We start from the raw sequence: 72089 nt of genomic DNA on the forward strand, positions 1-72089 counted from the left end.
TAATTAGTGGTACGCTACTATCAGTGCACACACGAACTATCAGCTGCTTTGATCAGCGTTACCTCGAAGCGTTCCCATGGACCACGTGAAGGCCCTTTGGAGGATACGCTGCCGTCGGCATTGACCTAATGGTTTGGTACCAATATAATTAATGGGGTACGCGGTCGTATTCAACTTTAGATATGTAATATATTCTTATTACCGCTTTGGTCTCATAGGGTTAAATATAGCATACATTTTTAATAATAAACTATTTCATAATCATATTGTCTTTAAACAGTGGAGCGATCCTAAATGAGATACTCAGTATAAGTAAGAGCAAACGAAGGTATGTTTTAAATTGTAAGAAAAAACAATAAAACAATGAAAATAACAGATAGAGGGAAAGATTTATATGACGAGTTTAGATACCCACAGCATTAATACCTCTGAATCACGACCTCTAACGTGTTTATATACATTAAAAGTACACAAAGTACCACCTGAAGCTCTTATAGGCGTATTACTCCGTAAAAAGTGTATATGGCTTATTCAGAAAAATCTATTCGAAAAACCATGAAGCTGCTGCTCTTAAAAAATAAATTTCAAGAATTATGTTATCCAGAGGTTCAGACTCCGCACCAAGCATTCGTGCACGATAAAAGACGATTTTATTCATTTAAACGTTCATGACTGGTTGACTCATACTACATTTATGTCGCAACATACATTGAGTAGTGACGTTCATGACTGGCTGACTCGTGCTACATTTATGTCGCAGCATATATTGAGTAGTGACGTTCATGACTGACTGACTCGTACTACATTTATGACGCAGTATATATTGAGTAGTGACGATCATGACTGGCTGACCCGTACTACATTTATGTCGCAGCATAGGCTATTTTGAGTAGTGACGATCATGACTGGCTGACTCGTGCTACATTTATGTCGCAACATACATTGAGTAGTGACGATCATGACTGGCTGACTCGTACTACATTTATGACGCAGCATATATTGAGTAGTGACGATCATGACTGGCTGACTCGTACTACATTTATGACGCAGTATATATTGAGTAGTGACGATCATGACTGGCTGACCCGTACTACATTTATGTCGCAGCATAGGCTATTTTGAGTAGTGACGATCATGACTGGCTGACTCGTGCTACATTTATGTCGCAGCATATATTGAGTAGTGACGTTCATGACTGACTGACTCGTGCTACATTTATGTCGCAGCATATATTGAGTAGTGACGTTCATGACTGACTGACTCGTGCTACATTTATGTCGCAGCTTATATTGAGTAGTGACGATCATGACTGGCTGACTCGTACTACATTTATGTCTCAGCTTATATTGAGTAGTGACGTTCATGACTGGCTGACTCGTGCTGCATTTATGTCGCAGCATATATTGAGTAGTGACGTTCATGACTGGCTGACTCGTGCTACATTTATGTCGCAGCTTATATTGAGTAGTGACGTTCATGACTGGCTGACTCGTACTACATTTATGTCGCAGCATATATTGAGTAGTGACGATCATGACTGGCTGACTCGTACTACATTTATGTCGCAGCATATATTGAGTAGTGACGATCATGACTGGCTGATTCGTACTACATTTATGTCGCAGCATATATTGAGTAGTGACGTTCATGACTAGCTGACTCGTGCTACATTTATGTCGCAGCTTATATTGAGTAGTGACGTTCATGACTGACAGACTCGTACTACATTTATGTCTCAGCATATATTGTATTCCTTTTTATTTATAAATAACTTTACATCCCAGTTCAAAGAAGTACTATGTTTTACATAGAATTAAAAAACATTAAAATCTAGATTTGCTATTAGCCATTTTGCTTGTATTTCAATAAAAACATGACAAAGTTCTTTTAAACGCTCGTATGCGTTTAAGGCTATGCGTTATAGCTTTAAGGTAAGAATCATGGCTGAGGTTTCATTTTTAAGAAATAATAATGTGTATCCTAAAAACATTAGATTTTTATTAATTATTCGTATTTAGAATAAATCCTTAAGCTATTCAAACTTTTTATTTGAATATTTCCAAAGTTTAGATTTTACAACAAAAAACTCAAAATTTTCAAACGAAAAATGTGAACAAACAGGTTTTAATGTTTAACATTATTCCTACGGGATAAAATTCAATAGTGTTTCACTTTTTCCAGCTCTTAAATAAAGTATATGCGCACGTCAAAGAAAAACTGTTTCATAAACTCCTTTTAAAACTAATTAAAATATTTCTCTTATTCCAATATTAAATTTTTATTTAACGTAATATGTAAATATCCAAGTAATATGTATTTTTATGAATTAAATCGTTTCTTCTTATCATAAATATGAAATATAAAAACGTTACACATGTTTGTTCAAATAAACACAGTGTACTAGCCTATGTGAGTCTTACATATGATAACTTCTATACAATTATTTAGTTGGTACGATCTAAGCGGCCGTTCTGATGCAACGATAGTATTTAATGTGTTTTAATCAAAAGTATCTTATAAACTGTAAAATAATAATTTATTATATTATAACTCATTGACCTACTTGCACAAATGCATGGCGTATTCAAAGAAAACTTGAAGTCCTGGGATGACTTTATTACACCGCTGACCGATTTTTGAAGTATTGTTTTGGAATTGTTAGAAACGCTTTGTCTGTAATTACAATACGATAAAAAGTTTATTGGATCGACTTTTAATTGAACACTGGGGTAAGTTTAAAATATTAAACAACGTTTTCCAGTGTCCCAGTTTAGTCTTTAAATGCTATTGGTCGAATTGAAGTGATTTCCTATTCAAGAATTGCTTGAATGGATAGATTTATCGATATAGAAATAAGATGATGCTAAGAGATTAATTTCAAGTTAATATCCGCCACGGTCGTGAGGAGGTAACTTGCTCATGTCAAAGCAGTTTAAGTTCCAAAGTAGGCTGCAGAAGTTAATCACCTCGCTACCAAAGCAACATTGAGGTATTTAATTTAACTTCAATTCCTACAGGTCTTAAGTACATTAATTAATGTAAATGACTAACAAACCGTTACAGTAACTGCAGACGTTTGCAGCTAATTGTTAATTAACTGCGGGTGAAACAAACCATTAGTGTTTCATACCAGACGAATGCTAATTTATTCGATGTCTGTTTAGTTACTTAAAACTTTACATTGTTAATGCACCTAAATGTTTAAAGCATTATAATATTGAAAAGGCTTTAATTAGGTAATTTAAAGGATACACATGTATAATAATATAAAACTAGCTGCTACCCATGGTTATCTTTGCATGCGATTTCCTCCAGAACAAAGGAGACGTCATTGGCGCTTCTCTCTTGAATGGTATACCGACCAATCCTAAGCTAAGTTATGGTAACTAGAAAATATTAAAATAGCCTGATTCATTTCAGAATAGTTGAAATTTTAAGTTTTAACAGCAGGCTCTCAAGGTCCTGCATAGACAGTTAATCAGTTTTAGTTAACTCTAACGATATGACTAAAATTCCTGTACAACATTCCATAATAATTTGTAACTGAACGGCTTCAAAGATTTCAGTAGCACTTGAAATAATGAGGCCTTTGTAGAAGAACCCTGAAGCCAGAGTCTGTAGCTTTCCTAGTGAATGCACTACGATGGAGCCCTGTGTTACTTTTAACGAGTGTACACATTTCAGGTTCACGAGAATATTCTCACCTGTCATATTCGTGATGCACTACGTAAGAAATTACTTTCGTGGATGGGTAGAAAGTGTTCTGAACGTAGTTGCGTAGTTGGACAACACAGGCTTCAACTGGCTGCTACTTCAGCACGTCGTACCGTGAAAGTTCTGCACTACCACGATATATCACACGTGTCATATTCGTGATGCACTATGTAAGAAATTACTTTCGTGGATGGGTAGAAAGTGTTCTGAACGTAGTTGCGTAGTTGGACAACACAGGCTTCAACTGGCTGCTACTTCAGCAAGATATATCACACGAGTTCAGGGGTAGAACTTAGGGGATAGTGGGAACTACAAAGAGAAATTATAGACTACTCAAAAGTTAATCTAAGTATTCAATGTACGATTTTATATACAATTAGTACAGCATTGAAATGAAATAAAAATCATGATTGACAATAGAAATTCTGAATATAGAATATTCTTTAGCGGAAATATTCAAAGCTCGTTACATATATTTTACGTATATTTAGTGTAAAAATAAGCCTATTGCATTGTCCCCATGTTAGTACTTAAGGAAAATCACCACATAAATTTATTGAAGATGATACCCAGAGCCCTAAACAACCGCCTATTCAAAAGGTTATATTTATATAGTAGGCGGCTTGTGTAATAAATAATATCCCCTCAATAAGCCCATACAAGTTTACACTTTGCACTAAAAAGGGATCATACATACAAATATCTCGACTGCATTTGTTTTTCAGCTTGATAACATATTTAGTTCCGATATAATAGCCAATCAATATTTTTTAAATCAACATCTAAGGTATTTAAGGAGCACAAAGTGTTCTGAACTTCAAATGATCTCAAATTTGTTATAATAAACAATATTTTAGAATCTCGAACGTTTTTCGAAGATATTATTCACATGTAAAGCCCATGGGAAATAAATCATAATATTTTACATCACAAAATCCACCTAATTATTCCGATCAAGCCCGAAAAACTATTTAATATGGTGGAATTAGCATATATGCTTATACCCCTATTTTAAACATATATAAACAAGTATATTGTAAAGTAACCTATCATTCATTACATATTCCAACTTGTGTTTTACAGACGAATTTATTGAAAATTACAAATAGAGCGTTAGAGTAAATTGGCTGCTAGCCAAGTATACGCATACTATACGAGTACAAGTATAGTATAAGTATACTACACGAGTACAAGTATAGTATACGTATACTACACGAGTACAAGTATAGTATACGTATACTACACGAGTACAAGTATAGTATACGTATAAAAAATATAGTATACGTATAGACTGAACAAAATTAGACCAATACAGCTTTCTTGGGGAACACCCCGCTGTCTGGCAAACAGCGGATGAGTCACTACCTATTCTGGTCATCTGCTGTCTCCCACAGAGGTATGAACGTATCCAGTTTAAAACATTTTGTCCAAAAATATAGTAACTCGTCTGAGCCACCAGCATATTATGACTGAGTCAAAAGCTTGCGAATAATCAAGCAAAACAACAGAGCTCACTCTACCTCTGTCCTTTTTATCCACCAGATCACTAAACATGCAGGTACTAATGTTTTCTCTAAATCCAGATTGCAATAATGGCAATATATCATTCGTTTTTATATGCGTGCTTAGCTGGTGAACTACTATTTTCTCTACAACTTTTGATATAGCTGGAAGGATTGATATAGACCTCAAATGATTTACACTTGTAGGGGTCGACACTTTAGGCAACGGGTGAACAATACTGTTTTTTCCAATTTGTAGGGAAATTCCTAGTTTCAAGAGACGTAATGACTAAATGGGTCACCGCTTCAAGAATAAAAGGACTCACAGCTTTTAACATATTTATTGAGATACCATCAATACCGACCGCCCTATATTTTATCTTATTCATTGCTAATTTAACTTCATTGTCCGTCACAGCTTTAAACTGGAATTCTTTATCAATATTATCCATTTTAGTTGTCATGTACAAATCCATGGTTTCTTTGCTGACTTCACCATTATTCCCCATTCCAACAAAAACTCATTTATTTGATCAACCGTTATATTAGGAGATAGAAACCTTCCATTATTATTGCCAACTATATCACATTCTTTTAAACACTTCCAGAAGTGTAGAGGGTTTTTAGTTCTTCGCAAACTATGTCTTTTTTGTTTTACTTATCAGTCCATTCAACTCATTTCTAGTGCGCTTGTATTTTTGCCAATCAACAACATCTCTTGTTTTCCAATATTTGTTTTGTAATTTCTTTTTCAATTTGGTCAGCTTTACAATTTCACTGTTTCCTTAAGGTGCTTTTCTTTTTGTCACTCTCTTGCAAGCGATTGGAGCATATTCGTAAAAAATCTTATTTATATTTGAAGTAATAAATGTTTCTACGTCATCAACGACCTCCATCTGCCCGACACTGCTCCACTGTATTTCTTTTATTTTAGATATAGCTTTGTTAGCATCAAACCTGGAGAAATCTCTATAAGAAATCAAGGGTCTTTTTCGTTTATTGGCCAGCACCTTACAAACATACTATACCTGACTGACAGTGCATTTAATCGTTTAAGACCCCAGGTAGTTATATTCAAGTTGTAAAAGCGGAGGACACTCTTGCTTATTTATTTGCTTTTTCTATTGTTTGAATTAAAATTGCTATAGTTATGAACTGAATTCTATGAATCTGCTGGTTGAAAAAGTATGTAGGCCTACCGCATAGCCCCATCACAAGTATTTGTATTACATTTAGAAGGCACCTCTCTGAGTCATAATTAAATAACCATTCTTAATATTGGCAATTTATGACCAATCTTATTTTTCCTTAATATAACCGTATTAAGATAATCAAAATACAGCAATCAAATACAAAGCCAACGCCTTAGGCAAAAGAAAACATTCTTGTCTAACTATACGTGGTTTATTCACTCTTTTAAAAAGATTTTTAAACAACTTATGATGTGTCATCATCTGATTGCCCCTTCCCCCCATCACTGGATCAACAATTTACCTGCCCTGACTATAGCACGGGGCAAATAAACTATTGATTGAGCATTGTACTCACGCCTGGCACATCGCATCTTACATGAGTGAAGAAGATTAGGTTTTTAAACTAGTATTCAGATTATTAGAGATCTGTTTAATAAATAATATACCTAAATCCGGCTATGCTTGCAATCATATGTCTCGTACTATAGTTGAATAAATAAATTTACCGCTTATTTTATTATTAAAATACTAGGCTTTAGATATTTATTTTATTTTCTTTGTTCTTTAAAAATGCCAATCATACAAGAACTCCAAAAACTGTTGGTCAGTGTGCTTTGTAAAAAAATAAGAAACCACGATTAAGCTTCTTCATTAACTTGGTTCATCTCGTATATGTTTTTGAATTTTGAATAATTTGGTAAAAACGTTAGTTAATTTGCACTGTTATTTCTAGTATTTGTAGTATTCTCCTAAAACATGTTTGAGACTTATGATATATTAGAAAATTTAAAAAAACAATTTTGACCATTGTAAAAATTGTTTTTACAAATGTACAATTAAGCACTGAAACAGTTTGAAATGGCTTCATGTAATGACTTGAAAATTATACAGATATTCAACTTAAACGTTTCGATTATGCCTGTGGTTATTACCAGCTAAGAAATTACAATATTCAACTTGCAACTCCCATCTTTTAAACTACCCTAACCGTCAAGGATTATAAGCAATGCAACTGTAGAAGTGGGTTTACATTTATTAAAGTTTTATTAACATTGATTGGTGGTCAACATGAAAATATCTGAGAAGAAAATCATCCTTACATTATTTTTTGGGAGGAGACTAGAAACTACATTGTATCTTCCTATACCAGTTTCCACTTCAATATAAATTATAGCACTGGCAGCTATCGTCTTCAGTGATATCACAGTTGTTTTTGCACTTCTATAAACTTTGTACAGTTGCTATATGATGGATCTGCCGAGATAAGTGACCTGAGTGTTCAACTCTTTTTTCATTGCTTTGGTTTACGATCCTAGAGTAGATTATCTGAAATAAGTCAGCGTCACGTAACATTTTACGACAACTATCTAAAACATTAAGTGGTCTAAACAAATAAAAGAAAATTAAAACTGTAATTTTTCTCCTTGTCTAAAAAAGTTTCGTTTTTATTTTTTCAATTATAAAACTGGGAATCAATTGAAATTGGTGTTGAATGACGCTGGTTAAGAAAGTTATTTACAGGTAATTTCTTCTACACCAAATTTCCCCTCATTTCTTAATTGGGGTGACTAACAGCTGAAACATTGCTGTGGTGGTCATCACGTGGATTCTAGTCCACAGTATACAAAAGTCCTTATACCAGTACAAGGGTGACTGATATAAGCCTAGCCATCGGTAGAGAAAGATGATGGCTGATATTCCAAGTATCTGGTATATAATACTTTTGCAATAAAGTATGGAATAAATCAACGTTTCAATGTTTCCAGATATTTTTTGGAATCCGTAATACGAATGTTTTGTAAGAAGCTCCTAGTTGTGTTTTCAAGCCTATGGCGTGTCTTATAACATTCACATTTGGTTCTAATAAACCATAATCATTTCCTTACCGATACCTATATTAAATTATTATTTTTAATAAACGAACGCATTAAATTTAATACGTTGTAATACGTAGCATAATGTTCTACTAACAATATTTCCACTGTGGTAACTTTTATTATTAAAAGATAATTTGTGAAAACATTTTAAAATCAATGGAACATTTATTATTATAATGCAATATTAAATATTGTATTGCATTTTACAATATATCATAGACAAGCCACTTAAAAATATATGTATATATTATACATATATATATATATATATATATATATATATATATATATATATATATATATATATATATATAATAATATATAATTATAACATTTAATAGACATAGCTGAAGTGTTGTTGTAAAATTATCGGCTATAGATCCGATACGGTGTAAATAAGTGCTAATACTTGTGTCCTAATAATTTATTTAATTATTTGTTTTCAATTAAAACAGCAGTCATGATCCTAATAAAATTTGCTCAGCAATGCAGTTGACATGAATGAACAAGTTGTAGTACAGATATCGCGTATGTGCCACAAGCAAAGTTAACCTACATTACTTCCTTCACTGTAATTGTGCGATGGAAGCCCGTGGCTTATTATTGGCATGGGAAGCGAGCACAGCGAACAATTAATGTGAGATCTCGCATTAGGGCCAACATAATTACACGGTTACTCTTCTGTCATGGTGGGTGGCGCACACGAGGAGAAGGAGAATAGTCTTAATTGATTTTTTCATGTGACTTATTAGTTTCAAATGTATATTAAAATTTTAAGTCACCTCTTTTTTACCTTGTATGAAGATTGTACATGGAAAAATATCCATTTTGATACGTGGCCTTTTCCATGATAAAACAAACACATATTTTATAAACAATAGAACAAATCTTTTTTGTAAATTATATTATATTACCTAAAAGCCTTCTTTTAGCATTATATTCTTTGAAATTAAAAAACACACACACACACACACACACACACACACACACACATATATATATATATATATATATATATATATATATATATATATATATATAAACAATAAGTGTTGTTTAAGTTTTACTTAAGTTTGTAATACACTCTTAATTAATTGGTTGAATGATGACTAATACTAATGTAACTGTCACGTGCCAAATTTTTAATTCCAATACGTCAGGGCGCCCTTACCCTTTCTATAGCGTGGCTGAATATTAATTTCTTTATCAGTGGGTATTCTCTAGATTATGCAAAAAGCTAGATTATATACCTTTGAATTATAAACTAAAATTTACTTCCTGGACTATCATTTAAATATTTAAATCTGTATCTACAGGGTGTTTGAAAAGTATGGGTACGGCTTAATATTTAAAAAAACCATAGAAGATAACATCTATAAACTTTGCACAGTATCATATGGCTGTGTAAACTATTTTTCCTTGCTATTACCATGACATGCCAACCATGGGGGGACGGCCCACAGAGGAAAACATGGAAATCTTAAATTGAAGCATGGGTCGAGTGATACCTCATTTGAAAGTTCTCACTTAGTAGAGTTGAATGCCGCAAACCGCATCTCAAAATGTTTATCCAATCAGAAATGGCGGGTTGTTTTAGGTACACATTGTGAAGTACATTATGCGCTGCCATTTCTGACTGGATCGTCGTATTCTGATGCGGTTGGCGGCGTTTCACTCTACTAACCAATGTGTTTTCACTGACTTTTTTTAATTAGCAAACACAATAATTAAAAAATTATTAGCAAATTATTGTGTTATAAATTTATGACATAATTTGCTAATTAAAAAAAGTCAGTGAAAACACATTGGTTAGTAGAGTGAAACGCCGCCAACCGCATCAGAATACGACGATCCAGTCAGAAATGGCAGCGCATAATGTACTTCACAATGTGTACCTAAAACGAACGCATTAAATTTAATATGTAGTATCTTCTACTAACAATATTTCCACTGTGGTAACTTTTATTATTAAAAGATAATTTGTGAAAACATTTTAAAATCAATGGAACATTTATTATTATAATGCAATATTAAATATTGTATTGCATTTTACATATATCATAGACAAGCCACTTAAAAATATATTTATATATATATATAATAATATATAATTATAACATTTAATAGACATAGCTGAAGTGTTGTTGTAAAATTATCGGCTATAGATCCGATACGGTGTAAATAAGTGCTAATACTTGTGTCCTAATAATATATATATATATATATATATATATATATATATATACATATATATATATATATATATAATATATATATATATATATATATATATATATATATATAATATTTTCACACATTTTATGAATAATATCGTTGAAGTTGTTATCCACAAAACGAAAGTGGTTAATGAATTACAGTTCTGTTAATGTACTGTTTTACACATGAATTGTTTTATGTTCACAAAATTCCGGTAACGGTGAATGGATAAGTGACTATTTGCTATTTAGTAAAAAGAGCATGAAATTAATTTTTTTCGTGTTTCTAGTTATTGATTTTAACAAAATGAAAAACCCAATGATTTACAGATTGTCAATGTTCAATTGACGATATTAATTCATTAAAATTCTGGAAGGTTCGTATATTATTTGCACACTTCGTAATGAACTTAACCCTTTTTAAATGAACATTTTGGAATGTCGACTATAGTTAGAGCCCGGTGTTTCTGAGAGCCATTATCCGTGTAATTGCCCTTACGACACCGAGTACACAGTCGCAGTCGCTGTTGACACCTTCCTGTCTAGACCAGACAGTTTTGGCAATTACCCAATGTCTCAGTTATAGCTCGGAACATTATCTCATTAGCTGTAACGGAGTTTTTACTGTTAGAGCGTCTTCTCTATTACACTGATGAGCCATTAAGGTTGTTACGGCATTAACAGTTATGAAACTCGGGCTGTTATAGTTGTTTTTCTTTTGTGAAACATGAGGCAAGTTTATAAAATTACATTCCCACCACGTAAAGTTTTGAAATAATTATGTATTAGAAACTGAAAAGACAGATTAATTTATTATTGGTATGTGGTATTTAAGATTAAACTAGTATTCCACTGTAATTGAGAATCTGCATCTAAGAGACTATACATGGTACCACATGTGGCGTAAGGGACTTCGCTCAGGCTGTTTCTATAGCTATACGTGTTACTATTACATATCTCTGGACGATGATTTATTTATAAAAAAATTTGTCATTAATGGATATGACATAATTGTAGGTGTAGGTTATTTCGTTGTTTTTATTATTACGTTGCTATTAAGTATCAGTAGAGTTTGGAAGTCAAAAAAATAAAAGTTTATAAAAAAAAGAAGGGGCACGACAAACAAAAATTTGATATCTTGTATATTCTATCTCTGTATCTGATATAATAATTTTAGAGCTCAAGTATATACCCGGTGGTGTTAGGGAACAAGCTAGGGGAAACCCCCATTAGTGTGTTATACAGCAAAATTTGATATCTTGTATATTCTATATCTGTATCTGATATAATAATTTTAGAGCTCAAGTATATACCCGGTGGTGTTAGGGAACAAGCGAGGGGGAAACCCCACTAGTGTGTTATACAGCAAAATTTGATATCTTGTATATTCTATCTCTGTATCTGATATAATAATTTTAGAGCTCAAGTATATACCCGGTGGTGTTAGGGAACAAGCGAGGGGGAAACCCCACTAGTGTGTTATACAGCAAAATTTGATATCTTGTATATTCTATATCTGTATCTGATATAATAATTTTAGAGCTCAAGTATATACCCGGTGGTGTTAGGGAACAAGCGAGGGGGAAACCCCACTAGTGTGTTATACAGCAAAATTTGATATCTTGTATATTCTATCTCTGTATCTGATATAATAATTTTAGAGCTCAAGTATATACCCGGTGGTGTTAGGGAACAAGCGAGGGGAAACCCCACTAGTGTGTTATACAGCAAAATTTGATATCTTGTATATTCTATCTCTGTATCTGATATAATAATTTTAGAGCTCAAGTATATACCCGGTGGTGTTAGGGAACAAGCGAGGGGGAAACCCCACTAGTGTTTTATACAGCAAAATTTGATATCTTGTATATTCTATCTCTGTATCTGATATAATAATTTTAGAGCTCAAGTATATACCCGGTGGTGTTAGGGAACAAGCGAGGGGGAAACCCCACTAGTGTGTTATACAGCAAAATTTGATATCTTGTATATTCTATCTCTGTATCTGATATAATAATTTTAGAGCTCAAGTATATACCCGGTGGTGTTAGGGAACAAGCGAGGGGGAAACCCCACTAGTGTTTTATACAGCAAAATTTGATATCTTGTATATTCTATCTCTGTATCTGATATAATAATTTTAGAGCTCAAGTATATACCCGGTGGTGTTAGGGAACAAGCGAGGGGGAAACCCCACTAGTGTGTTATACAGCAAAATTTCCTTTCCTGAAAGAAATCTTCGATTGTTTCCCAACACGAATGCATATGATCACAACGCAACCATTGTTCCTCTACCAGTACTCCCACGTAATGTCGTGTGCGGGAATAATGGGAGAGAGGACAATAACGCCAGCGTATGTCATGTGGGGCGAATCGGTTCACTCGTCGAAAGTCGGCACACGGAAGACACAGTGGACGACAATCGGACGTGTGCGGTCACGAGCGTAGCGGCCGAACGACCGGGGGCGTAATTACGGCTACGTCACCGGTCCCCGCTACGCGAGCCGTTACGTCACAGTGCGCGCGGGTTTAATTGGAATAATCCGACAAGACAGGTTAGGCAAGCGGCTCCGACTCCTGTGGCCAACTCATAATTGGTTTAGAGAAGAAGTTAGTCATAATATGGTCGGGCGCGACGCGCTGTTTTACATAACTCCTGTTTGCTGAAACTTCTTCCATAACGACTGGTTCCGCTGCGGCTATACAGGTGAATTGTTTCAACTCGGCTAAAATTGCGAACTTGCCTTTGTGATGAATTTATGTCCCGGCTTTACGGAGTTACAGATGTAAAGGCATGATGAAGTTATTAACATTATTACATTAAAACTTTTTATTATAAATGGGCGCATATTAGAACAATACAGTAAGAGTGTTATAAAACTGTTCATATAAACACAGTAGTTATATGAATTTACTACAATTGAACCTTTTATTGAGTTGATAAATAAGCAGAATGGTATATTAATTCATTATAATTAGGATCTTCTAGTTGAGATAGTATATATATATTCACGTTGACGCATTCGTTTCTCTGTTGTATGAAAAAAATGTATAAATGTACTAATTATTTGAAACATTTTACATTACCGTTTTATTCATACTCTTGTTTAACTAGTTCAATTGCCTAATTTGCTCTGTTGGACCAAATTCTCTGGATAATTCTGGCAAACCATTTTCATCAAATCTTTGCTCACAGTTTAAATTCGTATAATTAAATATGAGCTAATATATTTAAATCAAATTATTGCACTGGACAACGTGTGCAATAATTTGTGCACACAAATCATAACGTGTGCTTAAATATAAATTCGTTGCCATAAAGCAATACGCTTTTAAATTGAAAATGATAACACCACAGAATATATGAAATCCTTAAAAAAATACAATATAGAATATTATTTTTTGTGGACTAGGGCCACAAAGTTACGGATATTGACATCATTACGTCACCAACAATAAACATGACGCGTTGAGGTATCTGCTGTTTTCTGCAGCTGTAAAATTTTAAAACACAGGGTTAAGATTGTAAAAAACTATTTGTAGCCAACTTGCCTTAGATGAGTTCATCACAGTTCATATTAGAACTACCTCTTGGATGAGTTGTCTATAAAGAGAGCAGATATCATTTGGGGAGACATCGTGTTACTGTTGTTGTAACAGAGAATGTTAAGTATTTTCCATAGTTCTGTCAACATACTCGATAATAATTATTGTCTCTATTGCTAATACAATTGAGTAATAGAATTGTACTGAGTTAACAACGGTAACTCTGTAAGTAACATGAAGTAGCCTCGGGACAGGTTGTCAGCTGTTATAACAAGTACACCTGTTGTATAGTAAACTTAGTTTCCGACCCTGTCAACACTGCTGCTGGAACCGGACCTTGCTCGAGGCTTCCTAGTTCCTAGCTTGAGTTGTTTGTCAGACAACAACTCTCATTATTTCACCACATAAATTATACTGTAAGCTAAGATGTTACAGAGAGTATTTAAGACGTTTCAGTCCGTGTAGTAATACCACTGTTAAAGTGAAATGGTTGCGTTTTAGATGTTGGTAATCTACAATTCAAGTGGCATGTGAAGAAAAATGTAATAGTAAATACAACAATAAATATACATGATTGACACAATAACATAATAATCCAATAAATATATCTACAATAGCTTTTGAACCATCCCTTTACAGTTTGTTCCGTTGTTATATTTTGTTCTCTTGGTGTACTGTACGTAATTTTTCTATTCATTTTTTGTGTTTCGTTTACTGCACGTTTTATGATCTCATTCTTGTTCTGAAAACTGAATGATATTTAACGTGCCATTAAATATCCGTTATAAAAATACCTTTCTTAAGACAACAAAATTCATAAAATTTCATTAAGACTAATAGTGTTTGCAGTAAATAATAAATAAATAAACCATAAATGGCGTTTAATGCAAGCGTTTCTCAGAGATATTTCCGGTGTACAGAACAACAAAATCTTCAAAATCTTACTTATGATTAATATGATCACTAAATAAAATATATAATCCTAATCAGCTAGACTAGTACTACGCGTTTAGCTGGGTCATATATTTTAAACTGGAAAAATTCCTTAAACTAGAGAGGAGGTGATTGTTAAAAATAAGAGAAGCTTGTCCTACCCAACTCCAGCCTCACTTTTCGAAAGTGAAGCTGTTTATCATGGCAGGAGTGGCAGCCTTTCACACAAGTACTGCGACTCTCCAGACTCTAGCACCAGTAAACTTGCGGAGAGGTGATTGTTCATAATAAGAGAAGCTTGTCCTGCCCAACTCAAGACTCACTTTTTGGAAGTGAAGCTGTTTATCATGGCGGGAGTGGCAGCCTTTCACACAAGTACTGCGACTCTCCAGACTCTAGCACCAGTAAACTTGCGGAGAGGTGATTGTTCATAATAAGAGAAGCTTGTCCTGCCAAACTCAAGACTCACTTTTTGGAAGTGAAGCTGTTTGTCATGGTGGGAGTGGCAGCCTTTCACACAAGTACTGCGACTCTCCAGACTCTAGCACCAGTAAACTTGCAGAGAGGTGATTGTGCATGATAAGAGAAGCTTGTCCTGCCTAACTCCAGCCTCACTTCTCGGAAGTGAAGCTGTTTATCATGTCAGGAGTGGCAGCCTTTCACACAAGTACTGCGACTCTCCAGACTCTAGCACCAGTAAACTTGCAGAGAGGTGATTGTGCATGATAAGAGAAGCTTGTCCTGCCCAACTCCAGACTCACTTTTCGGAAGTGAAGCTGTTTATCATGGCAGGAGTGGCAGCCTTTCACACAAGTACTGCGACTCTCCAGACTCTAGCACCAGTAAACTTGCGGAGAGGTCATTGTTCATAATAAGAGAAGCTTGTCCTGCTCAATTCCAGCCTCACTTTTCGGAAGTGAAGCTGTTTATCATGGCAGGAGTGACACCCTTTCACACAAGTACTGCGAATCTCCAGACTCTAGCACCAGTAAACACGCGGGGAGGTAATGGTATGCAACTGAAACTCTGTATATCTATAAAGTATTAAAATCATTTTATAATCAAAGCAGCAGTTTTTACAATGCAAATTTACATTATAGTCAGAGAAGAATATACGTTCAAGTTCCGAGACCCCATCTAACCTTGTTTAAAAAATTCTATCTTTTTTTAGGACCAAAGTTTTTTAATTGTTTACTAGAATATTTAAGAAAATGTAAAATAAAAAATAAGTTTGTTAAAATGCTTCGGCATTTTTTGTTATTAGAAGAAGATGTAGACAGGTTTTACAACACTATTATATGATCATTACACTTTTAAATTGTAACTTTATACTATAATTTACCTGAAAATCTGATCAACATTTCACATATATTCCGTTTATGTTACTTTTTTTTAGAAGTAAATCTAGTTATAGTTGTTTTAGAGTGTATCATTACGAGGATCTGGTAGGGCAGTCCTTTTTTTCGAGTTGCTGTTTCTTTCTGTGTACTAGTGTAATTCCCGAACAGGTATTTTGTTACCTAGGGCTTTATTGTTGATTTTAGTTTAAGATCTACTGTATGTAAAATGTACAACTGACAACAATAAAGAAATTTTTCATTCAATTATTAAAACTGTGCAATTTTATAAATATTATAATATTTATTATTCACAAAACGTTATATAATTCTATGATCACTGCGAGAATGCAACATGTAGAGAATGTAATGTAAAAGCGAGAGAAGATTATCTTGCTAAACCTTTATAAACAGAAGCTCTGTATTAAATGAAAAAGTTCGGGTGAAAAACTAGTGTCAATTGCGTAATGAAAGGCTAATTTATTCTAATTGAATATCTCTGAAAGAGCCGGAATTCGTAAATTGTTGAGGCGCTAAAATCCCCCATTAATGAACTCGTGTTTTACATTTAGATTGCGGCTTTGATTACCCTAATACTAACAGCGAGCAATTCAAGATAGTGCTATAAAAGACAGCGGGGCGTGAAACCAGCTGATGCGTTTGGGTGTGTATAGAGAGAGATTAGTGGCCACCCTTGCGGTCTTCACTTTCACAATTCAAGATAGTGCTATAAAAGACAGCAACGCGTGAAACCAGCTGATGCGTTTGGGTGTGTATAGAGAGAGATTAGTGGCCACCCTTCCGGTCTTCACTTTCACAATTCAAGATAGTGCTATAAAAGACAGCGGGGCGTGAAACCAGCTGATGCGTTTGGGTGTGTATAGAGAGAGATTAGTGGCCACCCTTCCGGTCTTCACTTTCACAATTCAAGATAGTGCTATAAAAGACAGCGGGGCGTGAAACCAGCTGATGCGTTTGGGTGTGTATAGAGAGAGATTAGTGGCCACCCTTGCGGTCTTCACTTTCACAATTCAAGATAGTGCTATATAAAAGACAGCAACGCGTGAAACCAGCTGATGCGTTTGGGTGTGTATAGAGAGAGATTAGTGGCCACCCTTCCGGTCTTCACTTTCACAGTTCACTTTTGTTCATTTATTTTCTTAAATGTGCAACTGAAAATTATGTAATGTAATTTAAAAAATTTGTCTTTTCCTCATTTTCATATTTTTTCACTTACAATAAAGCTGATTTATATGAACATATTTAATTTTGAAGGCGAGGCTTATCCCCGTTTGAGTCTGCACAAGGTCGATGGTACCGATAATTATTGCTCCTACACCCGTCATTATTGCTATAGTGTTGTGAGCTTGCAGTACCTCTAACTCAGATCCGAAGCCAGGCCTTTTAACACCGATTGGTTGTCGCCACTCTCAAAGATTATAAGATTATGATTACGTGGTTCATAAAATATTATTTTCTAAGAATATGTAAATAGAACTTTCAACACGATGCTAAAATAATTCATACTTTTTATTATATATATATGATATATATTTTATATATATATATATATATATATATTTTCACTGTAAGGACATATTTTACAACACTGGACTATGTGGTAGTTTAGTTCCTTATTGCAAAGAAAAGTGTGTTCTGAAAAATTTGAAATTCAGAAAATAGAGGGGAGTTTTGAGAATAAAAATGAAAATGTGCACATTTTCTGCTTTTAAGAATACACTGACGTACCAAAAATATATGACCATAAAGATTTGTATTAGGAAAACTCACAAAAATGTAATGAACCTGATGTGTATATTGCTCGAGGTGTGTAGTTTTAGTGGATAATGTTGAAATTTTGCAAACTGCTAATTACTTAAAACATGGCTTTAAAAGTATACAAATGGCAATAAAATATATGTGTGTTCATTAAATTTAACAGCAAGTACATATCTCAGCGCATTAAAGATCTATAGATTACAATTTTCTAGTCTCAAAACAGGTAGAGCATTTTATCCATTGCTTGTGTGAACGAAAAATACTGTACGTTACATCTGGTACATATTTTATTAGCTTTATCAGGTAAAAATACATAAGAATCCCACGATATTTCTTACTTAATTAACCTTTCCAAAAGTTCAGTATGGCTTTATTTTACTCTTTACCCAGGAATTCAGGCGAAATCTTTCGCTAGCTGTAACTCGCTAACGAAGCGTTTTCGGACCTATGTTTATATAACATTTTTTCATTATTTTTACTAGTACAATGTGCTGTAGAAGTGGGGGGAGAACTTCATGAATCACCCTGTATATATATATATATATAATTTCTTATTATTTCTATTATCAAGGTATTGCAGCAGGAAATCCACTTTGATCATCTTAATTAATCTATGATTTTATGAGTATTTGGTCTAGAACCATACCTTAAATCAATAAGGTCTCCATTATAGAAGAATGATAATAATATCTTTAGAAAAGAACATCAAATAAATATAGTTTGATATTCCTGTCACTTAAGGCCGACCCATTCTTCCTATTTTTGCTTTTGTCCTGAAAGTTTAGTTCGTTCTTATCAGTGTTCCATTTTCGGCATACTGAGTGTCCCTATAAGGTTCTGTTCACCTTTAGCTTTTCCTTAGGGCACTTGATATTGATGAAACTTTTGGTTGTTGGACATTTTTAGAGTATATATAAAAACGTTCACAGTGAATCACTCGCATTTGGCACCTAGTAAGAGTATGTTTCACAAAAAAAATATCTTTCATATTCAGCAGGAAAATATTTTAAATACTATACATATTATGCTTTAAACAATTTTTACTATAACACATGAACTATTTTTATTTTTTGGATCTGAGTATAAAAAAGGCCTCTTCCAACACCAAGTATGTATATAAATTTGTCTGTAAAATACTTTCAGTCCGATACCTATACCAAAAATATCTATACATTGCTTCCTACCAAGACATGCTTAGTTTAACTATGGATGAAGCCTAATCTGTAAAAAAAAAACTTTTTTGAAAACGGTAAGGTCCAGATTTAATTGTAAAGTGTCTTAGTTTTGCACGTAGTTAACAATATTAAAGATTTAATGTACATTTTCAAATTTAAGTTTTTTACATTAAGTTGCTCATGTTTTTATATGCTATCCCAAAATTATGTATTTTGCGTCTGTTTCAGATAATATCAATTATTTGAAAATCCAAGTGAAAAATATGAAAGACTACATAACACCTTAACGCCTGAATATCTAAAGAGTGATTGGTCACATGAGATTTAGCAACCCAGGTTTTAGAGATGCAAACCCAGAGACTTTGCAAGTTGTCAAAGACAACTGAGAAAATTTACTCCACTCACTCTCTAGGAGCAGGGACTAATTAGACGTTTGTGCCCGGGACAACAGCGCGCGAAAGCCGTTGCGTAAACACGCGGCTTTAACGAGGCGTTCACCCCACGCGCCGGCTCTCGTCCGGATTATGATGGATGATAACCACGTGATGGATGATCGTAACCAGTCGGACATGTGATGGATGGAAATGTCACCAATGTGACCAGTTTAGTGCTCCACTGAGCTAATGTGATCTGAGACAACAATGATAGAGCGAACGCTTTTAGTTTCCTGTAACTTTGTAAGCTGAATAGTGTGTACGCCGTGGTGTTTTAAATATATTTGGAACTATTAACTTTGCTTTCTGTATAGTTACTTATTACTCTAACCGTCTGTATAAAATAATAGTATGTGCATTCTCACATACTAGAATGATTATTAAAAGGAAAACTTGAGTATTCCTTATAAATATGTATAATGTAAATCATACGAATTATACTAGATATACTGTATTTATATACTTTAAAATTAAATAAATGAATAATAAAAAGTCATCTTACTTTATCGTACACATTGTACATCTCTGTAGTAGTTAATCTGGTGATTTGGTGTGTCCGGGGTTGAACTGTGGAACTGTGGCTTCTGAAAGCCTCTACAATGTACAACACAGGAAGTCCAAAGTGTATAAATATTACTGGGTTATTTATATCCCTCCAAGTCTTTAGAACTGCTTAGTATTGAGTAAACAAAACCTTTCCTGTTATTCTAAGGTGACTGGTCAGAAATATCTGTATCTGATTTTATAACACATTTTGGAATATTTGTTTGCACTTTATGGGTAAAGGGAAGCGTTCAATTATTAGAAACATTTTGTTTGTACAATATTCCCCCAGAAAAGAACCTGTCCTAAGTAACGTTCAGTTTTTCTAAGCTCCGCTGAAAGCGACTTGACTATAGTTGCTTATAGAGTCTAGAAACTTCCAATATATAGCCCGATGAAAATATTTGGAAATTAACAGCTTAAGTAAAAGTTCCATTTTTGTGAATGTTTTTAGCGATGGAGGATCTAACTAGTCGGCATGGGAAAGCTCCCTACTTGTTTTAATTATCTTATGGAAGTTCGTGGCATCTAAATGGTGCCATCTACTTGGAACTATCAACTCCTGAGAGCTCCCGGTCTTTCGGAGCTCTCGTTTGTAGATCAAGCTCTCTGGAACAGTCTAATTTTGTAAAGTTTCCTAACCTCGAGAGATTCCAGGATTTCAGGATCTAGAGATTAGTTTGCGTATTCAAGAATCAATCCACATTTAGAAACTTTCTTCCTAAAGATGTTTTACGCCTCAAATAGTCTTTATTCACTGGAATGTGGCCTTATAAGCCACCCAGATTCTGAGTCGTCTCATCTTCTAGGAGCGACAGCTTCTTGGGGTTTCCGGCCTCTTTGAATTCTTATACTTTTAGAGTTGCCAACTGTGGAAAGTTTAAAAATATTTTACACTCTTGATCTCTGGAATGTTGCGGACTCTGATAGCTTCAAAATTTCAAATGCAAACATCTTAAAAATACTACAGTCTGAGGCTTCCATCATAGCCTCTAGAGAAAGATTGAGAAATAAATACATGATCACAATTATGCATAATCTGGTAGAAGAATTTTAAGTTAAGTAGCCTCTGTAGGTTTGAGTTGAGGTAGGTTAAATAATTACCATGTTAACGTACAAATTTGTACGATGTAATTATTTTTCTACACAAATTTTATCAATAACGGTGTGCTGACTTGTAATATTTTCCGAGTTACTTGTTTGATACTTATCCTTTAAATAATGTTTGATAATTAGTAGCTTAGAGTATCGAGTAGTAATACTTCATCTTGAAGGCAATCCTTTACTAAATATTTGTAGAAATCATAATAAAATACAAAAATATATTCATTCTAAATTCTAAAAAGAATTATAGCCTAAATATTATGGAGTAGGATTTTATAAATCTAAATGGGGATTGAAGGAAGGAGTATGTTTGTTTACAGAATTAATTGTAGCCTAAGAAGACCATATTACAAAGATTGATAATGAGGAGCAAGAAACCGTTTGGCACAAGTACAACTATATATTACTGTTTCGCTACTCTTGTTACTACAAGCGATTTATAACTAGCACGCAATTTATAAGTATCGATAAAGGTTAAGTTCACTGGTTTCACTTTCAAGGAGGAGTAACCGGTTGTTTGTGATGCAGCCAACTAATGGGTGCAGCCAACCTGGCACCAGATTTGCAGTAGGTTGGCAATAATTGGTGGTTGAGGTCCGAGGAGTAGTAACCGGCAGTTTTTGATGGGCTGCTGCAGAGTTTCAGTAGGTTGAACTCCTCTCCACGTTTGTGCAGTTGTCACTAATAGGTGGTTGAGGTGGTTGTCACTAATAGGTGGTTGTCACTACTACTCAACCACGGAGTAGTAACCGGCAGTTTGTGATGAACTGCTGCAGAGTTGCTGTAGGTTGAACTCCTCTCTACGTTTGTGCAGTTGTCACTAATGGGTGGTTGAGGTCCGAGGAGTAGTAACCGGCAGTTTGTGATGAACTGCTGCAGAGTTGTAGTAGGCTGAACTCCTCTCGCACGTTTGTGCAGTTGTCAGTAATGGGTGGTTGAGGTCATAGGAGTAGTAACCGGCAGTTTGTGATGAACTGCTGCAGAGTTGCTGTAGGTTGAACTCCTCTCGCACGTTTGTGCTGTTTGCACTAATGGGTGGTTTAGATCATAGGATGAGTAACCGGCAGTTTGTGATGGACTGCTGCAGAGTTGCTGTAGGTTGAACTCCTCTCGCACGTTTGTGCTGTTTGCACTAATGGGTGGTTTAGATCATAGGATGAGTAACCGGCAGTTTGTGATGAACTGCTGCAGAGTTGCTGTAGGTTGAACTCCTCTCGCACGTTTGTGCTGTTTGCACTAATGGGTGGTTTAGATCATAGGATGAGTAACCGGCAGTTTGTGATGGACTGCTGCAGAGTTGCTGTAGGTTGAACTCCTCTCGCACGTTTGTGCTGTTTGCACTAATGGGTGGTTTAGATCATAGGATGAGTAACCGGCAGTTTGTGATGGACTGCTGCAGAGTTGCTGTAGGTTGAACTCCTCTCGCACGTTTGTGCTGTTTGCACTAATGGGTGGTTGAGGTCCGAGGAGTTGTAACCGGCAGTTTGTGATGAACTGCTGCAGAGTTGTAGTAGGCTGAACTCCTCTCGCACGTTTGGGCAGTTGTCAGTAATGGGTGGTTGAGGTCCGAGGAGTAGTAACCGGCAGTTTGTGATGAACTGCTGCAGAGTTGCTGTAGGTTGAACTCCTCTCGCACGTTTGTGCTGTTTGCACTAATGGGTGGTTTAGATCATAGGATGAGTAACCGGCAGTTTGTGATGGACTGCTGCAGAGTTGCTGTAGGTTGAACTCCTCTCGCACGTTTGTGCTGTTTGCACTAATGGGTGGTTTAGATCATAGGATGAGTAACCGGCAGTTTGTGATGGACTGCTGCAGAGTTGCTGTAGGTTGAACTCCTCTCGCACGTTTGTGCTGTTTGCACTAATGGGTGGTTGAGGTCCGAGGAGTTGTAACCGGCAGTTTGTGATGAACTGCTGCAGAGTTGTAGTAGGCTGAACTCCTCTCGCACGTTTGTGCAGTTGTCAGTAATAGGTGGTTGAGGTCCGAGGAGTAGTAACCGGCAGTTTGTGATGAACTGCTGCAGAGTTGTAGTAGTTTGAACTCCTCTCGCACGTTTGTGCAGTTGGCACTAATGGGTGGTTTAGATCATAGGATGAGTAACCGGCAGTTTGTGATGGACTGCTGCAGAGTTGTAGTAGGCTGAACTCCTCTCGCACGTTTGTGCTGTTGGCACTAATGGGTGGTTTAGATCATAGGATGAGTAACCGGCAGTTTGTGATGAACTGCTGCAGAGTTGTAGTAGGCTGAACTCCTCTCGCACGTTTGTGCTGTTGGCACTAATGGGTGGTTTAGATCATAGGATGAGTAACCGGAAGTTTGTGATGGACTGCTGCAGAGTTGTAGTAGGCTGAACTCCTCTCGCACGTTTGTGCTGTTTGCACTAATGGGTGGTTTAGATCATAGGATGAGTAACCGGCAGTTTGTGATGAACTGCTGCAGAGTTGCTGTAGGTTGAACTCCTCTCGCACGTTTGTGCTGTTTGCACTAATGGGTGGTTTAGATCATAGGATGAGTAACCGGCAGTTTGTGATGAACTGCTGCAGAGTTGCTGTAGGTTGAACTCCTCTCGCACGTTTGTGCTGTTTGCACTAATGGGTGGTTGAGATCAGAGGAGTAGTAACCGGCAGTTTGTGATGAACTGCTGCAGAGTTGCTGTAGGTTGAACTCCTCTCGCACGTTTGTGCTGTTTGCACTAATGGGTGGTTGAGATCAGAGGAGTAGTAACCGGCAGTTTGTGATGAACTGCTGCAGAGTTGCTGTAGGTTGAACTCCTCTCGCACGTTTGTGCTGTTGGCACTAATGGGTGGTTGAGGTCTGAGACATTAACGATGGAGAAAGTGGTAGTCGTCCTACTTGTGTTCCGAGAATGTCCGCACTGGTCCTGGGCACTTCGCAACGTCACGGTTGTCTCTCAGTGGAATCGAAACCATACATGGCTTTATTTCGCGTGTTCTATTTAATTATTGTTGATTTAAACTGTCCACCGCAATGTTTCATGAAGCGGTTGTAGTCACTAATCTTAAATTTTATCTCATTACAACAATGTTAAACCTCAAAAACTTTGAACTTTTTCGTGCAGACTTATGTAGTATAATGAAAGTAATAATTTATATATATATATGTATATATATATATATATATATATATATATGTGACTTGTATATATATATATATATATATATATATATATATATATATATATTGGAAAAAGAATTAACAAGGAAGTACTCTTAGATATCAGAGGACAGGACTTTACTTGTGATGCGATAAGATGAGATTATATTTGAATATCATAGTTTTTTATCCTTATATACGACTTTATTTAAAGCTTAATATTTTATGGAATTTAAATCTGACCAATAGCATACCTAATATAAATCCGTGATTGTGTTTGCGAGTTAGCGAACCCATTATACAACATTTCCTTGTCAATGAAGGGAATTGGCCTTTTCGTTATTGAAATTTTGATTCGAGATACGATTTAGAGGATCTGAGAATTTAAAAAAGTGTGTCAATAGTTATGTATTATTGTCTTGCCTGCTCCATTGATAAAAATCATTAATGATAGTCAATATCTACTATGTGGTAATGGTATGTTATACCAAAAACTATCATACTCACTTTTTATAATTCTTTCACTCAGAGATCCTTTCAAAATACATCAAAATCACATTAAATATGTAATAATAATACCTTCAGCTGAACACAAGCAGAAGTGTAGCTGTTGCTTTTCGTCATACTTATATACAAGTTTGTGTAGACAGTTTTCTACGACAGTCTTACTAAAATTTGTATACTAAATAATGTATTGGTAGAATATAAATGAATAAAAAAATTACATATACCTATTTTATATCCTCACGATAGTTCTATGCTTTGATCAGTTGAAATTTTTTAAAGGTCTTGTAGGACTAAGGTATCATCTTTTTAATTCATAATTTGAAGTTTAACGTCTACTAAAATGAAATACTGAATGTACAGCACATTAAGATGGGGCTATTTTTGGCAGGCATATAACAATTAAAATATATATTTCATATATTTACATAAATCTTTTCTTAATCGAGAAGCGAAATACATATCTATATGAAAGGATTCAAAATCTATGATCATAATTTTTATGGATTCAGGAAAATCAACCCGAGATTGAAAATAAATTGGATACTATCAAATTATTTGCCAGGATATTCTTTTATTAGTATCATTTTAAGATTACTTCTCAATGTATCGAAATTAAAGGCTGTAAGATGAAGAAAATATTTGTCATTACCGTAGAAACCCGGAGGCTTATATCAGCTTACATTAATTTTCTGTCACTAAATATTTCTGATCGTTCATTTTATACTACGAAACATATTAAAATAATTCTAACAGAATTTTCTTAAAGAGTATATTGTAAACCGACATAATAATTTTTTATAAATAGAATTTAGTAAAATAAACAACGAGATTACTATGTTTATAAATGTATGCTCCGTACGTGTATATAGAATTACTTAAATTATTAACAGAAATAATACTACACAGGGCAAAGCTTGAACATACCATTTATTCATCACCAAAGAGCAAATTCAAATTAATTAACTATTTGATGTATAAAACTCGTACATACGTGTCTTTCAAATGTTTTAGGTACAACTCAGTCAGAGAAGTGTAATAATTACTCAGAAAGCTTATTACTCGAAGTGTTGAAAAAATACTATTGCTATATTTTTCATATGTCTATTCTAACGATTCATAGAAAAAAACTGACCTATGATGGTGCATGTCACTCCCTGGCATTGGGATGAGCGCTATCACAAATTTCTATGTTGGTCTTATGAGAAGTCATGACTCCAAAGTTACCTTGAGTAATAAATAAATCTTTAAAATACCGAGTACAAATCATATGACATGGCATGAAATTTTAACGTGAAATTGTAACATGTGTCTCTACAGAATTATGCATGCTTCATCTAAGCCTATTACACGAAACGAAGTGTGTCTTCTCTTACCTTACCTATATTTATAGTTCAAAATTGTATTTTAAAAATATAACACCATTACTTTTACTATAATTTTCTGGACGATTGAAGTAATATAATATTAAATCGCTTTTAAGGTAACAATTAGTATCTGCAGCATTTTTAGTATTACTTGAAGTATAATAAGCAATTAATACACCTGTGCCATTCACCGGCATTATTTGTATATATTTCTTATTTTTAATCTTAAATATTTTTCTTTACAAATCTACCCACATCATATCATACATTTCAAATCAATCTTCACGAAACCAGCCTAACTAATACCTTCCAATTATTACTAATCGCGCTATCTGTCGCCATTATTAACCAACTATAGCTTCCTACAAACCCACCAGAAGCAACTCTAACGGCTTATCAAGTCAAATCGGCGACTCCCCTTTCGTCATCCACGTACAGAGCACGCACCTTTACTTATCGCTCACATACTTAACAAAGTCTCAGTTTTATTTTATTTTTCTATTTAAACTTCAACATAGATCTTAAATTATTTCTGCATTTATTTGATACAGTCCAATACTCTTAAAGACTTCACAACACCAGTATTCGTATCCTTTAGAAGAAACGCTAAGATAAGGAGTAGGCCATATCTAATGACGCTTAACAGGTCTAAGAGAAGCGAGGTTGTAATTTCACGTCTATAGCTCATCACATTAACGAAGACAGTTCATTTAATACAAATATATCGCATTTTCAGTCTTTTTTAGTATGTGTTGATTTAACCAAACATTAATTTTTAAAAGTTTTGTTTGTTTATTATTGGCCTAATTTTAGATAATTCTCTTCAGAGTTACATGATCTGTAAGTTTTAGGTAAACAGTTTCCGTGTTTATTACCCATTTAATGAAGTTAATGTACTTGAAATCTAAACAAAGCATGTTTTTCGAAACCGAATTTCGCATATTTGATCTGATATCTCAGAAATGGGTGGTTTTAAAGGTCTGGGACGTATTTTACTTAATTTTCTGTTCATTTTATATAAAATCCATTAAATTTAACAACTAATTATACGCCATTAAAAAAATCAGTTTCGCTTTAATTACATCCTTTCCTGAAAAATCAGATGAAATCTTTCGCTAGCCGTAGCTCACTAACAAAGCGTTTCCGGACATATGTTATTTTCATGTGACGAAACCATCTGAAAGATTTGTCTGGACACACTGTATAAATAACCTTCCTTTATCGAGTAATCAGTCAGAATATTAAAGATTCTCGCTTTATTTTTAAGATACTGAGATATTATGACATGCACGGAGCACTGGGATTAGTAAATCACTCAATTACTATCAATGCGAAGCTAGGTCAGCGCCCCTGGCAAGATACCTGTCAACTGCAATATGAACCGGGTCTTAAAACGTAAAAACAACAAAATTGATACCCACCTTAGTCTAAGTATCATTAATGGTTAACGTCATATAAGAGCAGTATTAGTATATTATCCAAACGTTTTATCCTACTTATTTTACTACCACTGGTTGAGAAGTCAAGTGCATTCTGTAACGGAACGTTCTTAGCATTCATCTTAATCGTCTTAGGAGACACACAGTAGAATAAATATCTCTCTGAAAGTACAGCCAGACATGATCTCACTACTGTTAGTTGCCTGTCATACCGTTTATGTCCTAGCTAGATCATTCTGGAACTAAATGTCAACTATAACTTATATGACAGTCATCCTAATCGTCTTAGGAGACTCATAGTTGAATAAACATCTCTCCGAAAGTACAGCGAGACATGATCTCACTACTGGTAGTCGCCTGTCATCCTATATAATTCTAAAACTAAATTTTTTGTCAAATATAAACTTTAATGGCAGTCCATCCTAATCGTCTTATAGGTGACTCATAGCCGAATACATATCTCTCTGAAATTACAACCAGGCATGATCTCACTACTGGATGTCACCATTGTCATTCCGTTTATGTCCTGGATTCATTCTGAAACTAAATTTCAACTATAACTTCTATGACAGTCAGCCTAATCGTCTTAGGTGACTCATAGTAGAATTGCATAACTCTCTGAAAAGTACAGTAAGGCAAGATACTACTACTGGATGTCACCCGTCATACCGTTTTTTATGTCGTAGAGATCATTCTGAATTAAATTTCAACTATAACGTTTAATGACTGTCATCCTTAATCGTCTTAGGTGACTCATAGTTGAATAAACATCTCGTCCGAAAGTACAGCGAGACATGATCTCACTACTGGTAGTCCGCCTGTCATCCCTATATAATTCTAAAAACTAAATGTAAAAAATATAACTTTAATGGCAGTCATCCTAATCAACTTAGGTGACTCATAGCCGAATACATATCTCTTCTGAAATTACAACCATGCATTGATCTCACTACTGGATGTCACCTGCCATTCTGTTTATGTCCCTATATCATTCTGGAAGTAATGTTAAATATAACTTTAATGGCAGTCATCCTAATCATCTTAGGTGGACTCATAGCCGAATACATATCTCTCTGAAAATTACAGCCAGGCATGATCTCACTACTGGATATCACCTGTCATTATGTTTATGTCCTAGATCATTCTGGAAGTAAATGTCAACTATAACATTAATGACAGTCATTCCTAATTGTCTTAGGAGACTCATAGTTGAATAAATATCTCTCTGAAATGTACAGCCAGGCAATAGATCTCACCTACCCCTGGATATCACCTGTCATTATGTTTATGTCCTAGATCATTTCTGGAAGTAAATTGTCAACTATAAACCGTTTAATGACTGTCATCCTAAATCGTCTTAGGAGAACTCATTAGTTGAATAAACATCCTCATCCGAAAAGTACAGCGAGACATAATCTCACTACTGTAATTCTATTTGTAATACTGTATATTTGTTAATTCTAAAACTAAATGTCAAAATATAACTTTAATGGCAGTCATCCTAATAGTCTTAGGTGACTCATAGCCGAATACATAACTCTCTGAAAGTACAGCCACGGCATGATCTCACTACAGGATGTCACCTGCCATTCTGTTTATGTCCTAGATCATTCTGGAAGTAAATTTTAAATGTAACATTAATGACAGTCATCCTAATCGTCTTATGAGTGCTCATAGTATAGAATACATATCCTCACTGAAAGTACAGCCAGGCATGATCTCACTACTGGATATCACCTGTCCATTAATGTTTATGTCCTAATCATTCTGGAAGTAAATGTCAATTATAACGTTTAATGACTGTCATCCTAATCGTCTTAGGAACTCATAGTTGAATAAACATCTCTCCGAAAGTACAGCGAGACATGATCTCACTACTGTAATTCTACTTGTAATACTGTATATTTGTAATTCTAAAACTAAATGTCAAATATAACTTTAAATGGCAGTCATCCTAATCGTCTTAGGTGACTCATGGCCGATATATAACTCTCTTGAAAGTACAGCCAGCATGATCTCCACTACTGGATGTCACCTGCCATTCTGTTTATGTCCTAGATCATTCTGGAAGTAAATGTTAAAATGTAACATTAATGACAGTCATCCTAATCGTCTTATGAGGCTCATAGTAGAATACATATCTCTCTGAAAGTACAGCCAGGCATAGATCTCACTACTGGACTATCACCTGTCATTATGTTTATGTCCTAGATCATTCTGGAAGTAAATGTCAACTTTAACATTAAATGACAGTCATCCTAATTGTCTTAGGAGACTCATAGTTGAATAAATATCTCTCTGAAAGTACAACCAGGCATGATCTCACTACTGGATATCACCTGTCAATTATGTTTATGTCCTAGATCATTCTGGAAGTAAATGTCAACTATAACGTTTAATGACTGTCATCCTAATCGTCCTTAGGAGACTCATCGTTGAATAAACAACTCTCCGAAAGTACAGCGAGACATGATCTCACTACTGGTAGTCGCCTGTCATCCTATATAATTCTAAAACTAAATGTCAAATATAACTTTGAATGGCAGTCATCCTAATCGTCTCTTAGGTGACTTCATAGCCGAATACATATCTCTCTGAAATTACAACCAGGCATGATCTCACTACTGATGTCACCTGTCTCATTCCCGTTTATGTCCTGGATCATTCTGAAACTAAATGTCAACTATAACTTCCTATGACAGTCAGCCTAATCGTCTTAGGTGACTCATAGTAGAATGCATAAACTCTCTGAAAGTACAGTAAGGCAAGATACTACTACTGGATGTCACCCGTCATACCGGTTTATGTCGTAGATCATTCTGGAATTAAATTTCAACTATAACGTTTAATGACTGTCATCCCTAATCGTCTTAGGTGAGACTCATAGTTGAATAAACATCTCTCCGAAAGTACAGCGAGACATGATCTCACTACTGGTAGTCGCCTGTCATCCTATATAATTTCTTAAAACTAAATGTAAAATATAACTTTAATGGCAGTCATCCTAATCATCTTAGGTGACTCATAGCCGAAATACATATCTCTCTCTGAAATTACAACAGGCATGATCTCACTACTGGATGTCACCTGCCATTCTGTTTATGTCCTAATATCATTCTGGAAGTAAATGTTAAATGTAACATTAATGACAGTCCATCCTCATCGTACTTATGAGACTCCATCAAAGTAGAATACATATCTCTCTGAAAGTACAGCCAGGCATGATCTCACTACTGGATGTCAACTGCACATCTGTTTATATGTCCTATATCATTCTGGAAGTAAATGTTAAATGTAACATTAATGACAGTCATCCTCATCGTCTTATGAGGAACTCATAGTAGAATACATATCTCTCTGAAAGTACAGCCAGGCATGATCTCACTACTGGATGTCACCTGTCATCCTGCAAACTATTTCTCATAAGGACAGTCAGTGATAACGTTGGTGGTTATCTTCACGAGCGGATATGGTTGTACGGCAGCCGCCAGGTTGTTATAGTTACTTGTATAACTCTGTGTGTTATTACGTGTAAGCACGACAATGATTGTTCCTTCATGCTTTCTCTACCGATTGTTGCGATATTGTTGGCGAAACTCCGTTTATTTAGCAGAGCAATTTTTACTCAGCCAGAAATAGCTCTTTTGTTGGATGATAAAACTAACCCTTTGAAACATATTAACATGAACGTTACGCGTAACCAGAAATAAAGATATAATTATTTAATTTTTTACACTTGAATTCATACCACTACATAGTATTTCCGCTAATAATGTAGGTACGTACAATTACAGAATATACGGAACATGATCACTTGACCAATGTAGGAAACTGTGCAAGCCAAGTATAAATACTCGTAGAAAAGCACGGGATTAGTACTGAAAATAAAAATCACGTTTTACACGTCTCAAAAAAGTTTTTTAGGAAGTAATATCTTAATTTTTTGCAGCACCTGGTGCTCTTACGACCACCTCCTTCCACCAAACTTGCCTTGGACGCTCAAAACATATATAATTTTAATTTAAATAAACATTGAATCACAAAAAGTACTTGCTCCGTCGGGACTCGAACCCATATCTCTCACTTGCCGGGTGAATGTGCTACCATTACACCACAGAGCCCTCACTTTTTACGATTCAATTATTTTGTATTTGACCGTATCTGTCACATATGTTTAAATAACCAAGCTAACATATGATCGGAAGACCAAACACCTGCCAAGTGACTTTTATTTACATTAAATTTGTATAAATGGCAATACCCTTATTTAATTCTACTATATATATATATATATATATATATATATATATATATATATATATATATATTGTGTCTAAATTCTTCAAGAGATTCACCCTTAAGGCACTCCTGTACTTACTCTAAATACTATCTTAGTTGTCTAGTTGCCAGGACATTAAGTTAGGTAAAACATTCGTTTATTAGTGGACTGATCGTTAGTGCTCATGACCTCATGAGACCTGAGTGCTCATCAGAGCGAGTGAGTGATACAACTCACGTGTTGTGGGGCTGAGTGAAACAGACCGTGGCCAGAAGGATCTCAACCACGCAGTCGAGGAAAGTCACCTCTAACCGTTCCACATTTCCTTCATAATTTAACAGAGCACTAAATCGTCATAAACCTATAAATGGAACGATATTCTGCTACAATTATAAATGGTAAGATTGTACGTGCTAATAATTTTTAGCTCATAACAAGCAATACACAGAAAGTTATGGTATGCTACTTATAATGTTATACTAAGTATTACTGAGATCCTTTAAAAAGGCTCAGTTTAATCTGAGATCCATTTAAATTAACAATTAAATTCTGTCACCACTCTCGAATAACTGTCGATTTGCAACACCCAAAGACATTGCTCAGAGATGGACTGACCGTCCCCAGGTGAGTTTGCAGAATGAGGAGTCGATGTTTTATCTCTAAAATTGGAGCATAGAATTTGAAAGTACATTCAAAGCTTGTTTATCAGGATGTTTGTACTGTTTCATGCTGTTTTGCGCTGATAAAAATATGCTCGCAATCACATTTAATTACATGAAAGACGGCTTTATAGGCAATCGTCTTAAATTTAACACCAAAGGAACTTAAAACCACCAGACACTATTATCACGTTATTTTTGGTCGGACCAAGGAATTAAAGGAGATGTATAATTTTAATTATGTAATTAAAAATCATAAAGTTTTTGATATCTTAGATTTTCACAGGGTTTTTTTATAAAAGAAGTCATAAAAGTATTAGTATATTTTCATTAAAAACCTCAACACAGTTACCAGACACAAATAAGGGTTTGAAAGTGATGTATGATTTTATTTTGGAATAAACTCAGGGTTGCTTCTCTACAGCCGGCTCTTAATTATTTTGGGTGGAAGTTTGAACTTAAATAAATACAGCGTGTCCCACGTAAATATTCTAACGTTTGGTTTTGTATTACTTGCTATTTATGCTCCGAACATTTTTAAACTCTACACAATTAATAAAGTAGGTTTTAAAAATATTCTGTGAAAATTAAAGCTCCCTAACCATCGTAAAAACAAAATGGTAATGTATTTATAGTTTTAAAATTTGCTTTCTATACAAACTCATTTCTTGAATTATTTTATTTAATTACTGCGTTGCAGTTTTAAAGAACAGCTGTTTAATAACGCTCATTGTTGAAAACAGCTGTTTGATTCAAGAATATTGCTTTTACTATAAAAACATAACCTAACCTCCTCCATTACAGTTTTACTGATATTGAAGTTCGTGAAATGGCTTTTAATGTTGAACAAAAAGTGAGGTACTGTGCGTGGGCTGTTGCTTTTGGCAACATTACAGATGTATTAGACAATTTCAGGTGGCCTACCCAAGAGTTGAACCACCTAGCAATCCAACTAACTAAGTAGAAAATTCTTTTGTTAGAAACTGGAAGTGTCGTATAAAAGTGCTATAGAGGATCAAATGAGGAAATAGAAGTACTAGTATGGGCATCAACACTCCGCTCTCCAGGTAAACCAGATTCACTAAAGAAAGTTGAACTAATGTTCCAAAGTCTTCAGTACAGAGAATAAATAAGAAAAAGAAAATGAAATTTTACAAACGTCACCTAGTCCATAATCTTCTTGAAGATGATCCTGGCAGGAGAGTGGAATTTTGTTCTCGTATCATTGATTTTCATGAGCTAGATCCTAATTGGCGTACTCAAACTGTTTTTTCAGACGAGTCCACTTTCTACGCCAATGGAGCAGTAAATAATCATGATTGTAATTATTACAACACCGTTAATGCACACATTCTTGAACCGACTCTACTCAAATCAACAGGAATTACTGTTTGGGCAGCTGTTAGTTGTAATGGTGTGCTATCTTATGACATTTCAGACGGAACAAATGACTGGGAATAGACATGAACAGGTTTTAAATGAACAAGTCTTGCCTCATTTTACGGTTCCAGAAATGGATCAACCAATCTTCCAACAAGATGATGCTCCTACTCATTTCGCAAATCCTGTCAAGCGATTACTAAGTGACAACCTCCATGGCCATTGGATTTGTCGTGGAAGTGATTTTTTAGATTTTCCACACCGATCCCCAAATTTAACTGTGCGTGATTTCTTTCTATGTGGTTACGTATAGGAAAAAATTATACTCGTAGCTTCAATAATGATGAGGAATTAAAACAATCAATTAAAGAGAAACTTCTCCGGACACAGCAGAATTTCTTTGTAAGAGCTTACGATTCTTCAGTGTTTAGCTGTGGATGGATTGCAGTCGAATAATTGTGGACTGTAATCGTAGGTATTTTAGTTGGTTATGTTCTAATTTTATGATTTAAATTATTTATTTCTCTAGAACATGACAATAAATGATCTTACAAAACCAAAAACACTGTTTTTAAAGAATAGTTTTACAACATGCCACCATTTTGTTTCAAAAATTTTGAGAGAGCTGAAATTTTCATACAATATTTTTAAAACCTATCTTATGAATTGTGTAGAGTTAGAAAATGTTCGGTTCATAAAGGGAAAGTAATATAAATGAAACGTTTAACCCCCTTCGTGAGACACCCGGGATATCCGAATAGTCCCAGAATAGTCTGATTAAATTTGCGGCGGTGTTGCCATATCTCTGTTCACTATTAGCTGTTCCTCGATGTGGATACGGATCAGTAATTTATAATACAATTAAATTGACAACAGTGTTGGGCACGGTGTGTAGAGGGAGAATGAAAACCAAACAGCCGCAACTAGACTATTTTGGTGCCGGCTATTCTAATAGTCTATACTGTGAATAAATATATACATTATTTAATAATAAGTAAATACCTACAGGTATTGTGAAGAATCTCTGATTGTCTCAGAGCATTCCAAGTATTTTACTAAATACTTGGAATGCTCTGAGACAATCAGAGATTCTTCACAATAGCATTCCAAGTATTTAGTAAAATACTTGGAATGCTCTGAGACAATCAGAGATTCTTCACAATTAGCATTCCAAGTATTTAGTAAAATACTTGGAATGCTCTGAGACAATCAGAGATTCTTCACAATACATGTAGGTATTTACTTATTATTAAATAATGTATATATTTATTAATAAGTAAATATATATACATTATTTAATAATAAGTAAATACCTACATGTATTGCATTCCATAATACACTCACGAAACTAACAAAAAATTGGTAACAAGAGGTTACATAAACGGTAAGTGGTCAGTTCTAACAAACTAATCACTGGAGTAACGAGAAGTGATTTTGCAGCAAACGTTAGACAGAAGAGTCAAAGGGAACGCTTGCACAAGTTCAAGTGATATTGCACAAATAGTTAGAAGAGAACACGCAAGTGATACAGAAAGTGTTAAAACGCCGTGGACAGAACAGCAGCCGGCTCGCAACTCCGTTATAAACGGACAAAGTTTTCCTTTCTGAAGGTTTCCCTTAGAGTTTTCTCTTAACAGAGTTTAAACTTAGCGTCCCTTGAGCAAACGCTTTAATAAAAGTAAGTACTAACTTTAGGCTGTCTAATCATTCAATACAAAAACTTTCAATGCTTTCAAAATATTATAATGATGTAGAAATTATTTTATCACTTATAGTCTCCTTTGGAATAGGAAGAAATCAATTTGAAATTATTTTCAGTATTTCATTAGTTTCAGAATATTTTCTTCTTAAAAATGAATTTTTTTAAACTATTATCAATATGTATTGATTTTACAACAAGTAATACAGTTTTTATAGTGTTTATACTGCCGTATACATTCATAGCTCCTATTACATGTAATTTTTCTAATATTTAGCACATGTAATTTTTGCAATATATACTTTGAGAAAACAATATATAAACACTAATTTTCAAAAAAGCATATCTATCTACTTTTAGATAATTCCCATGAGAGTATCAAAAATGCACATTATATATATATATATATATATATATATATTATATATATATATATATATATATATATATACATCTGAAAAAAGGTGCCCATAAGTAAGGGCGTGATTTCCTCACATCAAAATAAGAAAAAAAGGTCTAATTAACATAGGTCCGAAAATGCTTAGTTACCAAGTTATACAGGGTGAAAGATTTCGTCTGAATTTTCAGTTCCCCTGCTGCAACGAAGCCCTACGGGTATTTGTTGGGCTGTTAATTAAGATGTACAATTTAGCGTACTGTATGTAAAATGAACTGAGAAATTGAATAAAACCGTTTCCAGACCTGTAGCTACAGTAATTTTTAAGATATGTGACGAAATACGCGAAACTTGGTCCCGAAAAAAACAAGTTACATTTAGGTTTGAAGCAGATTTTACTATGTTAAATGTACAATAAACACAAAATATTTTTTCACGGTACTTGTAGAAAAATTTAATTTCGAAGAGAAAGGTGTAAAATAAGTCTATAATAGACAAACGCAAACTTTAAAAAATAATCCTTAATTACATACAAAACGCATGAAAAATAGACAAAATCTGTTAAGCTCTCTACAAATGTAATATTGAAATTAAAACAGCTGTTTTATTAAAACAAATTAATGAGTTACTATTATTTTTTATCAAGTAAATATTTTTAACAATCATACATTATCATACATAAAAAAGTTATCTGAATTATCATTCAACAAAAAAGTTACACTTGTCCCTAAAAAACTAACCACGTCACAGTAGATGTTCAAAATGTTTCCCCTCATTCAAATACAAGCATCCAGCCGTCTTCTCATAGACTGCCGAACTATTTCGAAGATCTCAGGTGTCTCATCACGTATCCTTTGAATCCCGTTAACAATCCCTTATATCGCAACTTCTTCTATGGTATCCACAGGCGAGTCGTAGACAAGCGTCTTTAAATGTCCCCTTAAGAAAAAGTCCTAGAGGATTGAGGTCAGGTGACCTTGCAGGCCATGCTACTGGGGCTCCTCGACCAATCCATCTGTTTGGATATGCTTCCATTTAAAAATTCTCTTACTTGTAATGTGTAATGAGCTGGAGCTCCATCCTGCATGAACCACATGTTGTTGCGTGTGTATATAGTGGCACATCTTCGAGTAAACTCATTCAGATTAGTCGTCAAGAAATGTAAATAATTTTCACCATTGAGCGTATCAGGTAAAAAACTAATAAAAATTTTATCACCCAGAATAGCAGCCCATACGTTTATAGAAAGCTGATATTGGTGACGGTTCTCTGAAATAGCACGTGGATTTTCAATTGCCCACATGTGAGTATTGTGGGTGTTAAGAAATAGCCATTCTTGAAAATTTTGCTTCATCAGTAAAGATAATGTAATTTTAAAAAATGTGGATTTCTGCACCTTTGGATAAGCCATTGGCATAGCTGAACACGAGGAAAGTAATCTCGAGGCAAAAGCGCCTGGACCCTTTGATAGTGATAAGAATGCAACTGCTGCTCGTGTAAAATCTTCCAGACAATTGAATTACTAACACCGAAATCCAAGGCTAGTTCTCTAGTACTTCTTCCAGGATGATTCTCTATTTCGTCCAACACGCCCTCCTCCAATTCAGCTGTACACGTTGTACGTGGCCGTCCTGATCTACCAACTTTTCCAGATTTAAAGGTTCCCGTCTCGCTTAGCCTTCTATGAATGGAAGAAAAACATTTTATGAGTCGGTAACTGTCTATGAGGAAAATGTTCCTGATAGAGTCGTCTAGCCTGACGACTGTTGCAATGTGCAAAGACCGTACATTAAATGCATGTCTGCCATTTCACCATTAGTGTACATATATTCATATTACCTGCCATGATGAATAAGATATTATTAGCTATCAAAAATTAACTTCAACGGCACTCGCACTAACTTGTATTAAAGTACAGATCAACACACGCACTTAATGAGCAATGGAAAAATAGCTGCTTGTAATGTTTATTTAAATTATTTATAAACAATGTTACATTGTTAAAAACATATGTTTTAAATAGAAATTATTTTGTTTCTCAAATCAAATATTTTAATAAATACACAGCTGTTTTAATTTCAATATTACATTTTTGTAGAGAGCTTAACAGATTTTGTCTATTTTTCATGCGTTTTGTATGTAATTAAGGATTATTTTTTTAAAGTTTGCGTTTGTCTATTATAGACTTATTTTACATCTTTCTCTTCGAAATTAAATTTTCTACAAGTACCGTGAAAAAATATTTTGTGTTTATTGTACATTTAACATAGTAAATCTGCTTCAAACCTAAATGTAACTTGTTTTTCGGGACCCAAGTTTCGCGTATTTCGTCACATATCTTAAAAATTACTGTAGCTACAGGTCTGGAAATGGTTTTATTCAATTTCTCAGTTCATTTTACATAAAGTACGCTAAATTGTACATCTTAATTAACAGCCAACAAATACCCGTAGGGCTTCGTTGCAGCAGGGGAATTGAAATTCAGACGAAATATTTCACCCTGTATAACTTGGTAAACTAAGCATTTTCGGACCTATGTTAATTAGACCTTTTTTTCTTATTTTGATGTGAGGAATCACGCCCTGACTTATGGGCACCTTTTTTCAGAACACCCTGTATATGTACGAGTATATACACAGCTGATTAGAATCTTGTTGTTTATGGTATTTATTAGTAAAAATTCTATTTTAGTTATGATTTTAATTCTTGTTTTGGGTTCTGTTTCTTTGCTTTATAAATTCATTGTGTTTCTGATGTAAAGGGTTCTGAGAACTCACAAATTAAAACATGAGAACTGGATTTTCTGTTTTTTATCTTTAAACTACTAGGAAGATATATATATTTCAGTTTCAACTGGCCTTTCAGTTTTTTATACATGTAAATAGCACAACTCATATAGATTAGTTCTAATAGTTTTATTAATATCTCAAATCTGCTATCTGAATATTTATTACGAGATTCATCTAGTAATTACTATTTTAGAATAACCTAAAAACTAATTACATTTTATTTTAGAAAAGAAGCAGAATATAAATTTTTTGTTTGTTCTAAAATATTTTACGATATATGATGAAGAATACTACAGCTTTTATTATGAAAAACAATAACAAATTAGTCTGTTTGCAGTCATGAAAAGCATTTTAATATTCATAATAGCAAAAGTTGTGTAAAAGAGTATTTTAATTCATAGGAACTATATTAATAAACCTAAACAAGAACCATTAAAAATATTCGTAGTTTTTTAATTATATTTATGTTATCAATTGTATTATTAAAAAATATATATATTTCCCTAAATTTATATTTCTAGCTCTTAAAGGAACTAACCTCATAATTACTTATTGAAAACATTATTAAACCAATTGATATTAAATATGAATTTAAAGTCTGGCAATATCCGTCGTATATAAATTACACAAAAAAATGTTTTGTTGAGAAAAACATGGCATGCAGTAAAATAAAAAAATATTTCCTCAAATTATAAATAACTAAAAATATGTCAAAGCCTGAGAATATAACTATAAAAATCTGAAATTGTTAGTTTCAACATTTTTGAGCCTCATCACAACATTGTTAAAATGTTGTACTTTAAACTCTTATGATATTAGGAAGGAAGATTCTACTTTTTCTGTATATGCAGGGAATGTATCTTAATGAGAATATAAAATTAACATAAAAATATATTTTTCAAACCAAACCTTTGACGTTGTGTACTTCTGAAATAGCTGATCATAACATACTGCAGTGCTATTTTTTGACAGAGACTTTTATACACTCAACAATGTATTTCATAGTTCTCTAAATTACATTTTTGGATATAATAGTTTTCCAGGCTTGCACACTCTTTTAATTGAGTTTATAAATTTATAAGTAATCCAAGCTACCGGGTAAAATGTTCTGTGAATGTAGAGAACAATTTGATTAAATCTTATAAATACAAATGATTAGCTCAAAGTTACTAAGCACTAATATTAAGAACGGTTATTGACTAATTCTTTTATAAATATATCCGTTGAAGTACCAGGACGGGTTTTTGAAGATAAAATAGGAAATGTTTTTCTGGATATTTAAGAATTTGGGAACATAATTACAATCTTTGCTACACGTAATACAAAATTGGACTGGTGAAAAGCAAAGTAGTCTGGTACAAGAACTTACTTCTAAGATTTTTATGTTTTGAGAATATCATTATAACATTATTTTTTGTAAGTAGTTTTCTGTTACTGGATTGGTTAAGCAAAAAAATTCTTTGTTTTTTAACATTCAACCAAAGCTTGTAACATGTATATACCCAATTTTAGACCAAACAATAAAGATTTAGACCACTTTGTTTTAAAGAAATGTGTTACGCTATAAATTTATTACATAATATCATATGGATTAAAAATGGTTTAAATCAGACTTGACCTACTATACCTTAAATATTGACTTGGACACATATTATATATTGTGCTGTCTGAGAAACTGATCAAACAATAATACACTCTTCACTCAGCATCATGTCTTTATTACAATAAAATAAAAATAAAGTAAAGTAAAATAAAGTAGTCTTTCTTATTTTACCAGGTGAAGTTAAGGCTAAGAATCTCTCTCTAACACTTAACCTGGGGACCAATAGATTAAAGGTGACTTCCGAACCAGCACTAATGGCCGGGCAGGCGGGAGGGATAGGATCGCTCAGCGGTCACCCATCCAAGTAGCAGCCACGCTCGATGTTGCTTGATCGTTGTACCCGCCACACTACGATGTTTGCAAATCTCATACTTTGTATAAAAATGTTATGCTTATAAAAAATTTATAAATTGAAGCTAAATCCTACTGTATTAACAAAATAAAACTAAAAGGTCGGACAGCTGTTCTTTAGTTTTGCATTAACTTAGCACACCCTTTAAACACCCAACATCTTCAACGGTTTCAGAGGTCATTAGGCCATGGTAAAAACCGTGAAATGGTGGATGAAATCCAGCAGGTTCAACATGACGTCCCTCTTTTTTACTTTCACCACTAGGCGTGAAGCACTTCAGATATTTTTTTGTTCGCTTGTACCTATATGAACTTGTTCATCCAGTTAGTGTTTCTATTTTTGTGTGCAGATTCTAATGAAATAGATTCAAATGGAATCTCTAGTTGGATAGCTTATAGGCTGACTTCTAATGAATTTTATCTATTGTATTTTCAGACAAGACAACTTACCTCCTGCTTCATTTACTGACCTTTTGGTAACCACACATATAAGTTCATTGGTTGATTTGAAATATTTTCGCTGCATTTTCATGACATGGAATTAGGGTTTTACCCATTTACGCATTTTGATATTGCGTAATTTATTTTATTTGGTAAAAAATTAGTGGATTAAAAAAATATGTTTCAATAGAAGCAAATTTTGTGTTATTTGGTCCTTGACGAGTACAACTGTCGTTTGGACGGCGTGTTTTTGGCGTCTCTTCTTCAACGAGCCCAAACAAATATGCATTTTGCACTTTGAAAGAAGCTAGTTTTCAAAATAATGAAAACTAACAGTTCCAGAATTAATCGCTTACTTCCATAATTTTGGCGCTTGCTTGTTATTTTCCTTGTTCCTGATAAAGGCGTTTCTTGATCAGGAGATTCTTGTGTTAGCATATTTGATCGAGCAGTAAACTACTGCGATCCTTTAGCGCTTCAGTTGTACTACGAATTAGCTCTCTTAGTGACAAGGGGAATCTTTATGTAAGGAATCCATTTATTGACTTATACCACTTTGCTTTTCACCCGTCCTCCAATCAACTGACATTAAACAGCTGTTGGCACTTTCAGCGGAGGTTCACCATGGAGGCAGAAACATTAGTTTACACCTAAATAAAACAACTATATTAAATATACATTGCTTAATCAACTGTGTAATGCAGAGTGGAAATAAAAAGTTACTATCTAAGTTTTAGTAATGATAGGGCTAGTGACAAGTTTAAACTATATAACGCACTCTTATAAAACCGTCATTAACGAATAAAGTTGTGAGTGTTTGCACATAAGGGTACCCGAAACAGGTTGTAAAACATCCCTTGACATTGTGTATGGCACTTACCTGGACCTAAAGATAAAACAAAGTTATGGAACACATTTCCCCTTATACCTGAAGTAGAACACAAGCGACAGAAGTATATGAATTATTGACCAAAGTAATCTTCTAAAGTTCACGTATGCACATATTTTCTTGATCAGGATAAAAATTCAAAATAAATTATACCACAAGCGTTATCTTAAAGTGGAAATATACCTTCTAAATATATCTCTGTTGTACTGTAAAACGCACATGTAAATTTGCGTTTCTTTGTCAGTAAAACATTAACAGAATTGTAAAACCGTAAATAAATTAGACTGAAAGTGAAACTTAACAGCCCGAACTAACACATTTTGACTGCAGTAACTTTTAAGTCCTCCGTAGGAAAAATGTTTCTTCATTGGGACAAAAAAAATCTCTAACTATGGTATTTGAAATTCCAGAAAACCTGACTCTAAGAAGACCAGAAGTGGCTTGCAAGGGCTAGTAACATACGGTTTGTGACCCATGGGGGTCTTGACAACCAAAATTCGTATATATTTTCTTCATCAAGGCAACGAGGAAAAACTCAACTGTGGAACCATAACTAAATTAGATGGTAAGTTAACTAAAATGGCCAGAACTAACAGTTTTTAACCTCAATAATTTTTCAGTCATATATAAGTTATATATTTTATTAATAGGGACAAAAAGGCAAACTATAACTATGGCAATTGAAATATCTTAGAAAGAAAGTAATTATAAAAAGAAAGTAGACGTCGACTTCTTCGTCGCAGTTGTAAAAAAGTTAGTATATGTTTTATTGATCGGGGCACTTACTAGGCAAACTGAACCTAACAGAAAATTAATTTAAACATACGGAATTTTACACTTTTTAGAAAAAATTATGTTTTTGAGACTTACATGCAGATATTTTTCATACAGGAAAACCTAAAGTAGACCCAGTCAAAACTGTATTAAACTTTTCAATTTCTCTCGTCTTATGGGTACAGATATAACATATAACTGATTTTATGATATATCTGTTTAAATATATCATATAGCTCCATAATATTACATCAAAATGCTTTCAAGAAGAGAGCTACGCCCTTTGATTTTGAGAATTGCGTGTGGTGCCGCGGGTAACCACTAGTACATATATGTGTGTGTGTGTGTGTGTGTGTGTGTGTGTGTGTGTGTGTGTGTGTGTGTGTGTGTGTGTGTGTGTGTGTGTGTAAATAAAATGGACAATGTGAATATTGTATCTCCTTACAATTGTAGCAGGTTAACACGTAAATGGTCCGTATTGTCGTATACTCCTGAGTAAAATTCGTCTCTAGTAGTAAATCTATACTTAATTAAGGCGGAAACTTAGTTTCGTGGCGTTGAAATGTAGTTATAGTCGATCGAAATGCTGCAGTGTGATGCGCTAGGGATTACTATTGGATGATTGTCGTTTGCCAGTATGTTACACAACGCGTGGAATGTCAATAATTGACCACCCTCGGGTCATGTTCTGCGTGAGGTCAGTTGCTGTTGTTTCAACAATAAATACTGATCTGATGCATAATCCATAATTTGCATTACGTTCAACACCTGCAACAGCTAATGTTGGTCTTTCCATAAATTATACGTTCGCTTACCCCACTGTGAGTAATTATACTAGGTGTATAATTTTCGTTTTTAAAATTATAATTTTATAACTAATGTGTCTTATTAAAAAAATAGAAAAAATAATGGAATTCCAACATTAATTTCCGTCTAGTGAAGTTTTTTATGTTCACGAAGGAAAGTAACTTCAAGGAAGGACTTAAAATGGAGCAGGATTTATATTCTAGAAGGTCCGTTTCTATTAATATTCATAAAATGTTTCTCGCTACATAAATATTTTCTGTAAACAAACATCTCTTATTCCTTTGTAAAGTAGAATAATTGAATTTTCCTACGCGGAAAGCAGTAGGAATGAAAATAAGTGGAGTATTACAGGAGCAGTGAGATTTATTACTGCACTAGTGTGGTAAATCCTTACAACTGAAATAAATATTACAATATTAGCTATATTATATGTATACTAACAATAAGATTTTTTTTGATCCGGCTAAAATACGCAGAAATATATCAAATTATTTAAATAAATGTATTTTATAGGATATTTACTTTAACCATCCTTCAATGAATGTAATTAAGATGAAAAATCTTTAAGATATATATTTGGTAACATTTAAATCTTTATGGTTCATACCACGTCGGAAAATTTCTTATACGATCATTTCTTGAAATATTAGACCTCATTGAGCAGAGGCTTCGTCTTCCGTCGACGAATACTGAGCAAAACAAATTCAATAACACATGTGTACCGGAAAAGATTATTTACAAGCTTATAGACCATTATAGTGATCGGTTTAGCTGTAATCAGTCAAAGGTCTACATGAACAACAGTGATCAATACTTTATCTATATCACAGGATATAATATAGCTTTTTACTAATTTGACGTCACAAAAATACGTACGTACGTTGAAGCTATATTATTTCTTGATTATTCCCAAGGTTTCTCTTATTGTATGAACACCTTGTGAGGCTGATACAACTTCAATCCGCCGGTCTGCCTGCCCACACAATATCTCGAGAGTTAATCTAGTGAATTGAAATTTTGCATGAATCCTCATTACTACATAGGCAATACCGAGTTCAATAGTAATGCATGTCACTGACACCGATATGATCACTCAATGAGAATTTTCTGAAATATTCATAGGTTGGTACTATGGGTAACCAATAAAGCAAGGAATAATTGCAGGATACATTAATTGATAAATAAACTGAGTACATTGAGATTGTAACACACAACGTAGCTCATGTAGCCTAGTTAGACCAACACATACAACATCAAGTGTAGACTTATATTACTGTTCTGAAACCCAAGAAAATGAATGAAGTACGAGCACGTGCCAAGATGTCTCGAGGAAAATTTCACATGTACGCTACAAATATAGCATTAAACTTAATATCTACATAGGCAATAATAAGCTATATGAAGGTGCATATCCAACAATTGAATTAGAATGAGCGTATTTGAAGCCTATCACTCAGAATGCAGGCAAAATTTATCTTTTGTCTGCCTAGGGGATGTAAAAACTTCTTTTCGGATAGTCTGCCTGTTTATCTATACTCAGGTCATCTCGAGATTGTAATGAGCCATTGACTTGAAATGTTGCATGCAAGTCTATGTGTCGTTATGTGACAGGTAAGGTAATCTGCCTGTTTATCTATACTCAGGTCATCTCGAGATTGTAATGAGCCATTGACTTGAAATGTTGCATGCAAGTCTATGTGTCGTTATGTGACAGGTAAGGTAATCTGCCTGTTTATCTATACTCAGGTCATCTCGAGATTGTAATGAGTCATTGACTTGAAATGTTGCATGCAAGTCTATGTGTCGTTATGTGACAGGTAAGGTAATCTGCCTGTTTATCTATACTCAGGTCATCTCGAGATTGTAATGAGCCATTGACTTGAAATGTTGCATGCAAGTCTATGTGTCGTTATGTGACAGGTAAGGTAATCTGCCTGTTTATCTATACTCAGGTCATCTCGAGATTGTAATGAGTCATTGACTTGAAATGTTGCATGCAAGTCTATGTGTCGTTATGTGACAGGTAAGGTAATCTGCCTGTTTATCTATACTCAGGTCATCTCACGATTGTAATGAGCCATTGACTTGAAATGTTGCATGCAAGTCTATGTGTCGTTATGTGACAGGTAAGGTAATCTGCCTGTTTATCTATACTCAGGTCATCTCGAGATTGTAATGAGTCATTGACTTGAAATGTTGCATGCAAGTCTATGTGTCGTTATGTGACAGGTAAGGTAATCTGCCTGTTTATCTATACTCAGGTCATCTCGAGATTGTAATGAGCCATTGACTTGAAATGTTGCATGCAAGTCTATGTGTCGTTATGTGACAGGTAAGGTAATCTGCCTGTTTATCTATACTCAGGTCATCTCGAGATTGTAATGAGTCATTGACTTGAAATGTTGCGTGCAAGTCTATGTGTCGTTATGTGACAGGTAAGGTACTCTGCCTGTTTATCTATACTCAGGTCATCTCGAGATTGTAATGAGTCATTGACTTGAAATGTTGCGTGCAAGTCTATGTGTCGTTATGTGACAGGTAAGGTACTCTGCCTGTTTATATCTATACTCAGGTCATCTCGAGATTGTAATGAGCCATTGACTTGAAATGTTGCATGCAAGTCTATGTGTCGTTATGTGACAGGTAAGGTAATCTGCCTGTTTATCTATACTCAGGTCATCTCGAGATTGTAATGAGTCATTGACTTGAAATGTTGCGTGCAAGTCTATGTGTCGTTATGTGACAGGTAAGGTAATCTGCCTGTTTATCTATACTCAGGTCATCTCGAGATTGTAATGAGCCATTGACTTGAAATGTTGCGTGCAAGTCTATGTGTCGTTATGTGACAGGTAAGGTACTCTGCCTGTTTATCTATACTCAGGTCATCTCGAGATTGTAATGAGTCATTGACTTGAAATGTTGTGTGCAAGTCTATATGTCATTATGTGACACGTAAGGTAGTCTGCCTGCTTATCTATACTCTGGTCATCTCGAGATTGTAATGAGTCATTGACTTGAAATGTTGCGTGCAAGTCTATGTGTCGTTATGTGACAAGTAAGGTACTCTGCCTGTTTATCTATACTCAGGTCATCTCGAGATTGTAATGAGTCATTGACTTGAAATGTTGTGTGCAAGTCTATATGTCATTATGTGACACGTAAGGTAGTCTGCCTGCTTATCTATACTCTGGTCATCTCGAGATTGTAATGAGTCATTGACTTGAAATGTTGCGTGCAAGTCTATGTGTCGTTATGTGACAAGTAAGTTAGTTTACTCCACCCTTGTTGTCCCTGGATGATAGGTGTGAACGTTAAACTTGTTTTAAAATTGTGATTCACTATGGCCGATGTCCTTACATGTGAATGATGTATTTACTCAGTTGTGTACTTGCTAAAGAGCCTTTTCTCCCCAATATATACTGTGGGTCCACAGTTGAAGCATGCCCTCCACTGCACTTCCTAAACTTTCGTTTAGTTTTTTGTATTTAGTAGTTTTTTTCCCTACACATCTATTCTACCTGTAATTAACCCGAATTTTTATTTATTAAAGTCATCACATTCTATTGGCTTAACCACGTCAATACACTCTTTTTCATGTGTAATATAATATCAAAGTAAGAGACATAGGCTTCACTAACAACAAGAAAATTAATAAATAATCCAATTATTAACAATGGTGAACAATACTAAAACTTTAAGAACTAAATTAATTGAGAATAACATTAGTACTATAAAATAACGTTTACCATTTTAATTTTAATAAAGATGCCACATTCTGACACATACCTATCGTTATTTACTTAAGGATTTGTAAATCATTGTTATATTGTATATAAGCTACTGTATTTTTTTATATAAAGTCCACTTTTCTGCTTTCTAGTCAGGTTTATCAATAATGGTAAATGATTGTTTTTTCCAATTCCTGGGCCAAATGATAGCGAGTCTATGCGTTTAGCAATTGTGTGTTGGTTTGCTATATACTCGAATGCCCTATACGCCCAACTCACATTCTACTAGTCATTAATCCAACAATGGTAAATTCTTCTTGTTTCCAACTCCTGAGCCAGATGATAGTGAATCATTGCGTTTAGCTATTATATGTTGGTTTGCTATATAGTCGAATGTCCTATACTCCCAACCCACATTCTACTAGTCATTAATCCAACAATGGTAAAATTAATGCTTCTAGTTTCCAACTCTTGGGCCAGATGATAGCGAGTCTATGTTCTTAGCTATTGTGTGTTGGTTTGCTGTATAGTCGAATGTTCTATACTCCCGTCTGACATTCTAGGAGTCATTAGTCAAATAATGATAAATGCCTGGTTTTTTTTTAATTCCGGGCCAGATGGTGCGGAGTTTTAGGCATGTCTGTAAGATTCCTATATTCAAATGTGCTATACTCCCGTCTGACATTCTAGTAGTTATTAATAATGGTAATAATCAAATAATGGTAAGTTCCTGCTGTTTCCAACTCATTGGCCAGATGATGCCGGGTCTGGGTGTTCAGCTATTGTTGTGTGTCGGTTTTCTATATTCCAGTGCTGACTATAGTAATATGTGTAATTATGCCCAATAGTGGTAAGGGTAAATGCATTTCTTTTAAATTTTTGTGTAAAAACTGATGTTAGCAGATATTATACTACACAATATATTATATAATTTTACTAATATAAGATATATAATAAAAATGACATTTGTATACTGTAAAAATTGTCAAAACAATTATTCACCTAAAAAACTGTCATTGTTTTATATGCAGTTAATAAGAATTGTAATTGTAATATCTCATATAGATGTGTTCACCTTTTAATAAATTGTTTGTAACAAAATTTTCACTGTTGACAAGGAATGTTTATCTATGTCAGAATTGCAAGCATGATTTAAAGCAAAATTCGACCAGTTTGTGGGGTAAGTAGGATCAAAAATGTTAAAAGAGAGTTGCACGCTTATTGTACGTTTTGCCCTTCTCGAGAATAAAGAGGCACTAACGTTATACGTTGTAAATGCTGTTGAGCACATAGCTAATTAGTTTAACCGTTATTCGGGTGTAATCTACAGTAAAAAATGCAGCATGCAAAGTTAGGATACCGTTAAAAGCTCATTTTAAAATCTACTCAAACGTTCCCTTAAATTCATTTAAAAGTGCTGAAAATAAGCCACTTCACAACCCTTTGACCAATCTCTCCGACTTAACTAAGCGAATTTTCGGGAAACGGTTTAGGAACCGTATAATGTATCTAATTGTTTTAAATATTAAATTTTAAATTTAAATATTTTAAATTTTTATATATCTCTCTACCTGAACCATGAAATTGGTTTTATTGAGTACAGTAAAAACTTTGATATTTAAAAATTAAAAAGGAACTAAAGGAAACTAAAATATTACTCCTACTATCAGTATATTATAAGTTTTATCCTTAAAATATTTTATGGCAATGATAGTAATAATAATTATAAAGAACCGTATTTAATTTTCTACATCTCATAATAAAAAACTAGACATGCAGTCACTAATTCATTTTTAGGATTATATTCTTTATTTTAATATGAGTAAATCTTAAATCTTAATCATAATAATAAAGTAAACAATTCTTAAAATTTTTGCAGTTAATTGTAACAAATTGGTATCGTAAAAGTTTTGTTAGTTGCAATTTTTAAATGTGCAGGTAGAATTAGATGAATTAAAATCATAAATATTTATAATGGAGCAAGTACTTTTTGCGATTCAATGTTTATTGAAATAAATTAAATTCGGCTATTGCCATTTATACAAATTTAATGAATATATATATATATATATATATATATATATATATATATATATATATATATATATAATGTCTTGAACATGTCTTAGTAAGACCCCAGAACAAATATCTAATAAACCAATCATATTTTCCTGGTTATATTTTAAAGGAATGACATTTGACAGGAAAGGTCACAACGGTGACAATACATTACTGGAGTGTGGGAGATATCAATGCGAGTTTTGGTTTGTTGTTGTTACAAAACAAACAGTAACAGATGTGTTTGTTTTACAACCCGTATGATTTGCTACACGCTTATAACAGGAATGTTATTCATTTTAAATTCTTGTGTAAGTTTAGAAATAAATTGTGTTCCTGGAAAAGATGGACGGGTACTGGCTTTATCTCTTATAGGGAATTCCTGTAACCTCAAGGTCATGTTTGTTACTGTGTAAATGATTATTACTGTTTTAAGGGGTTTCTAGTCTCTAAAACAGATAACGGCTATCAACGCCGTACACGCGTCTTCTTATCGCAACACTTGATTATCATGTTTTGTTTTTATCTCGCATCCATCTAATGTTAAATACCATTTTAAACCCTGTAACAAAGAAGATCAAACATTATGTTTAAAAAGAATATGAAATAAGTGCTAACAAAAAAGCAAGTTGGTAAAAGCTATACAATTGCTTAAAAACCAAGTAGAAAGAAAATTTTCAACATGTGAAATTAAAAGTACTCAAATGAGGGACTGTAGCTCAGTCAATGTGTTCTTCGTAATTGGTTAAAAGAAAAAAAAATTAATATAATAGTATAATAGTTATTTTAATGCAAGATGCGATTACAATAAGCACGCATCTAGGGACGCCGATCTGTGACCTGGAACTTAGGGAATCCGTGATCACTGAGATAATTTATGTAAACAATAAAACACTTGACCTCGAGAACACGGGAATGTCAGATAAGCACGCATCTAGGGCGCTAATCCGTAACCTGAAGCGTAGGGAATACCTGATCACAGATAATTTATGTAAACAATAAAATACTTGACCTCGAGAACACTGGAATGTCAGATAAGCACGCATCTAGGGCGCTAATCTATGACCTGGAGCGTAGGGAATCCCTGTTAACTGAGATAATTTATGTAAACAATAAAACACCTGACCTCGAGATCATGGAGATGCAAGATAAGAGCTAGAGATCAACCGCCAGCACCCGCCCATATTTACTAATTGTGTTTGTTAGCATTTGTTAACTAAACTATGTGGCTGTAGAACAGTACCAAGTTAAGAGAATTGAACAAAATAATGCCCTTGTTAATAATACAAAGTTATTTTCTTAAACGATACAATGTATTGTTTGTTGAGTACGAGATTTCATACTTTTAAAAGAAAAAATGCTGATGTTGCGCTTTCTTTTTTAAACACAAATAATTTGATTATAGTAATTATTCAGAGGTATTTTTAATACTTTACCGCTCATCTGTTCAACACAACTACCAGAGGTCTTAGCATGACAGGATATATTACCTACCCACTCAATCAACAACTTGGACTTGACTGGAAGTGACTGACAGGTTCATTATGCGAGGGATTATTTAAGATAGTACGTGAAAATGTCGCCCATTTGTTCAAAAACAACTACCAGAGGTCTTAGCATGGCAGGATATATTAACTACCCACTCCATCAACAACTTGGACTTGACTGGAAGTGACTGAATGGTTCATTATGCGAGGGAATATTTAAGAAAGTACGTGAAAATGTATTTACGAAAAGAGATAAAATATCAAGAAAGAGTAAATTATGTAACATCATTCCACTTTCACTTAGAAACCGTAAACGTAGGCCTACATATTTAATGAGAAGCCTTAAAAACTCTGACTTATGGATGAAGTAACAAACGTATATTTAGAAACTACACTTTGCAAAGCTAAAATAGCACGCACATACAAATATTGACACAGATAAAAACTTTAGAATTATTTGTCGTTTGGATTTAATATTTTCATTAGGAGTATCGGCAATGTAAACGGTTAAAATAAAAAATTACTAGAAAAAGTATATAAAAGGTGTGTTAGGCTAGCGTTGGTAATATATATATATATTATATGCCAGCCATTACAGTTCTGAAACTTACAGAGCTAAAATCGGTTTAATAATAGAGCATGACTGTATTTAAATGAATTCATGCTATTTAAATAATTAGGGTAAAAAGTACCTGATCCTAACAGAAGGCAAGTAATTCGTCTTCATTCCAAAAGATTTTAATTTTTGTGTACTGGTGTAGGATATAATTTGTTAGCTAATTTTAAGAAGTATAGATTAGTTGCTAAGCTGCAAATAGCTAACAACATATAAAAGTACCTGTATTCTATTCGTTGATACGGGAATTTATATGCTGCGTATTTAAACTGTATTGTATTAAAACACATCAAAAGAATAAAAATGTAATTGCTGAATTTCAAACTGGTTGAGAATTTTATTGCACTTTCCAAATTATGGTAATTATGACAAATACATAAGGGAACCAAGTTTTACATAGAGTTTTACTAGGAGTTGTTGTTGGATATTGAACTGACGTTTAATTATTTAAAATAAAAAATATTTTGGTCATTTATCAATACATTCAATTAAATATAAGTAGTTGTCATGAGTTGTTCTCTGCATCGAATTAAATTAAAAGATTTTAATTTATCAGTCAAAACAAACTTTAAACAAAGAACTTATCAGTCGTCATAAAAGGAGTATAAAGGGTTCCCTATGATAAAACAATGGACCGGTGTTCAACAACCAATTCCACCAGGCGGGAATGGTCAGAGTAAGCTTCAGTTAAAGCTCGGATAGCACGTTTAGTCCCTCATATATCAGTTCAATGTAAACATTAAACCTCCAAGCGATCTTCTGACCACCCTTTGATCCTTTCAAAGCTCGTCTTAATTGGCGATGGACTAACTCCAAATAATCTATGTTCTTTTTCATTTAAGGTTTAAGAAATCATGACAAATTGCGGGAAAAGGTATAAGAGAAAACGTGTTTTGAACGTAGTGGATTATAAATACTGTGCCTTATTTTACAATTCTACGTTAAATTTTTTGTGCTCAAAGGAACTTGGAAGGAATCAAACTAAAAATACTCACCACTGGGCGTGCAAGCAATGCGGAGAAACAATAAAATTTTGGTTTTACGTTTATACGTTAAATGTTTCGTGCTGAAAGAAACTTGCAAAGAATCAAACTAAAAATACTCACCACTGGAAGTGCAAGCTATGCGGAGAAACAATAACATTTCATGATTATCTCCAGTTTGGTTTACTCTTAGGCTTATATATTATGGACATTCATATTGTGTATCAGAACTTTAAACGTAGCAATTAATTAGCGACAAAATACAAAACGTTAGTTTAATATTGAGAATCTCATCGTTTACGTAGCCACACAAGAATATGAATCTGTAATCTCCTTCAAGGATAAGGTTGTTTTCATTTATTATGGTCTTATTAATTTGTGTATCAGAACTTTAAACGTAGCAATTAATAAACGAACAAATACAAAACATTAGTTCAATATTGAGAATCTCATCGTTTATGTAGCCACGCAAGAATATGAATCTGTAATCTCCTTCAAGGATAAGGTTGTTTTCATTCATTATGGTCTTATTTATTTTCTTATTTCATCTCATAGTTAAGTACTAATAATAATATAAAATGCTGTATTATCCTATTATCGTGTCATTTACGTGATTTATAATTATTTCATTTATGGACAGTTCATGGCAGGGGGTGAGTTTGAAATGGGTGCCAAATTCAGGTGCCCCGCAAAAGCGAAGAGCGGAACAGTTTGTAGTTTTCTTGGAACCAATATCGATTGGCATTGTATGCTTCCATATTATAACAGTCTGATGAATGCTTTACTTAATGACAAAGTTTTTGTATTCTTGATAGAAAAATCTTATCGTTAAAAAGTAATATTTTAGCTAAAAAGTAAAATTGTTAAAAATCTTTAAAAAGGCATTTAATATTATTTGTTCACATGTAAAGTTTCATAGAAATCACCCTAATAAAAAATAAATTTATCAGCCAAATGTCAATGCCTTCTAAAATATTTAGTTTTTGTCAATTAGTTTCAGATGTGTGTGGCATTACACCAACTACCAAAAAAACACATTTAGGTTATCTAGTGGTAGTAAAATGAAACAAATACTATTTGTGAAAGTACGTCCTGTTTCCCAATATAAAGCTTTGGTATTTGGCTGTGGGCTCAAGCAAACAAAAGCAATCGACTCTCATTTATGATGATTATATGAGAAACATGCGTCCGTGAAATTCAGTTCAATACACTTGTACTGCTTGTTTTATGTCGCTTTGTTGTATTTAGTTTGAGAACCAAGTGCTTTTGCGATACAAAATATGTTTGTTTTAGTGCAGTAATACTGTTGATAATCATTACAAAGCCTGTGAAATTATTGGATAAATCCCTTTGATTTTGTATTATTGAATATACAAATCCTATTTATACGTGCTCTCGTTGTGTCACTCCCTACTGTCAAATTACTTTTCTTTACCGTATGGGTTATCTAGCAATAAACAATTACATTATAGCTTAATAATTATAAATAAACCATTCGACCAAATTTTAAGCACAGATACGTGTTTTTGCTATAGATTTCGTAATAAAGAGGCAGAAATATACCACACTATATGTCGCATAACAGACATTGATAAGTTTGCATGAAGAATGTCATGGTCTCAACTCATTTAAATCTAGAGATATCCTGTGGACAGGCAGACAATCACAAAGAAAATATTTTTTTATTCCTTTGGCAGCCAAAAGGGAAATTGTATCATCCGAATGAGTGGTAAAACCTTCAATGACAACTAAATCCCATGGATGGCCACACAACATTTAATTATTCTTGTATATATAGAAATAAAGTTTCATGCAAAATTCTGAAGATTAAATCTGTTTTTAAGATATCTTATCAAACGATGCATTCATATTTTGTTCATGGAGTTGATTTTACAACAGTGTATAACAAGATTTAACAAACAAAATCAAAAAGTGACGATGTATGTGTTAGAGTAGTTGTGCTAGATGTGTTACTATCTCACATGTTTAAATCTCATACGTTTAAACTCGGTCTGTTTGCAGATTCGTTTGTTCTTCGATTTCTCATTGTCATGTTTACCCATAAAACAAAATCAACAAGTGACGATGTATGTGCTAGAGTAGTTGTGCTAGATGTGTTACTATCTCACATGTTTAAATCTCATACGTTTAAACTCGGTCTGTTTGCAGATTCGTTTGTTCTTCGATTTCTCATTGTCATGTTTACCCATAAAACAAAATCAACAAGTGACGATGTATGTGCTAGAGTAGTTGTGCTAGATGTGTTACTATCTCACATGTTTAAATCTCATACGTTTAAACTCGGTCTGTTTGCACATTCGTTTGTTCTTTGATTTCTCATTGTCATGGTTACCCATAAAACAAAATCAACAAGTGACGATGTATGTGCTAGAGTAGTTGTGCTAGATGTGTTACTATCTCACATGTTTAAATCTCATACGTTTAAACTCGGTCTGTTTGCACATTCATTTGTTCTTTGATTTCTCATTGTCATGGTTACCCATAAAACAAAATCAACAAGTGACGATGTATGTGTTAGAGTAGTTGTGCTAGATGTGTTACTATCTCACATGTTTAAATCTCATACGTTTAAACTCGGTCTGTTTGCACATTCATTTGTTCTTTGATTTCTCATTGTCATGGTTACCCATAAAACAAAATCAACAAGTGACGATGTATGTGTTAGAGTAGTTGTGCTAGATGTGTTACTATCTCACATGTTTAAATCTCATACGTTTAAACTCGGTCTGTTTGCACATTAATTTGTTCTTCGATTTCTCATTGTCATGGTTACCCATAAAACAAAATCAACAAGTGACGATGTATGTGTTAGAGTAGTTGTGCTAGATGTGTCACTATCTCACATGTTTAAATCTCATACGTTTAAACTCGGTCTGTTTGCACATTAATTTGTTCTTTGATTTCTCATTGTCATGGTTACCCATAAAACAAAATCAACAAGTGACGATGTATGTGTTAGAGTAGTTGTGCTAGATGTGTTACTATCTCACATGTTTAAATCTCATACGTTTAAACTCGGTCTGTTTGCACATTCATTTGTTCTTTGATTTCTCATTGTCATGGTTACCTATAAAACCAATGTAAAAGTGATTACTAACGCTAAGTATAAATTCACGGAGTTGCTGCAGCATCACCGAATTCAGTGTTGCCCATAAAAAATTAAGCTTCACGTATAATTCCAAGTGCGTATAAAGTGCAGTTCGTTTTTGAGATATCGTAGGGACAGAAAAAACAGACAGAAATTCAGTTTGGGTGTAGACTTCACTAAGGTTCAGTCAATAACTTGGTGAATTGAATGTGAGCCAACTTTATCTGTAGTTTGTTGTTAGAAAAGTAAATGTTTGGGCTGGACGGTGGTAATCTTAAAGTACGTCAAAACACGTAGTAAACCATACGAATCCACTCCACTTTCCATATTGATTCGATGTGAGTGACCTGGTCCTCTCAATATTTAAGTAACTTAACTAATTGCTAAAGCGAAATATAATTACTAAAGTAAACATCTAGAGGGTTGTGAGAAAAACTCTAAGGCCAAAATAATGTTATAAGTTATAAGTAATTTAAGTTCTATAATTACTGTAAATCCTCAAAATCTGTTAAGCAGAATTGTAATATGACTTGTATTTTGCAATATGAGTAATCATTACTGTGTAGATTTTGGTTCAATATAAAATCTTTGAATGAATTGAAAATTCGGTCACAAACCGTAACAAATCAGAAAAATGCCAGCAATTCTACATGCATGAAGGTGGATGAGCTCTAACTTTAATTAATTGTAATAATTTTGTATTTGAAATAATGTTGTTGAAAAGCAAAAACTGTAGACAACTACTTGTGTTAATAACACATTAATATTATAAAGAATGGCAGGATATCAGCCATTGATTATAATTATCTTGGCCATTCTTGTCGTCACAATAACTTTTTCACACTAACGGATTTGAAAAAATTATTTCAAGAAAAAAGAAACAGAAAAACTTTAAGTCTAAAAATTCATATTTCGGAAACTTGCAATAAGAATGTAGAAAAAATTTTTGTACAGGATGGACAAGAATGTAATTTTTAGTGTCTCATTTTAGAACTATATAACAAATTTCGTTATTAAATTACCATGTTATATGCTTTACTAATCGCCAGGCAGTACAAAAAAATCGGCATTGACCACGTTACGGTACTCGTCATATTAAATCTGGAATATTTAATATGCTAATGGACCAAGAAAGTGCTGAAAGCTAAAAATGTGTAATGAAAGAGGATAATGTAGCTAGAAACTCACGTCATACAATACTTCTGTATTGTATTCTCACTTTGACCCACGAAACACTGCACTTGATACATTCCCGCTCAAACATTTTACTTACACAGAACCATATATTGCGTACTACTGACTTAATGGTGGACATGGACGATGGACACGCGACGGGGACAGGACGGGAACTAACAGTACGTATTATAAAAATGCCTTTTGATACAACTACTGATAAGAGGGTTTAACACACTTTCACTAACAAACAATGCACAATCAAGTAATAATGACCGCAGAGGAAAAGTACTGCGTCTGTTTGCCGAGATAGCGGATGACAATGATACAAAATGATAGCGAATGTCTAAAAAGGATCGAAACAAATTGTTATTACTGTTGTTAAAATGTATAGAAATGTTCGTATATTTGTACTCTATTCCTTTTAATATTTAATTGATTTACCATAATATTTCTGTTATGTCCTCTCTGTTGTTATTGAGTTATTGTTATTGTTTTCCATAGATCTATTTATCATGAGTTTTATTGTTGACGCTATGTCACTTTTTTGGTTGCGGTAATAATCTTTTCTAGCCACTATTTTAATTTTCATTTTAAACCTACGAGTATCTAGTGACATGGACTTTAAATAGAGACAGTAAATAAAATATTGATACAATAATTTAAATAGATAAAAACTGATTTAGTTTGTATAACATTTTACTTTATGTATTGGACTCTGCTGACAACTTAGCAGTTGGACATATAAAATCAGACTGCTAATCGTCAGTAAAAATACCGGTGATTAAAGATTTTGTTATAAATACAGGCACTACAGGAAGCAAAGCTAAAAGAATATATCTCAGTATCTTAATTGATATTTTATTAGGTGCTATGAAATTGCTATGAATCCTATATATATATATATATATATATATATATATATATATATATATATATATATATATATATAAATTTGGAACATGAAACTAAAATATTTTAATTTAAACATGAATTGTTCATATAGCAAGGTAGATGGGAGCTAGTCGTCTACTACTTCTATCATCAAATATATTGTGAATATTTCGTAGGTAATAGATACGAAGGTTATGTTTAACACTATTGTGAAGCTGATAGTAATTATTTGTAATTAGTTATAGAAGTTTTGCGGTACTTAGCTGGCCGCTACTTAGAAACTCCTCTTCCTATGTTTTAGAACACCATATATATATATATATATATATATATATATATATATATATATATAAATCTTCAATACAAATATGAAGATATTAATAAAAAGTTTCTATATTTCGGCTTAAATCGTCTTCAGGAAATTAATCATACTTAATAGGGCTATAAGAATACAATACAATAAGCATAGAACAACAACAGAAAATGTAAATAAAGAATGAATGGTATGATTGTATAAATCTACTTTGTTTACTATGTGCGTTAAATTTAATGACGAGGTGATAGCTTGTCGGATGGTTCTAAGACTTTTGTAATATCTTTCTAATTTGTTTCACCGAATATGTTTCTTAAAAATTTAAATTGATAGTGATTTAGAGTTCAGCTTGTCGTTTAGAAATTGCAAGGATAACCTCTTTTAGAAAACAGTTATAATAAATTATCAATATATTGTTCAAATATAAATAAATAAATATACATCCATATATATCTTGTATGTCTATTTAAATTGGACTATATTGGGCAAACCTCTAATTCTTTGCGGGTAAGAATGACGGTTACCGTTTTTTTATCAATCACAAAGACGAAAAAAAACCAGAAGGCTTAGAAAACAGTGATAATAAATTATCAATATATTGTTCAAATATAAATAAATAAATAAATATGCATTCATGTATATATATATAATGTATGTATATTTAAATTGGACTATATTGGGCAAACCTCAAATTCTTTGCGGGTAAGAATGACGGTTACCGTTTTTTTATCAATCACAAAGACGAAAAAACCAGTAGGCTTACACGCTACAAAAGGATTGTTATAACTATAAGCAAAATTACACCTTGTGAAAATAGCTCTCGAAATGATTCAAATTTAAGGAATAATGATTTGGCACACCAACTGATATTAAAATCGAAACAACCATATGGACTTAACATTCGCTAAATTATTGTTTTCCCCTTGAATAATTAGATTCTGATATACAAATTTACCTACATCCAAAATTATACTATATTATGTTATTTTTGTTAAATTAACAACAAATAAAAACGTGTTTACATGTCAAAATTGTATTTACATTTAGAATGTTTATTATCAGGTGTTTCTTCTTTTGTTTGTTTATTTTATTCTGTGTATGTTTTACATGTATACTTGACAAAGTTGGTAATTACAACGAAATATTGTACATTAAACTGCTCTAAGAGACTATATATATATATATATATATATATATATATATATATATATATATATATATACGTGATTAATGCTACGGCTAACATTACAGTTAATTTTTATAATCCCGGTCCATAATTCAATAAATACAGTATCCATGGTTGTGCTGGCATAGAGTAGAAACATAAAACAAAGAATATTTAAAATACATTTGAGTTGAAAAATTTTTGCACCGTTAATACTCAGTTGTACGTTTGTCAAATCTTACAGTTTTGTGAACTCTGCAATATTGCGTTGGTGGTTGTCATACATTTCAACAGAGTGAACCTGTAATAACTCTTTGAGTTACAACGTAGAGTTTTAATATGTAGCGTATACAAACCACACTGGCGTGTAAAAGTAACAGTGCAGGTTCGTGTTATTTGGTTAAAATTAACGATTGGATCTTCAAAATCCATTCGTGATCATTACATGTTTTTTTACTTCATTCAACAAAGCAATATTAGAGAGAAATTAAAGTGTTTTCTGTAGAAAGATCCTTTTGAACATTGCATTTAATCTATTCCAGATATCAACAGTGGAGTATTTTAAATAATACTTTTATCTCTGTGTATATGTTATACAATCGCCGCTTTCTGTCAGATCTCTGGCACTATAAACAATCTGTTAATATACAAAATACATACTGAACTTTGACGAACTTTTATTTTGCTTTATAATAACAGTTTTTGAAAACAAAGTAATTCTAAACTAATTGTATTCGGACCAAAGGATGCCTCAAGAACACGATCTCTGGCCTGTCCATACGCACCATCTATCATAAATTAACTCACTTATAAACTTGAAATTTTGCACGAAGCTTTATTCCTAAATAGGCAAAATTAGCTCCATGATAGTTCATGTCACTCCATATTACTTTCCTGAATATGTTAGCAATTAAGCTAACATGGGTGTAAAGGGGAACCGTGATGAAAACAAGAAAACAGCACAATATACATTTGTAAAAAAAGAGTACACTTATATGACATTTGGATATGAGGTATATTGAAACAGGTACCCTAACTTAAACAATATCATCTTTTCATGACATGGTGTGTAGAATTTCATTATAAAAAACAGCTATGAAACCAAACTTAATGAAACAGACGTCAATATATAACGTAGAAAGATATCGAGAGAAATATTTAATATATATACTCATGAAATCTCTTTACTAGATAAACAAGAATGTTTATGCAGTAACACGAAGTTTCTGCCAAGGAGAGTAACATTTCTTGTCTATTGTATGCATATCTATCTGTCAGCAAGGTATCTAAAGTACGTAATGCAGGCAATTTCAGCGTAGTTTATTGCGTAACACGTAGTGTGACGTGCTCCTACCCTCTCATTAGGAAGACTGTTATAAAAGTGCTTAGAACCATGAGATTATCAGAAGATGAATATTTCAATTACTGTACTATCGGTATAACTCATATATGCCTTTATTATATGGGTGCTATTTTAACTTAAGACTGTTAATACACCACACCGAGATGTCCTATATAGGCTCAAGATGTGGGTTAATAATTTGTTCAAGCTTCTAACAAAACTACCTTTTAACGCCATATTATTAAAAGAAATCACCAGGACTTTCTCAAGACTTTTACAACAGAAAACATTACTTGCATCAGACAATAATAAACGGCTACAGGTGTTTCACATTACCGAGTTGTACAATAAGGTAAGATAAATTTGTATACTTCCATTCATTTTCTGTGTAGATACATTAAGCCGCACAGTGACCATTTTACCTCTTGTTACGTTCTCTATTTATTGCAATGTTATTCTGTTTGTATTTTTGTTGTTTCTGGTATTTAAAAATTAGTAAGCTACGTTACAATAGACAAAACCCTTTAAGAATATAATGGAGTAAAAGTTACTTGCGTAGAAAATTATTTTGAATTGATTTTATAATAATACATCCAGCGTTTCGACTGATAAGAAATGCCCCCTAAAACAGGGAGCTTTGTAAGCTAATAATTTAGCATAATATATTTTTATTTTATTATTACCAACAAGGAAAAATATGATAATCTTGAACGGTTTATTGAATAATTCTCTGCGAAACGTACTGAAGTTCCTAATATTTTTTGCAGATGCTATGACTCATTCTAATAAAATATAGTTTACTAAACTGGTATAAATTGAAGTACAAGAGATAGTTCTATAGGGCAATACAAGAAAAATCGTTCATTATATAGTACCCTGTGTTTCAGCCGGTGGTATAACTAAAATATCCTAATAATATTATATATGCTTGTTTTGCTTTCACATGGAAACTATTCATTTAGTTGTTATGAAATTTGACAAAGAAAGTCGTAGAGTCTCTGGTATGCATATAGGCTCTTTTGTTTACACAATCCCTTCACGCTACGCCCCACTGGTCTTTATAATACCCTAAAATCACATCTTTTCAATGCGTCACAGACTCATGAAATATTTTTAAACAGAATATGAACGTATAGAGAAGGAGAGAGTGTGTCACATTTAAGCCAAAGTCAAAAGGAAGGACAATAAAATTGGTTAATCTTCCTTACACACAAGGATATACTGATAAAATTAAAAGGATCCAAATGAAAAACAATACTAATACTGTATTTAAATCGCCTAAAAAATTGAATAAATTAGAATCGGTGGACAGGAGTCTTTTGTAGGCGTAGAGTTTATGAAGTTCCACCTAGTAATGACTCAGTCTGGATTGAAGAATTTAAACGTTTATGATCTACACGAGTTAGTGTAAGCATTACATACACGATTCGCCAGGATACGGAGAGAACTGACTGTATGGAGCACATGTACAGAACCGAACATGCCATTCAAACCACACTCTTATACATATCAAAGAAAACCTAACCAAGAACATAGCGTAACAAATTATCCACCATCTTAATCGATGTTGTTCTTATTGGTAGATAGGTGGTTAAGTTTCAGTTAACACGATAAAGTTCAGTCTCATTCACATAACCTGCATCTTCGGTCATTTCGGTTTCAATCTATCGATGGCTATTCACTGCGAGGCCAAATACGGGGAACTACTTAACTTCGTGTGCAAAGTTTTGAGGTGAAAGGCTATTCCGTATAACTTGCAATTTCAAAAGGCCTCTTAATAGGGTTCTCCTCGAAAACTTTCGAATCTCACTTAAGACTCTGAATGATAATATCCACTAACTGAGCTAATTGTCATAAAATTCTCTAAAGGTAATAGCGATAATTCAACAATACATAGAAAACACTTTCCTTCGAAGAATAAACAATCACTAAGGATTCGGGGAGTTTCTTGGTATCTGAAATGTAGTGTTCATTTATATCTGTGAGGTCAACGCCTTCACGAGTGCTCAAAATGTAGTAAGAAATAAACATTTGCACCAACAAATTCTCTATCTCTCTCTTTCTCTCTCTCTCCTCCTCTCTCCTCTCTCTCTCCTCTCTCTCTCTCTCTCCCTCTCTCTCTCTCTCTCTCTCTCTCTCTCTCTCTCTCTCTCTCTCTCTTTCTGCTCTGGATATTTTTCTTACTCAATGCTTAACAACGGCTGTGGAAAAAGATAAAATAAGAAGTGTTATTACTATCAAGCTCACTTTATGTTTACACATTATAAATGTAACAATTAAAAATTATGGGTAACCTAATTAAACATATGGTTGTGTTGTCCTAAATCAAACAGAACATTAGATTACATTTAACAGGGTTTTTAAATAATATTCCACAACATTAGAGGCCAGTGGAGTGTGGCTAGGATGGATTTTAGGAATAAGAATATTCATACCAGGAATCCTAAGAGTTGCCATGTAAAACGTCAATACAATAGGTTTTAGTATTTTATGAGTGAAAGCAAAACAAACTCACCTTCTCATATATAGTCAACGATGATTCTCTTTAATTACAATATTGAAGCGCAGTACAGTATGCGTGAGATTTATTCCACATTATGTGACATGTGAATATAAACGCCGTCCGACTGACTTTAATTCCATTGCAACATGTAATCATATCTAGATTTAATAAAAATAACACACTTTTATTTATACGAAACTACATACAAAAATTAATTAACACGTTTCGCTTTTAACGAAAAATGCACTTTAATTTCACAGAAATGTCTTTCTGTTTTGCCCATAGCGTTCATTGTACAATGTGTATCTCACGGTATGTGATAAACTAGCGTCTGGCCCTAACTTATCCAGGGCAACTCTGACATCAGTCTGATATCATCATGATGACTCGGTCAAACTAAAAAAAGAATTCTGGGTTTCTTTAATTACGTACGTTGTAAAAATTATATAATTCCTTGATATATTGGGGGGGGATCTTCTTCGCGACGGAGGTTTTCACTATTGGAAACACGACTGGAAATCTGGTCACCAAAACGTCCGAAGAAGTAGTTGATGAAAATCAATGATTTCACGTGTCATTCATTGACCAAGTCTCAGTGAGATATTTCTCCCAAAATCGACCCATAAATGACATATTTACAATGTCAATCAAAAGTAACGCATTAACGGAGCTAAAGCCAATTCATGTTGATATCCTCCAACACCTCTGTGAAGAATGTGAACAACGCTATCGTCCGGGAAATACTTAGAAGGGAGTATAATAACGTATAGGTATAGCGTTTACTCTATAAAAAACGTATTGATTTTCAAGTTTTTACATTACCTGATTACAATGGCTGATATTATTGAAGAGATGTGTGAGTGATTTTTAAAGTATTAGGTTATTAAAATGTAGTCGATACTTAAAAGTCTGAATTTAAAACTTTGTCTGGAAAATTATAGGATCTGAATGGAAAAGTTCAATTTCCTCCGAAGTGTGTATTGTAAGAGATGGAGAAGTTTGATTGTAAGGGAGATTGCACAACAGAATATCGCAATCTCGCTCAGAAATGGATTCGGTTTTAATCAAACGTCAATGAAAAGTTTGCGAGGCTCTGATATTTATGTTCTTTGTAAAACTGTTAACTGAAGGTGTAAAATGTGCTCCTACCACAATTTAGTCTGCATTACACTCCCTTACTTGGTTATCACAACCTGAAACGAAAAAGGTAGCTGTAGTACACGTCTTATTGTAATTTTAATTCATATAAAACTGTTAATGAAAATTTTGAGTTTCTTTAAAGCGTATTTGATCCATAATGCTTCTGCATTACGATAATACAGTTTTTAACAGCACTAAACTATCTTCTGGACTATCAGCCCATTAGGCCACGTTTAATATATGCAGAATAATATGAATATCACATGGAATAATATCCAAACTTTTCAGTTTAATCCCACATATGACAAACTAATTCCTCAGTCAGACATCCGACAATTTATACTTAGGTTTGCCGAACATGAAGAGGTTAAAAGTAAGTTTAAACGTTATACAATTAAGATTGAACACTTACCTTTCAATTGAGCCTGATATCAGTGTTTTGGTTCAAACGGCGCTTGCAATCAAATCCTCTATTCTCGGAGATAGCCCCGTCACCTATTCATATATGTAATTAGAATTTAGGTTGGGATAATCTTTTATAAAATAAATCTTTTACTATTTTAAATTAATTAAATGAGCAACAAGTTAATAAAATGATACATTATCAAATATATTTTAGTAAAATGAGAAATATACAGGTGTTTCGACCTAAACAAAATTAATGAAGTTTATATTTTTGTTTATTTACCTTACAAGTAAATTTTTCTGATTGAAAATTATTAGGTTTTTACCTGTTATAATTTGTTTTTATAAAATTTGTAACAAGTCCTTGAGTGATAGGATTTTATATCTATTGGGTTTAAATTTTATTGAAAATAATCGTGTTGAGCTGAACGGCCTTTAATTGTAACATTTAGCCTCAGTTTAGTGTATATGTTTAATGATTCATATTTCCAATTAAGAATAAATGTAAAATATAATTATGCCCTCAGGAACGCTTGTAGCAGCCGCTATCCACTTACCAGCAGCTATATACTTCCTGACTCATCCATTAAACGTTACCAGCAGCTATATACTCCCTGACTCATCCATTAAACGTTACCAGCAGCTATATACTCCCTGACTCATCCATTAATCGTTACCAGCAGCTATATACTCCCTGACTCATCAATTAAACGTTACCAGCAGCTATATACTCCCTGACTCATCCATTAAACGGTGAACGTGTTCAACGGCTTAACTTAATGCATTAACTGTTTTCTCAACTAAATATGCCTTGCTTTGTTAATTGAAAAAACGCCTTTAATTTTAAATCCGTACGATAACTAGTAGTTTTTTAAATTTGTTGAATATATTTCACATAGAAACTAAAAATTTTATAAGATTATCTCTTTTATTTTGTTACACAGAAGGAATATAAACATTGATATTAAAAAATATGTACAAAATATCTTCTTAATTAAATTTTTTTAATAACACTTCAAAAATGGTACTAAATAATTATGTTATACATCCTACAACTGTGGCAATTTTTAATTTTACTTTGGTGTAAATTAAAAAAAATGAAAATAATCTGAATTAAATTTAGCACTTAATATAAATATTCAAAGAAAAACATATGCATTGATGGTTTAATTTCATTACAAACCATATGCATTTCCCAATTGAAAAATTCTAAAACAAGTGTTAACACTAAATCAAACACATGCTTCATAATTTGTTTACTTACGAATGACAAATTTGATTTGCTAAACGATACATCATGTTAGTTTTTGAAATAAATACATAGAAACAGATAGTTAATTTGCTATAAATGAAATATTTATACTGTAATCAGTCAACTCATTAAATTACTACTATAAAACAACTCAGTGCGGTTAATCTAAGTAATTACATTTGAAATTCGCTGGTACAGTTAGTTCATGTGAAGTAAGTGAGTGTAATTTCAATAACTACATACATGTATGTCACTGTAACTGATGTTTGCTATTTATAAATAGTTATACTGCTTTATTTTTCATAGAAACATGCGTGATTGTAATATTCAAGGAAATGGAAATACGAGTAAAATCCTAAGGCGTAATAAGTATTGTTATGTCAATAACTACATACATGTATGTCACTGTGACCGATATTTGCTATTTATAAATAGTTAAACTGCTTTATTTTTCATAGAAATATGGGTGACTGTAATATTCAAGGAAATGGTAATACGAATACAATCCTAGGGCGTAATAAGTATTGTTATGTCAATAACTACATACATGTATGTAACTGTGACTGATATTTGCTACTTATAAATAGGTTATACAGCTTTATTTTTATATAAACATGCTTGTCGGTAATATTGAAGGAAATAGTAATACGAGTAATATCCTAAGGCATACTAAGTACTGTTTTGTTAGTAACTGTCATATCATTAAAAAATAGGCTGTAATGTATTCTAAAACGACTAATGTCGTTCATTCTCTTTAGCCCAACATCGAGTTCTATAATAATGCATGTCAATTTACGGAATTTGACTAACATGAACATTTTTAATTTGTTGCAACTGGTAGCCATAATGGACACGAAAAATTCGCGGAGTAAATAATTTTGTAAACAAATGGAGTACAATGTTAATACATCGTAGTTTGTGTTCTAGTAGTAACAAATGTAGGTGAAGCCTCAGTGAGGGCTATTACGTAACACCTAATATGGTGCACGCCTACCATGATGTCGTAAACAAAAAGAGTACAATGTTAATACATCGTAGTTTGTGTTCTAGTAGTAACAAATGTAAGTGAAGCCTCAGCGAGGGCTATTACGTAACACCTAATATGGTGCACGCCTACCGTGTTGTCGTAAACAAATAGAGTATACTGTTAATACATTGTAGTTTGTGTTCCTAGTAGTAACAAATGTAGGTGTAGCCTCAGCGAAGGGCTGTTACGTAACACCTCATATGGTACACGCCTACCATGATATCGTAAACAAAAAGAGTATAATGTTAATGCATTGTAGTTTGTGACCTAGTAGTAACAAATGTAGCTGTAGTCTCAGCGAAGGCAGTTACGTAACACCTAATATGGTGCACGCCTACCGTGTTGTCGTAAAAATATAGAGTATATTGTTAATACATTGTAGTTTGTGACCTAGTAGTAACAAATGTAGGTGTAGCCTCAGCGAGGGCTGTTACGTAACACCTAATATGGTACACGCCTACCATGTTGTCGTAAAAATATAGAGTATACTGTTAATACATTGTATTTTGTGTTCTGGTAGTAAAACATGTAGGTGTAGCCTCAGCGAAGGCTGTTACGTAACACCTAATATGGTGCACGCCTACCTTGTTGTCGTAAACAAATAGAGTACAATGTTAATACATTGTTGTTTGTGTTCTAGTAGTAACAAATGTAGGTGTAGCCTCAGCGAAGGCTGTTACGTAACACCTAATATGGTGCAAGCCTACCATGTTGTATTAAATAAATGGAGTATAATGTTCATTATAAAGTTGTGCATCCTTTAATTAAACTATCTAATTCGAAGAAATATATTATCTAAGAAGACGATTAAATCTCCAATAGCTGAAACTGAACTCATTTAGGTGATAAATTATTTATTATTTAATAGAATTGTAAGTTTTTTTTGTAATGTTCAGTGTTGGATGAAGTTTGATGTTTAAAGACGTCATATTAATCTGCTATGGTATGATAAAGAAGATAATTTTTTAATGTTTGTTGAGAAAATGTTCGAGACACTGTCGATCTAATGTTAACACATAGTGTCTGGTTTTATCAAAACAAATTACAGTTTTCATTGAGCACACTATTGTGTAAATTGATAGAAATATTTTGTACTTGATGTTTATTTATTCAGATAATACGAAATATTTTAAATTAATATCTTGGATTTAATTACTCACAAAATGAAAGGCTTTTGGATATGAAGCTTAGTATTACGCTACCTCATGTATAAAACCCACGCAAGATGTACATTTTGATAACATTTTCACAATTATAATAATCACTTTATGTAAAATTTTAAATTTTTAATATATAACTCATGAACTTGAAAATATAGCTTTAAAATATATTGTAAGTTTCTTACGTAGATTGTTGGTGGTTTGTATTTCTTATTTTATATATGGTATGATTGGTCAGTTATTTGTTTTAGTGTTTGTGTGTTTATTTATTTGTAAATTCGTATTTTAAAGAGGAATGTGCAATTTCTTGTATTTTAAGCGAGTTTCACTTTTAATTATATTTTAGATTTTTGGTTCCATCAAAAGAAATACTGTTGACCATTAACTTTAACTGGAGTTTAAAGTTAGCTTTTAAAGATCCCCCTGCCTTTCAAAGCTATGGTATTACTAATGGTTTAAGTTAATTAATCGAAAAAAGTGAAATTTGCACACTTATAAGTTGAGGAAAATCTAAGACGGTTATATAACTTTAAACTTCTAACAAAATTTGAAAGTTCTGTAGTTAGTTTAAGAGTACATATGATATTGTAGACATAAGAAACAAGTAAAGTTTTAATTAAGTCACAGCCAATGTTTTAAAACAATCATAATACATATTGAAGCGAAAACTTCCAATTCCTAAACTTTCCAAGCTCTAGTAATAACAGAAAGAGGAATACCCTTCGTTAACAAGAAGAGAGTTTAACTTCATGTTGTTTGGAAGTGGAAAATTGTAACGTTATAATTTGTATAAATTTAAATGATGCATTCGCTTAAATAAGAGTAATTATTGAGCCTGCAAGTTTTTATCTAAGACATTTTTTAATCATAGCTATTCAGCAATTATATTTGTTTTCTAGGAAAAACATGCTTCTGATTGACTAATGTATTATATTTCATAACTCCAAATAAGCCATATTTACAGAGAGTTCGTAAAATAAAATCATAAAACGCAGTTCTTCAGGTCATATAGGTACAACTGTGGCAACGACAAAATCGTACAGTTTATAATTAGCACATGATTATACAGCTGTTTTAAGTTCTATCATATAGGGTCTGTCGATAATGTATTGTATAAGGTTATTTGTTCACAGTCAAGACAGATTTCGATAGTGCATACTTCGATTTGGGATTTGGCTGAGTGTTAGAAAAGCCTATAACTCAGGGTAATATATCAAGAATAAACTTAGCTTTAATTGAAATTTTTTATATTTTGCTTACTTGTTATTAAAGGCTTTATAAACTTCCTCTTACTTCCGATTTCATCTGTAGACGTGGCATTACACTTTCTTTATACATATACAAAAATGAGTTCAATTAAGGAGCATGATAATCCAGGGGATGTGACTAAGTCTTTATGTAGCATAACTATCTGCAGGATATCTCGATAACGATTTCATCTGTAGACGTGGCCATTACACTATCTTTATACATATACAAAAATTAGTTCAATTAAGGAGCATGATAATCCAGGGGATGTGACTAAGTCTTTATGTAGCATAACCAACCGCAGGATATCTCGATAACGAATTCATCTGTAGACGTGGCATTACACTATCTTTACACATATACAAAAATTAGTTTCAATTAAGGAGCATGATAATCCAGGGGATGTGACTAAAGTCTTTATGTAGCATAACTATCTGCAGGATATCTCGATAACGAAATTCATCTGTAGACGTGGCATTACACTATCTTTACACATATACAAAAATGAGTTCGATTAAGGAGCATGATAATCCAGGGGATGTGGTTGAGACTGTGTGTAGCCTAACTATCTGCAGGATATCTCGATAACGATTTCATCTGTAGACGTGGCATTACACTATCTTTATACATATACAAAAATTAGTTCAATTAAGGAGCATGATAATCCAGGGGATGTGACTAAGTCTTTATGTAGCATAACCATCTGCAGGATATCTCGATAACGAATTCATCTGTAGACGTGGCATTACACTATCTTTACACATATACAAAAATGAGTTCGATTAAGGAGCATGATAATCCAGGGGATGTGGTTGAGACTGTGTGTAGCCTAACTATCTGCAGGATATCTCGATAACGATTTCATCTGTAGACGTGGCATTACACTATCTTTATACATATACAAAAATGAGTTCGATAAGGAGCATGATAATCCAGGGGATGTGGTTGAGACTGTGTGTAGCCTAACTATCTGCAGGATATCTCGATAAACGATTTCATCTGTAGACGTGGCATTACACTATCTTTATACATATACAAAAATGAGTTCGATTAAGGAGCATGATAATCCAGGGGATGTGGTTGAGACTGTGTGTAGCCTAACTATCTGCAGGATATCTCGATAACGATTTCATCTGTAGACATGGCATTACACTATCTTTATACATATACAAAAAATGAGTTCGATTAAGGAGCATGATAATCCAGGGGATGTGGCTGAGACTGTATGTAGCATAACTATCTGCAGGATATCTCGATAACGATTTCATCTGTAGACTTGGCATTTACACTATCTTTATACATATACAAAAATGAGTTCAATTAAGGAGCATGATAATCCAGGGGATGTGACTAAGTCTTTATGTAGCATAACTATCTGCAGGATATCTCAATAACGATTTCCATCTGTAGACGTGGCATTACACTATCTTTATACATATACAAAAATGAGTTCAATTAAGGAGCATGATAATCCAGGGGATGTGACTAAGTCTTTATGTAGCATAACTATCCTGCAGGATATCTCGATAAACGATTTCATCTGTAGACGTGGCATTACACTATCTTTATACATATACAAAAATGAGTTCGATTAAGGAGCATGATAAATCCAGGGGATGTTGGGCTGAGACTGTATGTAGCATAACTATCTGCAGGATATCTCGATAACGATTTCATCTGTAGACTTGGCATTACACTATCTTTATACATATACAAAAATGAGTTCGATTAAGGAGCATGATAATCCAGGGGATGTGACTAAGTCTTTATGTAGCATAACTATCTACAGGATATCTCGATAACGATTTTCATCTGTAGACGTGGCATTACACTATCTTTATACATATACAATAATGAGTTCGATTAAGGAGCATGATAATCCAGGGGATGTGGCTGAGACTGTATGTAGCATAACTATCTGCAGGATATCTCGATAACGATTTCATCTGTAGACGTTGGCATTACACTATCTTATATACATATACAAAAATGAGTTCGATTAAGGAGCATGATAATCCAGGAGATGTGGCTGAGACTGTATGTAGCATAACTATCTAAAGGATATCTCGAGAACGATTTCATCTGTAGACGTGGCATTACACTATCTTTATACATATACAAAAATGAGTTCGATTAAGGAGCATGATAATCTAGGGGATGTGGCTGAGACTGTATGTAGCATAACTATCTGCAGGATATCTCGATAACGATTTCATTTGTAGACGTGGCATTACACTATCTTTATACATATACAAAGTGAGTTCGATTAAGGAGCGTGATAATCCAGGGGGATGTGGCTGAGACTGTATATAGCATAACTATCTGCAGGATATCTCGATAACGGTTTCATCTGTAGACGTGGCATTACACTATCTTTATACATGTACAAAAATGAGTTCGATTAAGGAGCATGATAATCCAGGGGATGTGGCTGAGACTGTATGTAGCATAACTATCTGCAGGATATCTCGATAACGGTTCATCTTGTAGACGTGGCATTACACTATCTTTATACATATACAAAAATGAGTTCGATTAAGGAGCATGATAATCCAGGGGATGTGACTAAGTCTTTATGTAGCATAACTATCTACAGGATATTTCGGGAACGATATTATCTGTATAAATTTCATTACACTAT

The sequence above is a fragment of the Homalodisca vitripennis genome, chromosome 2, assembly GCF_021130785.1.
Source record: "Homalodisca vitripennis isolate AUS2020 chromosome 2, UT_GWSS_2.1, whole genome shotgun sequence".
Lineage (NCBI taxonomy): Eukaryota > Metazoa > Arthropoda > Insecta > Hemiptera > Cicadellidae > Homalodisca > Homalodisca vitripennis.